The following is a 72,089-nucleotide window of genomic DNA, read 5'->3' on the forward strand; positions in this document are numbered from 1 at the left end:
CATTCCTCCATGTTGTCCCCTTCTCCTTTGACTGTGGTCTCATCTCATCTCTCCCCCTTGCAGCAGTCCAGTGAGAGTCAGTTGTCTTTCAGCTTTGTCCTGTGTTTTCCACTGTCTCATTTTGCCATTTTTGCTCCAAAAGTGGCAAATGTCCAACTCAAGCAGTCTTTTCAAAAGTCCATTCACACACAGTGAAGGTGCAGCTCGTTGGAAATGCACATCCATCCATCCAGTCATGATGATGCCATTTTTTCTCCTTGCTGTCGCTGTCCTGCACAGCTGTTGCTGCTGCTGGACCTTTTCTTCACTGCTCAGGATGCTGCTGTGAGCTCTCGAGATCCATCTCGTTGTTCTGAAACTGCATTTCTTGTCTTCAGGGAGAGATTCTTGGAGCTTGTGTTCTCAGGGTGACAATCACATGGAAGTTAAGCTGTAAAACAATTCAGCCAAAAACTTGGCTTGAGTGTTTCTAATGGTGTTAACCTATAATTTTCTTCCGACTGCTGCACGTGGAAAATTGATCCGGGTCTGTTCTTCACCTGCAAGTGACACACTGAGACATTTTGATCATTAAACACAAAACCCTTGCCCTAATTTTATTGCTCATTTTCATCAACAATTCTGCTAATTTTGCAATATTACCAGGTGAAGTGAAATTTCTACACTCTACACTCGTTCTATACTCTATTAGAGTTATACATTCATTTCATTTCAGAAATGCAGGATGTGTTTTTTTTTTTTTTTTTCCGCCTGTCCCATTTGGTTCTTTAGCCGTCAGAATTGTTGTCTGAAGACCAACAAGGATACCCAATGGATTTATTTTGCCAAATGGATCATCATGGCATTGCCGTATTGGTCCATTTGATCGACCTTTGTTTTTATTATTTATTTTATTTTCAGTTGTTACAGACGGGACAGACATGAGTGAGGGATCGGAAAGGGAGAAAGAAAGAGGAAGGAAAAGAAAAACAGAAGGGGAGAGGGACAGTGAGAAAAGGGGGGAAGAAAAAATATCTCCGGGATCACCTGTTGAGAGAAAAAGAATAGAAAACAAGCAAAAAAAACAAAACAAAGCAACATACTATACACAACACCATCGCATTAATCTAGCTAAGTGTAAACAGCAGTAAATACTAAATATTGAATGTTGTTGTGCAGCACAGACAGCGCACAATGTGCTTTGAAGTAGCAGCCAAGAAAGGTGTGATTTAAGACTACGAACAGTGAACACCCATGTGCACACCTGTGTGGATCGGCGCGCTTGTATTCAAATGGTTTCCCCATGTAATGGTCTGCTAGAGGATGTAGAGAGCCATAGCCCTGTCCCCCAGGGCATGAAGCAGGCATGGAGGAGATCCAGGCCCCAGACATCCAGAGGCCCCAGAGTGCAAGAGCCCAAGGAGGACCACCGGAGGGGCATCCGTGCCACCTTCATGGGAAGGGCTGAGGATCCCCAGACGAGGGGTCACCCAGTAGCCACCGGGCAGAAGCTAGAGGGGGCTGCACCGGCGTGCCCGCCGGCTCCGCCGGCAGCCAGCTGTGCCAGAGTGAACCGAGCCGCAGGCACAGAGGCCGGAGGCCCGAGGGCCCCCCGCGCCCCGGAAAAGGCCTGACCGAGCAGCAGGCGCCAGGCCCCGCCAAGTAGCCACCGGGAGTGAGCTGGCAGGATGTGTTTTAAAAGACACAGAAAGAGCCACTGAAAATCCAACACCACTGAAACTAAACTAAACTTAAACTTTAAGGCAAAGTAGATGAAATTAATTTGTTAAGCTGTGAATCAGTTTCAGCACAGCAGAATGGTTGAGAAATCACTTCACAACTGTAAAAAGCCAAGAAACATGCATATCTGACTGATGTGCATGTTGTATTATAAGTGAGAAAAATCTCAAATATAAGTGTTAGTGAATTATGCTGTTGCCCAGCGTGTCTTGAAAGTGGTGTGGTGCTGCCTGAATAAAATACTGTCCAGTTAGAAGTAAGAGACACTGTAGTACAATTTCTCTCTGTTACTGCACACTTTAGAAAATCACAAAAATACTACAATTAGAATTATAAAAACAAAAAAAATGTGGATACCAGCAGATAATACAATCTGACTTGAAAATAAATAGCTAAATATTTATGTCATTAGTTAAACACTGCCCTCTGCTGGACACACATTGCTCTGAAAAATGCTTCAGTATCCATGAAATGTGCAATAACATCATCCAACAATGTGAGGTCACCAGAAGACATTGCTCTAGGGACCGATGGATGTGGGTCGTCGTGGCAGCTAAACAGAAGTGCTGGAGAACCCAGGCTAGCCTTGGGCCGATCCTGCCAGTTCCCAGCTAAGTGCTGCTAATTGTGCCTCGATATTAGCTGTGCTAGGTCGCACATGAAAATGGAAATTAATAAGGTTACCTGGATGTGCCCTTGCTGCTGCTGTATAAGTCATGGCTCAACAGGGTGGGTGAGGAAGCCCTAACAAATATTTTACTGCTTTATTAGTTGGCTGGCCAGATCCATTGTTCAGTCATTGGAAAGCTCAGATTTCTATGTATCTACACCTAATTTTTAGTTTTTAATTCTAGTCTTTGACTCAGCAGTCCCAGCGAATACTAAACAGCCAGATTGATCTCTGGAGATTTGCAGAGTTAATTATTATGGTTGCAACATTTGGCAATAAGTGCCTGTCTGGTTCTTAGTTTTGAAAATGGCTAATAGATGAGGGGGTAATAAGTCCAGAAGAAAGAAAGATTTGTTAATTTATTTTTTCAGCTTTATTACAAAATGATTTAACTGAAAAAGATGCCTATGTTCCTATATCAATCAAACAAAAGACAACCACAAAAATATCCTGGAAAGAAATGAGTTTAACAAATGAATCAAAGAAAAACAGATGTGATATCAACAGACACTTGTTTCAGTTTTTCTAATTCTAATTTTTTCTAATCTAATATAGCATCGTCTGTTACACTAAATATCTTATATATGTTCATTATTATTATTTATTTATTTTTGGTAAAAACCCCTATCTTAACTTGAGAATTTGACACACCAGCAGAAGTACTTAATTAAGTTTTTCATGAGACATTTTGCTCATTTTTACGTCACTTCAACATAGTACAACACGTACAGCAATAAACAAGCTTTGTTAATGGCTGCATGTATTAAAATGAAAAAGTCACATTAGAAATTATTCTTGAGGCACATTGAAGACATTAAACAGCTTAAAGGATTTAAAATAAACTCCCACAGCATTTCCGTTTTTCAGCCACATACAGCCTCTCTGCAACACTTCTGCACGTTTAGATTTTTTTCTTTATCTATTTATATTCTGTGGTATCTTTACTATTCTTACTAAGGCACTGTTGTGCCTTCTGTCTCTATGGAAACCTCTCGTTTGCAGTCTACTTGAGTTGCAACATTGTGTGGTGTGTGGTGCTTTAACTCTTACTTCAGTGAACAAATACTTAAATTTTCAGGTCTTCTATAAACCTCCATATTTTGCATCAGTCTTTCTCTTTTTTCTCTCTTTTTTTAGTGTCTTTTATTTTTCAGGTCTAGCAAACTCCAATTTCTCATAAACCGTATGAATCAAAAAACAGTAGGCAGGCAGGTGAGTTTCCCATAAGTTTTTTTTTTCAAAGAGAATCCCAAAACCTGACTGCTGTTGATGTGCTAGTACAGCACTTAGACTCCAGAAGGAATCATGGCTTTCTAAGGCAGTGTGGGAGGAATGGCAGGAAGCTAACTAGGAAGTAAACCAGACACAATAATAACTGAATGTAACTATCAAAAACCAAATTTATACAAGGTTGACTAATTTACCACAGATCAGACAGAGATGCTCATGTCTGAAGGCGACATTAACACCCAAAACATTCTGACATGGAAACATTCTTCAGCATATCTGTGTTATAAGCATGATTCAAATAACTTCAGACCTGGAAATTACTGATTCCTGGTTATGGCCAGTTCAGTAAGTTGAGACAGATTCTTTAAGACTGGGCAGTCTGTCAGATTAACAAATGATCTGATGTATTTGATGGGGAGGGTAGAATGACACCTTCTAGAAAGTGAGAACTGTCCTAACAGAATGCAACAAGGCTCCCTCAATCTACCGAGACCATAGAAAGAAAATTATTTTTACAGGCTAGTGTCCTGTATGAGTTTCTGTAGTAATCCTAGGGTAATGTGTTAGGAATGAAAGGATGCCACATCAGTTGATGGAAATGAAAATTTTTAACTTATGGAGGGTTGAATTCACAGACACCTGAAAATCAAAGTGAAAAAATTATGCAACAGGCTAATCTGACAAAATTTCATTAGAGCAACTTCAAATGGTACTTAGTAGTTTGTATGGACTTGACATGTTTGTATGCTTGCCTGACCATGTCAGGGCATGCTCCTAATGAGATGACGCTGGGGGGTGTCCTCCCAAAACTGGAGCAGGGCATCTCTGATTTCCTGGACAGTGTGAGGTGCAATTTGGTGGCATTGGATGGACCAAAACGTAATGTCCCGACGGTGTTCTGTTGGATTTAGGTTAGGAGAGCTTGGTGGGCACGTCAGTAGTATCAATTCCTTCATCCTCCTGCATAATCTAACTGCATGAAACCACTGCCAAACCGGACAGGCTGAAAAATGTTACAGGTACAATATAACATTCTTCACGGCTTTTCAAGACCCTTTCATGTCTGTCAGATGTGCTCTGGGTGAACTGGCTCTCATCTCTGAAGCACATCTGACAGCAAACGTGTTTTTCTTGTCATCGAAAATCAAATAAATCAAAATCCAAAAAGAAATCTGATTTAATTTGAATTTGATTAAACTCAGTTTCAGTTTTCCAAACTGGTATAAAACTCTGTTTCAGCTACAACAGATGCTTGTGTTCCCTCTTTGGCCTTGGGATTCTTGAGCAAGAAAAAGAAAGCCTGGGTCTTCAAAGGAGCCACTATAGAACCTTTAAAACACAAAATATTGATGGAATATATAAAGATGACATTCACACACATAAATACATTGGTCAAGAGAAGCACTCCATTTGCCATAAGATTCCAATTCAAATTGACAGTGTATCTTTGTATGTTCAGCTACTGCTGTGTTGTCTAATGAAAAGTATGAATAAAGGAAAGGAAAGTGCAAAGTTTCATCTAGTATAATAACATATAAGTTACACTATTATCTCATTTCAGAGGGTCAGCTCAACAAATTATCAACATTGTGCTATGTCAGAATACAAATTAAGAAAAATGAACAACAGTCAAGATGAAATTCATCCAATACAAGGTTTCATGTAAGTGCTCGCAGTGGGAAGTCCAGGGTGAGCTTTTTATTGCATTTTACCATTCTCACCCTCCTCTGCCTTAAAACTGTAACACAGCATCACTTTTCCTTCTTGGGGCTTTTCCCCCGGCTTTACTGTAGTTTTATGACTCTGGGTCATGTTGTCTGATATGGTTGATATTTCCATCACTAAGTGAAACTGTTCACAGATATTGCTGCTCTGATAACCTCACTGTGGTTACTTTGGTTGCTAGCAGAGGCTGACAACTTCAGCCATAGCTTGTATGGAAGACACCAAATTATAGGTGAACACTTTCTACTTGCTGAGAGGTGTTGAAACTGTGAAAAGTGTGAAATGGTGACCATTCATTACATCTTGGTTTTTGCTGTAAGCCACAACCTTTGCTTTGAATGTAATTTTTTTTTTTCTCTGCTTCCTGTTTGCATCACATTTTTTTCAATTTTAACAACTGCTCATTGTCATGTTGTGTGACATTTTAAAATTTTGTAACCAAGTAAGTAGAGGGCCAGTATCGCCAAAAATGTAAGGTACTCTAATGCCCTAATTTTTGGTGTGTGAGCGTACTGCTATTGATTATGAATCAATTTCTATAACTTAATTACAAATCTGAAACACCGTATCTGACCAGATCATGCTAAGATGTGCTTTACAGTGTGATTTTTTGTTGTTGTTGTTGTGTTAATAATTCACAATTGTAGATACCATAAGTGGGAATTTTATTTTAACCCAGTGTCTAAACAATGATGAAAATATGCTGAAATTTTCAAGGTTGAAATTAAAGCTCTATTTCATGTTATGATATAGAAACCTGCTTGTGATACAACATTCAGAGCATTGGGCAGAATTAGAGATGTATAAAATACTCACTTTTATTAATGCATCATACAAGACCAGGCAAAATACAAAATCTGCAGCCAGGCAGCACCCGTGATAACAGACTTATAATTTCACATGGGTAATGGGTTTACTCTGCCACTTTCTGGTGAGCACAATGAATGGCCAAAGAAAGCAAAAAGGTCTTCTTTTTTTAACAAAACAAACAAAGAGTAATAAATGAAAATGAGCAGAGACCATTAAAAATCAACCCAAACCACCAAAAGTACAGGTCACACTTTTCTAGAATGTTTTTAATTGATTTTTTTTTTTTTTTGGATAAAGACACTGTGGCAGGGCGTGGCCTGCGGTGCCGCGCAGAGGAGGCGGGCGCACCTGTACGGCATCCGCAATCACGCCTCGCCGAATTAAATATTGTACTGGGTCCTGTGGTTGGGGTTGTTGTTGTGGTGATAATGTTGAGCGGGCAGCGGGAGAGCTGCAGCTCTGTGAACATTGTGAACAGCAACCGTGAGAGTGAATAAAGTATGCTGCAAAGCATGAATTTGCACCCGGGTCTGCCGTGGTTGTTTACAGACACTTATAATCTTAAGTATATGGTCTTTGGCTGGACACTGTATTGTCACCAACATATATATCAAGATTTTGTAATATAAAAAAAAAATCTAGATGTTTACTGTAGGCTAAGTCTTAAATAACATTTCTAAAAAGGAATCATATTAGCCCTACAAAGTTATTTTTTCTGACTAGATGGACATTTTAAGTATAGATTTGTTCTTTTCAAATAAAACATGTAAAAGAAAACCGCATTATATCTTAGGGCACAGATCATTGAGGTGGTTCTTGGGATCTTACATATACACTTCAGTGTCTTAATGAAGTGTCTAACTACCTGCAGAGAACTTTATTTGGGTTATTTAAAGAAAAAAGACACAGTGACCGTAGAATAACTGGGATCATTCACAGCTTCATCTTCTCCTTCCTCTTTTTCTGGTTGACAATGTTTCATCTCCAACTCCATCTCCTTCTCCTCTTTGGCCTCCAACATTTCACTTTCCTTCTTGAGCATCTTCTACATGTTCTGCTTTTACTGCTTTTTTGATTTCAGCATACTCCATCTTCGTCCTCTCTTGCCTCTTTGCTGCTTTCCTGGCACTGCTGCTTTTCAACAGGGAAAAATTAACTGTCAGCATGTTGCAAGTATTTGCACTGAGTAAACCAACTTAGAAGCTACATTCATGCTTAAACATCAGTGACCTGTTCATCAACTCTTTATGGCAAAACGAATAACCTATGTTGTTTATTCATATTATTGTGTTTATTGTGTATAGTATTGTGTCACTTTTGTCACTCTTATACCAACCTACTTCTTTTTGTGTTTTTTTAGTATCATTGATTAAACAGCAACTAAATGTCTGTGTATTCTGTCTGTTTGGTGTTTCGAGGGCATTGATGCCTAAACAGAGTCATTGCTTCTCAGACTTACTTCAAAATTGCATCATGATAACATACTCCTTTTCTAACACATCATTGTGCAGTTAGTCTGTGTTTCAGGACAATTCTACAAAACCTACTTCTCTGAATTGCGTTAAACTCAGTAGAAAGATAAAGGGTGTGTATGTAAAAACATCCAACTAATTGTGTTTTGACTCAGACCGAATTTCTTTTTCTTTTGTAGAAACTTGGAGCAGGATGGGCCACTTTATATGTGAATGCATAGTAAGAGTATGGACACTTGAGTATTCTGAGCATTTGTGTAGAAAATCATACCAAAAAAGTCAAATGAACATAAATACCAGTTTATCATCTTGATGTTTCTCCATCTCCAAAGTCTCATCTGAATTTCTTGAGGTCTTCTGATTTTTTCTATAGAAAGGGGTATTTTTAGAGAAGTCCATTTATGTTCAAATTTATCTACAGAAAAAACAACAACAACTAACTAATATTAATAATAATTATAAAAGCAAGTGCTTTACCTGTACCAATCTTTGGTAAAACAGCAAATGATTGCTGAAAGAAGTACTGCAGCCAAAATGCCAATGATGACTTTCATGTATCCCACCCTTAAATTAGACGATTGCTCTGCACTCCAGAAAATAACAACATAAAAGCAATTATTGAACACAGGTTCAATCACAGGTTGTTTTGAATTAGATAAAGCAAATACAAACTACAAATGAGAGCCTAATTAGCAAGGCTGCATTAAAAAAATGTGGTATGTAAAAAGTGAAAGTGGCAGTGAAAGGTGTTTAGATGGAAAACACATACCATGTTTTTCAGGCAAGTTTTGGTGGATCAGTAGGTTTTCTCTATTCTCTCCATTTCCATTGTTACTCACACATTCGACAGTGCTGTTGCTATGTTTGTTTACAGTTACACTGACAGTGCTGTTGACTGTGTGTTTAGAGACCGTAGTAATGACAGAATACTCAGTGTGGTTCTTTAGGAGCGGCCATTTGATGGTAGGTAAAGGAAACCCTTCACTGATACACACACAGGTCAAAACCTCTGACTGAAGCACACATCCAGAGCCATCCTGGGTCTCTGAAAACCCTGCAAGCACATGATTAGAATCATAAAACAAAGGAAGGTGTACATTTACTCTGAATATAAACTTCATATTCAAGATCATTGTGTTCCACTTACAAGTCACGGTCACACTGGCATGTATAGTAATGGCTGTGTCCAGATATTTAGCTGTGCAGACATATTGTCCAGAATTTTCTGCTGTCACATTATGAATGACAAGTGTATTGTGCAGGTCAGTGTAATTTCCACTCAGAAGGTTTGTGTTTGAGCTACGTTTTTTCCACATGATAAGAGCTGGAGGGAAACTCTCAGCACTGCAGGTCAAATTCAGAACATCTCCCTTCTTAACAGTTGTAGTCCCGATAATCTGAGGTTTTCTTTTATCTGTGGGACAACAGTTTTTTTTTAATGATTACCAACAAGAGAATCTGCCTAAATAGTCGATATGCAAAGATGTTTAGATGGCATCACACATTTAAACATATTGTAAAAGCAAAAGGTTGTATACATACATATCACTGTTACATGGACTTCCTCTTTTAGAGTGTTTCTCATATATTTAGCTGTACAGATGTACTGTCCAGAATCTTCTGCGGTTGCATTAGGGATGACAAGCGTAGCTGATCCAGTGTCGTTGTGCAGGTTTGTGACAGAAGTCAATTTAGACCATATAATGAGAGATGGAGGGAGACTTTCAACACTGCAGGTCAGATTCAGATCGTCTCCCTCCTTGATAATTGTGTTCCCAGTGATCTGAGGTTTTCTTGTATCTGTGGAGCACAGCTCAGTTGTTTATTTAAGATATGGAGGGTGACAACAGTATCCCAGGGTTTTACCTATCACTGCTGTACTGCTCCCCACTACAGTCACTATACACTATATTTGATCCCTCAAGCAGATTTTAAGAGACTTGCAGAATCAATGCCTGTTACAACAACATGTGTTGGACCACTGTGAGAATACAACACTTTTTGGTTTTTAATGTTTCCTTTACTTTAACCAGCAGGTTGTATCTTCATGTAATGCAATTTGATAACCATTTATACTGCATCCTTAAAAAAATATTTCCTCACATCATTATGGCTAGTAAAATGTAAAGACCAAAATATCTGACTACCAATGACATAAAAACAATTATGTACATACATTATAGACACCTGGAGACTGGTAAAGTTTACTTACAAGTCACAGCCACATTGACGTAAGAAGTCATAGTTGTGTCCAGATGTGTTGCTGTACAGATGTATTGTCCAGAATGTTCTGTTGTCACATTCTGGATGACAAGTGTAGCTGATCCAGTGTCACTGGTCTGAAGAATTGTGGTGGAATTACGTTTTTTCCACATAATAAGTGATGGAGGGAAACTTTCAACACTGCAGGTCAAATTCAGAATATCTCCCTCCTTGACTGTTGTATTCCCGATGATCTGAGGTTTCCTTTTATCTGTAAAGCACATTTCAGTAACTTAAATAAGCACCATGAAAGGAACACTAGCAGATAACCCTTCTGTGAAAATTTGTAATGAGATTTTGAAAAGAAAAGAAATAAGATTTTTGATACTGGCACTGATAATATTATTCACAAACTGATCTGACACTGCGTGTATAATATTACATGCACAGTGCAAAGTGAAACAGATTTCAGCAGCATTGAAAATACATCTTGATTTTTGCAGATGTCATTTGCGGTTTCAACTGGCTCTCAAATACACGTGCAACATTTGCTGTGGTTTTCTAAACTCTGCAAAGTTGTTTTCCCCACAATATTCCTTGTGTTCTGCATATTATTTCATAGCATTGTGTTTTCATTTGTTTGTTTTTTGTTACTCTGTACCTACAAAGAACACATGTACACATCATCTCCATTTTATTCTTTATGTATTTTTTATGCTAGCAGTCACAATTTCAGTTACCAGATCGGTGAAAATACAACTGTGCTGTATTATAAATGTTCTGTCTTATAACAAAAGGTTGTGTACTTACAAATCACTGTTACATTGACTTTGTCCTTCAAGGAATAGTCCATATAGTTAGTTGTACAGATGTACTGTCCAGAATGTTCTGCTGTTGCATTTGAGATGATAAATTTAGCTGATCCAGTGTCATTGTGCAGGTTTGTGTTGGAACCAAGTTTAGACCACACAACCAGGGATGGAGGGACACTTTCAACACTGCAGGTCAGATTCAGGACATCTCCCTCCTTCACACTTGTGTTTCCAATGATCTGAGGTTTTCTTGTATCTGTGGAGCACACCAGCATTTTATTCAGGATAATGAGAGAGAAAACAACTAAAAGAATTATTATGAATGAACCAACCAAACAAACAAACAAACAAACAAAAACATAAGAAAATAAAGTTCTTATGTTCTTTGATCACACAGAACAATAATAATAATTCTGTGATGCTGTGCAGGCATTTAACTGGCTGCCATGTTTCTATTGTTTTTTAAGAATCAATATTAAAATGGACTGTAGCTGTAGTGATCCAGCCTCATAATAAGACATTTTGTTTTGTTTTTCCACAATTAGCTTTTTGTATCATATACATACATCTTGAGATTAATAAAACTGGAGATGTCTACTTACAAGTCACAGTCACATTGACATTAGAAGTCACAGTTGTGTCCAGATGTGTTGCTGTACAGATGTACTGTCCAGACTGTTTTGTTGTTACATTTGCGATAACAAGTGTAGCTGATCCAGTGTCATTGTGCGCTTCAGTGTAGGTTTCATTGTGTTGGCTTGGGTTAGAAGTAGGTTTAGACCACATGACCAGAGATGGAGGGAAACTTTCAACACTACAGGTCAAATTCAGAACATCTCCCTCCCTGATTGTTGTATTCCCGATGATCTGAGGTTTCCTTTTATCTGTGGAGTGTATTTAAATCTTTTAAAGAGGGAGAAATTAACACTGCCACAGATCATGGTGATTAGAAACTGCTACTGCATTTTTGCAGTGAAAGCTGCTAAAATAGGTTAATGTTTGACATGTGTAACATTATGTATATTCACTGAGCAAAGTGCCAAACTCTAGCTGCACTTGAAATACAATTATACACATGCAACAATTGTTGTGCTTCCTTAAACTGAAAGAAACAAGATGCACATTTGCATAGTGACTGCATTGTTTGTTCTGCTTGTGATTCACAATTTCAGTTACCTGATAGGAAGAAAGAAATGAACAGTACTATAAATATTCTGTCCAAAAACATAAGGTTTTGTACTTACATATCACTGTTATGCTGAATTTATCCTTAAGGGTAGTGTTCATATATTTAGCTGTACAGATGTACTGTCCAGAATCTTCTGTTGTCACATTCAGGACAACAAGTTTGGCTGATCCAGTGTCACTGTGCAGGTTTGTGTTGGAACCAAGTTTAGACCACACAACCAGGGATGGAGGGAAACTTTCAACACTGCAGGTCAGATTCAGGACATCTGCCTCCTTCACAGTTGCGTTTCCAATGATCTGTGGTTTCCTTGTGTCTGTGGAGCACACCAGCATTTTATTCAGGAGAGGAAACAGCTCAAAGAATTATTAAGAACGAACCAAACACAAAAAAAACAACATAAGAAAATAATGGAAACGTGGTCCACACAGGACAGTCAGGGATTTGAAAAATTTGTACAATGTTGTGCAGGTATTTAACTGGTTGGCATGTTTTAGTTTTATTTCCCCCACCAGTGCTCACCACTCTAATCATCAAATCACCAGAGAAGGAAGAATGATGTTTCATCTCCATGATGTTTAATTCATTTTAAGAATCAATATTATTATTATTATTATATCTTGAGATTAATGAGACTGGTAATGTCTACTTACAAGTCACAGTCACATTGACATAAGAGGTCACAGTTGTGTCCAGATGTGTTGCTGTACAGATATACTGTCCAGACTGTTCTGCTGTCACATTTGGGATGACAACTGTAGATGATCCAGTGTCATTGTGCGCGTCAGTGTAGGTTTCATTGTGTCGGCTTGGGTTAGAAGTAGGTTTAGACCACATGACCAGAGATGGAGGGAAACTTTCAACACTGCAGGTCAAATTCAGAACATCTCCCTCCCTGATTGTTGTATTCCCGATGATCTGAGGTTTCCTTTTATCTGTGGAGTGTGTTTAAATCTTTTAAATATGGAGAAATTAACACTGCATAGATCATGGTGATAAGACACAATATGCAGTTCTGCAGTAAAAGCTGCTAAGGTAGGTTGATGTGTTACATGTGTAACATTATATATATTCCCTGAGCAAAGTGCCAAAATTCAGCAAATTGGTTTCTGTAGAATGTCAAAAGAAGTTTAGAATGGCTGTCAAATACAAAATTAATAAAGAGTCCCCAAAAGTTGATTTCGTTCATTTGGATGTAGCGTTTTCAGTGGGAGAAACGTTTCATCACTCATCCAAGTGACTTCTTCAGTCTCAGCTGGCTTCAGGTTTCCCCAATTTTATAAACAGTACATTTGCATAATGACGGAAACTAGCACCACTGAAGGAACAATGGGCTGGGAGGTCAGTTCCTTGATAATTAATGAGAATTTGCATTTTTGATCAAGGAACTGACCACCCAGCCCATTGTTCCTTCAGTGAACAATGCATGATTGAGCATGCATCAAGACATTAATAAAAACCGATAATGCCTACTTACAAGTCACAGTCACATTGACATAAGAAGTCATAGTTGTGTCCAGATGTGTTGCTGTACAGATGTACTGTCCAGAATTTTCTGTTGTCACATTCTCGATGGCAAGTTTGGCTGATCCAGTGTCATTGTGCAGGTTTGTGACAGAACCAAGTTTAGACCATAAAATCAGAGATGGAGGGAAACTTTCAACACTGCAGGTCAGATTCACATTGTCTCCCTCTTTAACAGTTGTGATGCCAGTGATTTGAACTTTTTTCATATCTATGAGACAAAACATATAAATTACACAATCATGTAGTTTCCCTAACGTTCTGACTTTCTTGCTAGAAGAATGCAGCTGACACTGCAAAACTCAACAGATTTCAGAAAAAAGAAAAAAAAAAAAGCTAGTTTAATACTATAAAAGTACTTACAGTTCACATTCAAACCCAAAGTCTCTTCTTTCATTATTTTGCCAATGAAGTGTACTTTACAGGTCACATTGGTGTTGTGGTTTTCAGCTGAAGGGTTAAAGGTCAAAGTTGACGCATGTCTTTGTGTGAAAGGAGTCAGACTCTCAGTCTTGTAATCAGTGCTGTTTCCTGTAATGTAAGATTCAGTCCCTCCTGCTCCTCTCCATGTCCAGGTGATTTGAGGAACAGATCCAGAGCAGAGACCAGGAGCAGTGCAGGTCAGTGTGGCCTGCTGTCCCTCTGTCAGTGTGGGAATCATTACTGTGGGCTTCTGATTAAGACCTAATAGAAGTATTGGGCATTAGTGGAATCAAATTTAGCCTTGATGAACGGAATATTTTGCTGGCCACTAGTTGGATCTACTGCAGTTCCTATTAGATTTCCACAGAGGATCAACCAATTCACAAAATGAAATAATACTTCATTTAAGATTTTAAAAATACTAAATATGAGGTTTCACAAGACTGAGTATCTAAAATCAGTATTCTTCTTCTTGGAATAGCTTTCATACCTTTAACAGAGATAGTTACTCTTGGAATGAATGTGAATCCATCTTGTTTTCCATTCAGTTCACCAGTAACTCTGAGCTGATATGATCCTGAATCAGACTCTTTGAGATCGTTAATGATGATGCTGCAGTTCTTTTGCCTCACATCAGGCTCCAAACGTGACACTCGTCCTTCAAACGCAGACTGAGCTTTTTTGTCTGTGTTTTTGTTGCTGTGAAATATTATGTCATCATCGCTGCAGCTGTGTTGAGATGCTTCACATTTGTACCAAACTGTATGTTTGGGTGTAAACTCATCAGCAGTAGTGAAAGAACACGGGATCACAACACAGAGTCCAGCCTCTGCTGTTAGTTCTTGCTCACTGAGAGTCACACAGTATCTTCCAACACAGTGTTGTCGTCCCCAGGCTGAGGCACAAACAGGGAGATACACAAAGTGACAGAGAATGTTTAGTTTATAGCAATAAATATGATTTTTAATAAATATACTTCAATAGCTTTCCTGTTTTACATATGTTGCTTGTTTGTGTATAGTATATACAACAATCAGAATTTTACATATCCCTTAGCCTGTAGTAAGTTTTGTTACAAAGATTTATATAAAATGGCATAAAGGTCAACAGATAACAGTAACACTACTAACTTATGATAAAGTCTTGGTAGAATAAATAATGATTTGTATGTTAGAAAAACAGTTTCACTTGCAAATTTATGAAAGAAATATATATGTTGGCTGAATTACAGGTTGATAACAAAGTAGACACAAACCTGTTTCAGCACTGCTGAAAAGCAGAGTTGCCCAGATGAGAACAAACATCCTTGATGCCCGATGCTCAACAGATTCAGTCTCTCTCTTCTTAGAATAACTAATATAGATGATGCCGTAAACATGCAGGAATAAAAACAAAAATCAAATTCAACAATTCAGATCGATTAAATGTGATCAGTTATTTGCTCCTGTGTATCTATATGTTACCCACACCTGTGATTACACCACTACCTTAAAAAGTAATAATCTTTGTGTCATCCATCCTGAAACATTACTTGATGAATAAAAATGTTCTTACAGTGCTTCAGCGACACTTATGCAATAAATGTAAAATACCTGCCATATAACAGGGCAGCATTATATCATCCGTGTAATCTATGCATAATGGTATTTTTATTTTACCAGAACTGCTATTGATGTAAAAACAAAAATAGATCTTCTTTTTTGTATTTAAAAGGATATTTTAAAACACATAAAAAAATTTCTTACCTGTTTTGCCTTGTTCTCTCTCCTCACTGATGTCCGCTGACTACTTAAATGTAAGTTTCTGTTCTCGCCTCTCTCTTTTCTGTTTTTTTCCCTCTTTTTGTAGCACAATTTCAGGAAGTTTCTCGTCACACCAATGAACTTTACCAACTGGCTTTCCAGCCTTTTATAGGGCAATCATTGCAAAACACAGACATTCAAAATTTCAACCCTAGAGTGTAACTAGAGTGTGCGAAAGGACTTTTTTTTTACTTGTGTGATATTTCAAAATGTTTTATTTTTAGGATGTCAATCAATGTCACTGAAGTATACATTTTTACATATGGTATGTATAGTATATAAAAACTATGGGAAAAGCACACATAAACTTAAAGGAACATTTTTTATGAACATTTTTCTTGATACACACTTCACAAATACTACACAAATGCAGTACTTGCTCCTGTAAGTTGTTAATGATGGTAAGTAAGATAATGTGAGAAAGCATTTAAACTTTTTTCACAGAATACAATTCACTTAAGTTAATTCACCATATTTAGCATGTGTATACAATCTACTGTGTGTTGTGCTATGCTGTGGTATGATAATTGATGGGCTGTCTTCCATTAAGCAACCAAATGTCAGGGGCGGGGTCTGTGACCCAGTGTTTTCAGATTATTTTGTATTTTTGATTTTCTCATGTTAAGTTGGTGATAATAACTTCTTGTGTTATTATTAGTTAGGATTTAGCTGAGCTTTATTCTGGATTTTGTTTTTTAATCCATGTTTCCTTGGTTATGTGTCATGTTTCCTGTCCAGTCTGTCATGTGTTTCATGTCTGTGTTGTGTCCACGTTGTTAAGCTCGTGTGTCATGTCTACGTCTCTCCATATTTTCTGTTTTATTTTGAAGATTGTAGTGTTTCCATGTTCACTTTGTTTTGTTTTACTTCCCCCTGTGGCGACATGTTCATTTGTGTCACCTGTGTTTCCCCAGGTGTTTCCACTTCCCTCATTACCTTTCTGCTTCTTTAAGTCCTCTGTTACCTGTTACCAGGTTCATGTTCATGTTTAGACTTTTTCTCGCTATGTTTGCATGTTCCTGTTCAGTTCCATTTTCATGTCCCATGTCTTAGGTTTCATAGATAGTCATAGTTTTTCCCAGTTCAGGTTTCAGTTTTCTTTCTCCCTTGTTTTCCGTTTTTTGTATCACCCGCAGTAAAGGTTCATTTTTTGTTTAAACACCAGTTCATTTCTCCTGTGTCTGCGTTTTGGGTCCGTTTCATAAACACACCGGTGTTATTCACCAGGACACCAAATAGATTGATCCAGAAAAAAAAAAAACAGTGAGTACACTTATTGGTCAGCATGTAGCCCAATTTGAAGGAAAAGTTTAAATCTACTGAAAACAGAAACAGCGTTATAACAACTTTTTAACCCCTTATATATATATATATATATATATATATATATATATATATACATTTGATCACATTAAGTAATGACCAACATTGTATTACTAAATTCATTTTACCAGAAAAAGACAGTATAAATCAAAACAAATATATGCAATTTAGTTATATAAAAATCTGCCACAAGGACAAAAGAAAAAAATAATAAATCATATATTTCAGCATTTTTACTTTGAAAATGTCTATAAAAGTTTTATTTTCTTGCTGGATCATTGCATAGTGTTATGAAAAGCTGTGACAGCATCCAACATTGTATTAACTGTGGTTCTAGATTAGTGTATATTTTCAGAAAATTTTAAACAGTTATTAAACTACACAATCTGTGGGTTTCATCATCTTATAACTGTTAGTTTTAATGTTATGACCACAAGTGTGGGGGTATGAAAAGCCAGATTTCTTGAATTCAGGAAGAATACTGAATTTTGACATCCTCTGGGTCATTACCAGGCAGACGCAATAATGTCACTTTACCTTTCATATAATCTGATCTTTGCTGATTAGCTTGGAGAAATTCATGTGGTTCAACAACCTCACAGTGAGTCACAGGGAGGCCAGTTTTGATGTCCATTTAAGTGACCAAATACTATTCTTTGCCCAATAAAGTTATCTCTCATCTCATATCACACAGTGTATGTTGTATATTTTAACACAAAATGTTAATCACTGACTAATTCTTATTCCCTGAAAAATCTTATTATTATCTTGGGAAATTGACATTCCAGACATTCCATTCATTTTTTTCAATTTTGTTGTCTTTACACTGTAAAGACTGTACAATATTAAAGAGAAAATATGAGCTGCGCATGTCATTAAGCATCATTACATCATTCCAACACCCCAAAACATGTACAGCATAATTGGAATGCCATTCAAGGGCTTTCCTACTGCCTCATATCTGCATATATTAAAAGAGTGAACAATGATATTTGAAAAAAAAAGTTCCTTGAGAAAGGTTAAGTGCATTAAAGAACTCAAATAATTTTAAAGAAATTAACTTTCTCTCTTAGCATTTCTCCATTTTATTCCCATTCTCTGCAAATACTTCTGCATAGGAAGTATTAGGGGTTTTTTGTTTCTATTTATATTGTGCAATATCTGTACTATTATTGGAAAGTGTTGCAATATTACTTTAATATTGTGTAAGGCACTGGTCTGCTCTCTGTATCATTCAAAGCTCTTGTTTTTCACTTGAGGTGCAAAATTTTTATCTATCCTTAATTTAACCATTGGTTCATTTTTACTGTGTAACAATTTTTTGTAAGAAAGAAAGAGAGAGAAAGACAGAGATAGAGGAAGTGACTCATAATGCATAATGAGTAATAATACAGCAATATAATTTTCACATGATCAGCAACATTATTTGCATCAACAGCAACCTCAGTCGTTTGCACATTTACAATAAAGTTGTTTGTGTCATACAAATAAGAATTTTTTAAAAATACCTTTTTTTGGTCCTTCAGACAGATTGAGATGAAGAAAACTGAATCATTAGACACAGGTGGCCCTGCGACAGACTGGCAACCCCGCCTCTCACCCTATGACAGCTGGGATAGGCTCCAGCGCCCCCCGCGACCCTGAAAAGGATAAGCGGAAGCGAATGGATGGATGGATGGATAGATACAGGTTTTAATCTTGCAGTTTGTGAAACATTTAACATATTGTTAATAGCCAGATTACAGAAAAATCTCAAGTGAGAAAACAAGTGCTCTTCTACAAAATAATGACGGTGATGACAGAATACTGGCCGCCATTAAAAAAAAAATCTCAAACAGGGGATTATACTTTTCTTTCTCTTTCTTTGACTGGATGGATCCAAAATAGATCAGGATCACAGATTTAGTCCATAGATGCCCAGGTCCAGGTTGGAGTTCATCCTGTCCAGATTCATTCATAACGCCTCATACTTTTTCCCAAGCACAACCTGTATTCTTTATTTAAAGTAACTCATTCTCCAAAAATTAGACTCAAATCTTTAAAATCTATAAAAGCTGTGGCATTTCCTATAAAATGTTTACCGTTACCAATAAAACTTCAGAGTCATTATAGATTTGGAAAGCTGGCTTGTGAAACAAAGTGTAACGATTGCCAATCAGTCAGCAAAACATTCCTGGTAAGGTTGCTATTATCTATCAGTGAAGGCTAAGATTAGATTAGATTCTGCAAATCTCATGAAGCATTTTTAGCCAGTAGTGAAAAAAACTAAATTAATTTTTTTCTCTCGCTCACTGTCACTACCCAAAGGAGATGCTATAGAGGTTGGGTGCAGTGTGTATCAAGGCCAGCAAAGGCCTTAGTTCTTGGTGGTCTGATGTCTGAATATCAAGGCTGACAACTGGGATATGAAACATCACTTCTCTGGTGGAGATGATGTTTGAGTGTAAGGTTTAAGATATGACTACTAGATAAAGTCAGGTGCACCTCAACACATGGTGCGGGCCAGGAACCAGTCTCAACCAGTCTGTAACAAAAACTGATTTTATTTTTATTTTTTAAACTGAACTGAACTTTATTGAACTTACGATTGTTAACTGTTCTTGAACACGAAACTCTGATCTGAAACGAAACTCTGAAACTCTGAGTTGCTGATCTCAGAGTTAATAAAGTCATAGTTTATTTTTACACTCAGTTTGATGAACATGCTTCCTGGAATAGAGACCAGGAAATGTATCTCACTGACTGATGCTGAAGGATATCTCACTTCCTAAATGTGATGAGAGGTCATCACGTTTAGGAAGTGAGAGGTCAATAGGAAGAAGAAGTGCAACAGATATTAATATCAAATTAAATACATATGTCATTCCCACCCGAGATTGGGTACCAAGCCCCAAGTGCGATAGAAGGATCGTTGAGTGCATTAGAAACTGACCTTAAAGATAGGATCATGGCCAAGCGTGACACCTGTATGTCACATAGCCGGTTATCAAGACTACGTGAAGTACCCTCAGAAGGTCAACTAGATGATGTTAACGCAGCACTACGGACGATACCTACAGCCACCATTACCAAGAAATACCAAGGGCTCAGAGAAGAGCTTGAGAAAATGTGGAGGGTGAAGATAACAGCGGTCCCAGGGGTAATCGGAGCACGGTGCGGTGCAGAAACAACATCAGAGATCTCTGTCCAGAAGAGCGCAGTCCTAGGAACAGCTAAGATACCGCACAGGACCCTCAAGCTCCAGGCCTGAGCTTGAAGGATAGACCGCCTGCAGGGGCGAGCGGGGAATTTTATATATATTTTACTGTTTTTATTTTTCTGCCATTTATTTCATGGTCCAGGCTTTAACGGGTTAACAGCTGTCATAAGTCCTTTAGTTATTAGTTCCTCTTCTTGGTAACAGAAACTCTGATTTGATATTATCCAGTCTGACTTGATGAGGTCATTGAGGATGATGATGATGATGGTACCATTCCTCATTTTCAGGTCAGACTCTAGCAGGGGGGTTAAAGGTCAAATTTTTACTTTTGATATTAAACTAGCTTCTGTAGTAAAATAACATGGTTAAAAAAACACATACTCCAGACTCAGCTGTTATATGTATTTTATTTAGAGTGATATTGTATGTGTTCTTTGCACAGAATGGATCACTCATCTTCACACCTAAAACTAGAAAAAGGAAAGAACTAAAAAAAGGACAAATGAAGTTGAGTTTGTAAAAATAATGTTGATCAAGTAAGATAACTCAGACTGCATTTTTTGCATTGTTAGACATATAATAGGTTGATAAAGTACAAATAATCTGACAGTTCACTGTGAACACAATAGAACTGAAGTACACAACATATACATGAGCGAGGGGCACTAAACCAATGCACCTTTCTAAAATTAAAACAAAATTTTCTTTTTCCCTCAGAATTTCCCCACGTCAGCATACAGCCTCTCTACAAATACTTCTGCATATTTAAGCTGTTTTGTTTCTATTTATATTGTGCAATATCTGTTATTATTTTAACATTGTGTAAAGCACAGCTGTTCTCTCTGTATTGTGCAAACCAAGTGTTTGCAAATGAGGTGCAAGATTTTAACCTAAGAACGGTAAGGATATATCACTGTGTGTGTGTGTGTGTGTGTGTGTGTGTGTGTGTGTGAGAGAGAGAGAGAGAGAGAGAGAGAGAGAGAGAGAGAGAGAGAGAGAAAGGCTGTGATCAGAAACATTATGTGTGACCCAAAAATACCCTTTAACATATTGCTAATAGTTGGTTACAGATTGCAAAGGATAAAGATCTTAAGTATGGAGAATAGTACTCTTGATGTGCTCTGCAGTTGGTAATAAATGTGAAGATTGACTTTTTGACTGAACAACCTGTGCTAAACGAGACCTTCAATTAATAAGCATTTTTATCATTATGTAATAAAATGATTATTTTAATCATTTTAATAATTTTTAGTCATTAGTTAAGACTGACTGTTAAGATTGAAGACTGTCCATCTTTAAAAACAGCCTTTTGTGATGAATACGTGTGGTGCCATGACAAACAAAGTGTTAATTATGGCTGATGTAGCATTAGTCATGACAACTGTCCGTGGCCCAGTCTCATTGTGCAGGTTTGTGTTAGAACAATCAGAAATGCAGTGGAACTTTGAAACTGCAGCCATTCTCACCGTCGCTCACACTTGTATCCTCAGCAGTTTTACGGAAAAAAACCCTGAAAAATTCAGCAATCTAATATCTTCTCTAATTGATTTTTCACATGGACAGAAAAAAGATATCAGTAAGATTTTACAAAATTGAAAATTCAAGGTATCTCTCCAGATGTTTCACCTGTGAAGCTGATTATACAGGTAATGTTGGTGATGTGGTTTTCAGCTTAAAGGTTAAAGATCAAAGCTGAGTCATATATCTAAGTTACACCAGTCAGATTCTCTGATGTCAAAAGAGAGATGTGTCCCATAAGATTTATGTCCATGTGACTTCAGAAACAGATCCCGAACACAGACCTGGAGCAATGCAGGTTAGTGTGCTGTCCTGCATTGTGGTGTCCTGCTCAGTGCTTGTCACCAAATATTTGATTGTTGGGATTTCCTCTCGATTTTTGTAAGATCTTTACTTTACAACATAAAACACCTTGAGGTGACTATTGGGATTTTGCACTATATAAACTGAGAGTCAACTGCACTGTACAGGATGATTCACTGGTGATGCTCTGCTGTGTGGAGAGATTACTTTTTAACCCGGAGAAAAAACAAAATAAGAACTGCAATAAAACTGAGGTGGATCTGAAGCTTCCTCTATATTGAGCCACGATTTGCCAGATAAACTGGGATGGAATGGTGGAGCTCTGTAAGTACACAGCGGAAGACGATGAAACTGTTGCCAATAAGAGTAGGTGGATGCTCATTAAAATACCAGAAGAGAAACTAAAAGAGGCAGAAAAAGCAATCAAGCTAATCCAAGAACTGTTATCTTTTATGAATGGCAACTCAGAGAGACAACCTCAGCAGAAGGAGCTGTTACCTAAACTAAATAGCTAAGCTCAATAGAAAGCAGGATCTAAAAAGCCATTGAGGAACATTACAGTGCAGACCTAGTCCTGAAAACTCTTATTATCTTAACAAACAGAAATTTCAGTAAAATGAATTCATTACAATTTATGCATTAATTTCAGTTTTATTGTATTTCAATCACTTCAACAGTCTTTCCATTGTCAAATAAAGAGCCTACAATATCAGACAGAAAACATAACAAATACACACCATTTGTCTTCACATCACTTCAACAGCATTCAGGACTTACTGGCTCATTGTATTGCCATTAATTAATTGCTTTCCTAATGGTTCATATGCGCATATATTAGTAAACAGTAATATAAATAAAGAAGGAAGTTCCTTAGAAAGATCAAATGCATTAATGAGCTTAAAGAAGAAAAGAAAAAAACCCTCTTTTGGCATTTCGTCATTTCATCTGCATAGAGCTTGTCTGCGAACACTTCTGTATATTTAAGCTTTTTTTGTTCCTATTTTGTTGTGCAGTATCTCTACTATTAATAGCAATTACTGTGCACTCTTTATGTACCAGAATCATGCGGTTCTTAGGTGAAATGGTTATATGTAGAAAGGTTATTTTATACACACACATACTTCGGTAAATTAATGTTTGCATAGTTGCTGTTGTTGTATGCAAAGGCGTGATGTTCGTGTGATGAGAGATTCTTCATCCCAATCAACTCCACAATAAAACATTCCTCAAATTTCATCAGTAACATCATTTACAGTGGCGTACACTCTCTCCTTTCCCATTTCTAACTCCTTTTCTGGTTCACGGTATTTCATCTCCATCTCCACTACCATCTCATCCTCTTTGGCCTCCAGCATTTCACCTTCCTCTTCAGCATCATCTTCCCGTTCTTCGACTGCTTTCTTAATTTTAGCATATACTGTGTTTGTGCTCTCTTGCCTCCTTGCTGCCTCTCTGGCACCATTTCTTTTCAACAAGGAAAAATTAATGTCAGCATACTCCCCTTCTTTTGGCCCGCTGTTTGAGTTAAGAGTCAGATTGTCCTGTAATGCTTGGCTGTCATAGACCTGTTAGGTACAAAGTAAAGAGTCAGTCACTTGCGTCTGTCTGGTATTTTTACATTTTGCTACATACAGAACAAAATTCTTCTTTTACTTTTTTTTCTTTATCAGTTTGGTGTAAGAATTGAACCTTTAGTTACTGACAGGTACTGGTTGTAATCTTTCACAATGTACTCAGCATTTTATGTTTGCTTGTTTTGTTCTTTTTGTGTCTTTTTGGCATTGTTGATTAAACAGAGCTTTAATGTCTATATGTGCCTGCGGTGTGTTTAAAAGGGAATAATTCTTTAGCAGAGTTATTCCTTCTCAGACACTGGAAGCCCCTCCAAAGAGCAGATCGTTTTGTGCCAGTTAATTATATTTGCATTTTGTATTGTGGTGAATTCCCAGCTTCCAATGGAATTGGTAAACAAACAAAACTATATTATAATAATAATAATAATAATACATTTTATTTAAAAATAGCGCCTTTCAAAGCACCCAAGGACACTGTACAACAGATAAAAACACAAAAACTGAAAATATACACAATAATAAAAATAACAGATAAAAGTTAAGAACATACAGTGGTTTAAACATAAGCAATTTTAAACAGATGAGTTTTGAGGGTGGACTTAAAAAGAGGGAATGAAGTAATGTTTCTGAGGTCAGGGGGTAAGGAATTCCAAAGTCGAGGGGCAGAGCAACTAAAAGCCCTGCCCCCCATTGTGATCAGACGAGCGGAAGGAACGGAGAGAGAAAGAGAAGATGAAGATCTGAGGCACCGGGATGGGAAGTACATCTGTACTAAATCGGAGAGGTATGGTGGAGAGAGAGAATGAATATATAATATATATAGATATATTATCATACCTAAAACACAGCAACATTCTCCAATAGTATATACTGAAACTGACTAAAGTATAAAAAACTTTCAAACATCAAGTAAGATACATGAACTTATGCTCATACTTTTATTCTCCTACTAAAACAACTGTTTTCAGTAGATTTTGTCTTTTAGCGAAATTATCCAAAACCTCCCTCTCTGAACTGAATTAAACTCAACAAGAAAATGAAGGCTGATCTTATAAATGGAACCAAATAATTGTGCCATGAATCTGACCCAATTATTTTACTGTAACATTGTAGAACCTTGGATCAGGATGTGAAAAACATATTTTAACAGGTGTTAGTGTCACACAGTGGAAATTTGTATTTGTCTTTTATAATAGATTTTTATTGTTTATTTGTGTGTGGTTTTTATTTGCATGATTTCATTCTGATTTGTCCGTTTTTAAGAGCAATGCCACGAGGGAAGCCGCAGTGGAATCGAGTGACAGACTCAAGTGCAGAGTGCGAGCTGAGCTGTGGTGTGACTAGCATAGTGGAGGGGCAAGATGAGGATAGGAGGGATCTCCTCATCCACCTGGGACGTGGTCCCCACTGTGGAAGGGCAATTTCTCTCCTGGTTGTAAACACATAAGGAACATTGGTCCTGGGTTGTGGGACAGTTGCATCGCGGGACTGGATGATATTTTAGTGTACAAAGAATATTTGTTTTGTTAAAACTTTGTTCATCTATTCCTTTGTAATTTTAGTGTCTACATTAGCAGACAGGTCAGCAGAAACTGCATTAATGGAGAGCATGAAGAAGACTTTTAATAAACTCTCGCTTATTCTCAGCAACATAACAGGAAGTGTCTTTACAAAATAAAATCTTGACTGATGACAAATGAGAGCATACATATTAACTAACTAAAAAGCAAGTATATTTTTTTAAAAAAGCCAAATGAACATAAATACCAGTTTATCATCTTGATGTGTCCTCATCTCCAAACTTCTGGAAGTCTTTTGTTTGTTTCTGGAGAAAAGAGTAATTTTATAGTAAGTAATTACCTGTCTATCCATCTATCCATCCATCCATCCTAATAATAGTTATAAAAGTAAATGCTGTACCTGTAGCAATGTGTGGCCAAACAGCAAAGGACTGCTGAAAAAAGTACCCCAGTCAAAAAGGCAATGGTGACTTTCAGGTATGCCAGCCTGACACCAGATGATTGTTCTATAACCAAAGGAAACAACATAAAAAAGCTTAATACATTTTCTTTATATTACATAGAGTAAATGAAAAAAACTAACTAATCAATGTCTGATTACAAAGATATTGATATTATTTGATATAGAAAGTGGTAGTGGCGATAATTTGAAAAACACATACCATGTTGTTCAGACAAGTTTTGATGGATAAGGAGGATTTCTCTTTCTTCTCCATTTCCGTTGTTACTCACACATTCAACAGTGCTGTTGCCATGGCTTTTTACAGTTAGACGGATAGTGCTGTTGACTGTGTGGTTTGACACAGTAGTAATGACAGAGTACTCAGTGTGGTTCTTCAGTAGCGGCCAATTGATAGTAGGTAAAGGAAACCCTTCACTGATACACACACAGGTCAAAACCTCTGACTGAAGCACACATCCAGAGCCCGTCTGTATCTTTGAAAACCCTGTAAACACATGATCAGAATCATAAAACAAGGGAAAGTTAACCCAAAATATAAACTTCAGATTCAAGGTTAAACTACTCACAAGACACAGTGACATTGAGATAAGATCTAAGAGTCGTGTATAAATATTCTGCTGTACAGATGTACTGTCCAGAATGTTATAAACATGTTATAAACAGAATTATAAACAACAAGTGTAGCAGATCCAGTGTCACTGTGCAATTCAATGTAGGTTCCACTATGAATGTCTGTGTTGGAACTATGTTTTTTTCCACACAATAACAGCTGAGGGGAAACTTTCAAACGTGCAGGTCAGACTCAGAACATCTCCCTCCTTCACAGTTGTATTCCCAATGATGTGAAGGTTCCTTGTATCTAAAAACCACATTTAAGTGGTTCATTCAAAGAACACTGTCATACAAACATTATACTATGGAAATGTGTAATGATACCCTGCACAGCTGTGTAGACATGAACATGTAAGAAAAGTAGTGTGTTGATGCTAGAACAATAATAAGAAGCACAAAATAATCCGGGGGTTTCTCTGTGAATTTTGCATTCCCGTTATAACAGTCATAATTGTGTGGTGTTTTTTTAAGGCAACCTAAGTCAGGGGTTTATGATGTCATTAGTATGAGCCACTGCCCTATCTGTGAACTGTCACTACCCGATCCGTACCGGAAACCCGATCAGTACCACGCATGTGCGAAAGGTGTCTACTTCCGCTCAAAGCATTTTATTATAGTTACAGGTCAGAGTATCTGTTAAGATGTTAACAATAATACGTATCTCTTAAAATGTTAGAATAGAATAGAATAGAATAGAATAGAATAGAATAGAATAGAATAGAATAATCCTTTAATTGTCCCACAAGGGAAAATGTCAGCAATAATGAAACATTTCAATATGATGTAGACAAAAACAAAAAATCAAAAGATAGTTACGGATCAGGACTCCCCGATCCGTACCGTGCATGTGCAGATGTTCTCTTCTTCTTCTGTTTTGTTTAATGGCAGTTTATTCCCCCTGTGTACGAGGATACTGTCACTTGCTGACTGAGCAAATGAGCATTTGTTACTGTGCATATAAACCTCAGAATTAAAGTTAACGTACTTACAAGACACAGACACATTCAGATATAATGTAAGAGTCATGTTCAAATATTTTGCTATACAGACAAACTGTACAGAATAATCTTTTGTCACATTATAAACAACAAGGAGCAGCATTAGCATTAGCACAAGTTTGAAAACACTGCAATTAACCCACCCATTGTCGCACTGAAGCTCCACAGCTATCCTCATCCTGAGTTGTTGTGCAAATTCATCCTACATAAGTATGCAGTGGGTGTGCATGGCCGCTTTAAGAAAATTTGAGTCCATTGAAACCAGATTTTGCACATCCAGCATGTAAAAGCCTTTATTCTGGTGATTTTCACACACGTATTGTGGTCTAAAACTCTGGTCTTTCGCAGTAAACCGGGAGACCACTGTGTGAGGCAAGCTACTACTGACTCACCTTTCACTACAATCAGCAAGTAAACAAGATTAGCACTGTACTAGATGACCTTCCTCTTTCCCAATATGTTAGATGCAGAGAAAACAGTATGAAAAGTCATTAATAACTCCTTTAGTACATTAAAAATGAAAGCTGTGACGATGATGGTGAGGGGACGGCAGCTGTGCCGACTTCCAGTAACATAAAACAGGCAAGTTGATCAGTTGCAGGCTTAGCCAACACTTTCAGATCAGCATCTATGAAAATGTCTGAATGTTATGTTTAAACAGCTTTTTTGCCAACATTCCACCTTCATTTTTCATTCCTAATTTTAATCCTACCTGTAGATATTAACGCTAATCATCAACTTTTTAATTCAGCTCACTTTTTTGTAATGGATATATTTTAGTATACTTCCAAAAACCAGATGTAGGCTTGTGTTTCTGCTAGAAATATATTCCGTCCAAAAACAGCAGCTGTGTACTCACATATTACTATGACGTTGACTTTGTCCTTCAGGGTATTGTTCATATATTTAGCTGTGCAGACGTACTGTCCAGCATCTCCTGCTGTTACATTGGTGATGACAAGATTGGCTGATCCAGTGTCAGCGTGAAGCTTTTCATTGGAACCAAGTTTAGACCAAATAATCACAGATGGAGGGAAACTGTGAACATTGCAGGTCAGATTCAGAGCCTCACCGTCCCTGACAATTGTAACACCAGTGATGTTAACCTCCTTCACATCTATGAAACAAATACACATAAATCACAATCATGTAGTTTCCATAACTCCAAAATTCTTGCAAGTGAAAAGATGATCCTGTAAAATAAAATAGATTTTAGAGGGGAAAGTCAACTTAAGGTTATAAAAGTACTCACAGTTTACATTCAAACCTGAAGTCTTTTCTGCAGTCGCGTCACCTGTGAAGTGGATTTTACAGGTGACATTGGTGTTGTGGTGTTCAGCTGAAGGGTTAAAGGTCAAAGTTGAGATGTGTCTCTGTGTAACATCAGTTAGATTCTCAGTCTTGTAATCAGTGCTGTTTCCTGTAATGTAAGATTCAGTCCCTCCTGCTCCTCTCCATGTCCAGGTGATTTGAGGAACAGATCCAGAGCAGAGACCAGGAGCAGTGCAGGTCAGTGTGGCCTGCTGTCCCTCTGTCAGTGTGGGAATCATTACTTTGGGCTTCTGTTCAATACCTAAAGAAAATACTGGCCATTAATGAAATCACATAAACTGTCTGAAGTTTAACTACTTGGATTTGGGCTCAGATAATAAAATATTTGGTAAAATGGTTAATGGCAAACACAGGTTTTACCAGGAACTGCTGCAGTTCCTACTAGCTACCAGCTAGAGGTTAACAATTTCCTAAAATGAATGAATACTTCATTAAGACCAAAAAAAAAAAAAATACAAAGTATGTTGTTGTATATGACTTAACATCGTTTTTCTACATGATTGTTCTTGGAATAACTTTTCATACCTTTAACAGAAACAGTTACTTTTTGACTGAATGTGACTCCATCTTGTTTTCCATTCAGTACACCAGTAACTCTGAGCTGACATGATCCTGAATCAGACTCTTTGAGATCATTAATGATGATGCTGCAGTTTTTGTGACTCACATCAGGCTCCAAACGTGACACTCGTCCTTTAAACCCAGACTGAACTTTTTTGTTGTTCTTGTTGCTGTGAAATATTATGTCAGCATCACTACAGTTTTTAGACGCTTTGCATTTGTACCAAACTGTATGTTTGGGTGCAAAGTTAGCAGCAGTAGTGAAAGAACACGGGATCACAACACAGAGTCCAGCCTCTGCTGTTAGTTCTCGCTCACTGAGAGTAACACAGTATCCTTTGCCTCTACAGTGTTGTCGTCCCCAGACTGAGGTAACTGTTAATGCAAAGGGAAAGATGAAAGGTTTCACATTTCTTATCCTATTATATGTGCAGTTAACAAAAGATTTATTTATCACATGCAATTCAACTGATAGCAATGGCACTATTAAATTATGTGTGAGTGTGAATAAATGCTTATTATCCAGATTCATGTCAGGAAAACAGTTTCACATACAGATATATGCTAAATATACTATACTATCATATTTGCAGAAATACAAATTACAAATTATCAGATGCAAACCTTTGTCAGCACTGCTGCCTCTTACAGAGAACAACAGAGTTGACCAGATGAAAACGAACATCCTTGATATTCGATGCTCGACACGTTCAGTCTCTCCCTCCACAGAATAACTAATCAAGATGATAAAGCAAATTAAAGGAATAAAGGAATTAAAACAAAATTTAAAACACAAGAAAAGTCATTTTCTCACAACTCAGTAAATGATGTCACATGCTTAGTTATGTAGTAATTAACCATAAAGATCTTTATGGTAAAAATCTTTGTGATATCTATTTCTGAAACATTAACCTCCTAAAACCCGAACTCTTCCACGGCATGCATTTTTAATTTCTCTTTGATATTGATATTTTATTTGGGCATTTTGGGGCCCGATGAATGTAAAAACAAAGAATTACCAGATTTTTTTTTACCTTATTTTTGTTTTTAAGAAAAATAAGATCCACATATGAGGATATTTGTTTAAAATTTTGATAGAACAGTAGCAGTATAATGTCATCGTAAGTGGATATCGGGCCCTTGTAAAGCAAAATTGATGTCCAAAATGTGATTTCCACATATGTGGACGCCAGGTCCTAGGAGGTTAATTAATGAAAAAAATGATCCTTACAGAGTAAAAATACCACTCATATCATAAATATATGTATATTGTCAACCATATTTAATGAATGCATAAGATCTCTTAATTTTGCCAGCACTGCTATAGATATGAAAACCTTACATTCAGATTTCAAATTTTAAAAAGATATTTTGAAATATATTAAACAGTTTACGTGTTTCGTCTTGTTCTTCGTCAGTCTTCTCTACACACTGATATCTGCCGCCTTTTTGGAGCTGAAGTTTCTCTTCCTCTCTTTTCTGTTTCTTCCTTTTTCTTGCAACAACATTTCAGAAAGTTTGTCACCACCTGTCATGTATATGACATTTAGGCTGTTTTTACATTACTCCAACATTACTAATACTTTACTCGACAAAGATTACATTAAGTTTAATTTCATTTAAATTAAATGCTTTAAAGAGCTTACAGAACTCGAAAGACAAGCCCTCTCAGCATTTCAACAGTTTGTCTGATAACACTTCTGTTTTTTTCAAGGTTTGTTCCATTGCTGTGGACTCTTATTTTAACACTGAATAAGACATGGCTGAGTTCTCTGTATTTATGAAAACAGAGAACATGCAAGATTTTAACCTATGAATCATGCAGCAGTTTGTTAACGGTGACTCTACAAAGCTGGATCCACAGATCGCCAACATTATGTGGATTAAACATAACTTCAGTCTTTTTTTTTAGATTTCAAAATAGCTTTTTGGTGTCATGCAGGTCAACAAACTGCTTTTCTTCTTAATCTGAATCTTGCATTAAAGCGTAAGCTTAATTTAGCAGAGTGGTCTGAGCATTTAAATATATAATTCTGTGAAAACTTGAGTAAAGACAAGATGAAAGAGCCTAATGGAGCTCAAGTACTGATAGCTGAGGCAGTATTATTGGCCTTAACCTGCTGAGTCATACTTGATAGAAACAAGTGATATCATTTAAAGAGTCGACATCCAACTGTTTATGTCTCAGAAAGAACAGAAAAGGCAGAAAAAACATCATCTGTAATCCAGCTTTGCATGTAAAATCCCATCATGTCTTACAGCTTTCATTATAGAGGCAAGTTTAAAAAGATACTGGGCCTGTTTTGGGTTAACGTGTAGCCTTAGTTTCAAAGAATAATATCAAATAATATCTGGTTAAATCATCAAGCAATTAAGCAAAGTCTGGAGTGACTAAATAGGTCCTAGCTTCTTTTTATAATAGTTTTCATAAAGTTTCATAGACAGAACAGTGTTATAGACTGGGATTAAGAAAACTGAATTGTTGGATATGGGAGGTCTTAATCTTGCAGTCTGTGAAATATTAAACATACAGTTCATAGCCAGAAATTGTTATAATCTCAAGTAAGAAAACTAGTGCTCAGAAGTTGGTGATAAGTGTGATAACCTGTGGATATGACGCACAAGCTGTGCTGAACAGTGTCTACACTGAGACCATCTGGAAAGCATTTTCATCATTAATCGATAAGCAGATATTTTAGTCATTTTTAGTCCTTTGTTGGAAAAGTATCAGGAAATTCTGCCAAATGTCTGACTTTTTGAGATCATTGATGATGCTGCTGTAGCAGTCAGACTCTGATTCCATTATCGATGTCACGTAGTGATTCTGATTAACTCAGCAGTTTATGAAAAATAAAGACTGCTCATACTGCACTGACTGCATTATTAAACATATATCAGCTTGGTAAAGTATGAACAATGACATTTCATGTTAGATGCAATACAGATGTTGCATGTAAAGTATACTTAGGTATTAATTTTATTATTACAAAGTCTGTATTGACAGTTGAGTACATACATTTTACATGTAATCTTATATTCATGCATCCATGTACGAAAAGATACAACTTCTGTTACAGAAGTGCATAAATTGTTGCAAATTAAGAAACATATGTCTCTATTTCAGTACATGGACGTTTGTCTTTTGTGATGATGTCTATAAATATTTATACACATATATACATATGTGGCATCACTGTACACACAGCGTCTGACAACTTCCCATTCTCACTTAAATGTACTAAAATACGACTCTGAAAGACTGCAGAGTTTCCTCACAAAGCTGACATTCTCTCTCGGTCAGTTAAAATTAGCTCACATGTTCACAGCTGAAACTGCTAACATGACAGAAAGCAAAAATGTGTAGTTGTAACTGAGTGGTTTTCTCCATTACAGCCACTGTGTTTGGTCAAGATGTTTTATGATGAAAATGTTTTGACTTATTACCTAAAATCGATTAAAGCAGCATAGTGATGTATACTGTAGCAGACAGAATTTGTAATAAAGATTAGTGTAAATTGAACAGGAACAGAGGGCCTCAGTGTAGAGCTCCACCACACAGTTAAGCTATTTTGGGCCTCTGACCATCCTGGATACTCATAGGTAAGGTGGCTTTTATTTCAGAAACACATATATTTTCAAACTGAGTGTTATGGTGGATTATGCTGCTTCCCACTATTCCTGGAGTGGTTTGAATGTTGTTACACTGTGATGCTGTCTAATTACACACAAAGGTAGATGTCAGTGTTGTCCTAAACACTTTCACTCCTGCACATTCTCATATATGCTGTATACATACAGGTGTAACTAGGATATTCAAATATCTCTGTAGGTCCAGAGAATGCATATCTCGACATATCTCGGCATTAATATTATCATAAACACCACAATTGTAATTATAAGCCAAAAACTGTAGATGATACTAAATAATACAGTCTAACCTGAGAAGAGATACTAGCTGAACCGTCATAGTTTTATCATTAGAAAGTCAAACACTGCCCTCTGCTGGATTCAACAGATAACACATAAGCCACTCTAACACCTGTTTCAGCATAAATTGCCCTAATAACAAAGAAATGTCACAAAACATGGTTAAAGTTTATTATTTGTCTGTTTTCTACAACAGCAATTTCTTTTGTTAATGCAATATGGCGAAATAAGTTTTTAGCTTTTTGCACTTGTAACATTAGCAGTGTAACTGAACACGTGTGCCATAAGAACAATGTGGCAAGCACAGCAGCTAGCTGCAACCTAATTAACAAAAAACAGAAGTATTAACAGAATTCTTGATAAAAGTAGAACTCCCTGGTTCTTTAAATGCATAAAACAGTTGCTACCAGTCCAAATTTCTAGCTACAGTTTGAGGCTAGATATGGATTGCAGATGTTGTTAGATTTTTTTTTATATACAAAGTTCAGTTGTGCACTCAAATGTGCTCTAATGTAGTCCGTCAAAAAAATATCACATGTCAACTGGAATAACACAACTTTCTGAAAGACGTCCATGAAAAATGTAATAATTTCAGTGAAAATGCACATTAATGGAAAGAAAAGGTCTCCCAGGCATCCATGTCCATGTCTTTGAGACAGATATGTTTTTTTTTTTATTGTTGGACCTGTAGGTGGGAATTAGTTGGATAAATTTATTTTCCTTCCTTTATTATTCTCATGCAATCATGCGAACATGTGAGAAGTCTTGTACTGGCACCAGCAGGTCTCTGTAATTTGACCTCAAGCCAGGTCTGTGTGTATAACTTGGAATATGATTTATTGTGTTCATTGCACATTTTTATTACCAAAATTTGACAAATACTCAACCATCCACACCAAAACATGTGGCAGATCCTGTGTGGTGTAACATTAATTACATATAAATTAATTTCAGAAACAAATCCAGAACACAGACCTGGAGCAGTTCAGGTCTTTGTAGAAGTCCTCAAACATGCATTCTTTTAAATGGCCACCCGGGGGTGATGCATGACTTCTAGTCTTGCAGTAGTTTATGGGACAAACTTGACCTCTGTAAACACTTTCCTGATGAGTTTATGCTCTAAGTTACTGATTTGTGGACATGTTGAATAAAAAGTAAATCTTATAAAAGCAAAAGTAAATCTTTCAAAAAAAGAAGATTGTCCTTCTGGATGTTACTGAAAACCAACAAACAACCAAAGATGTTCTATTAAATACTTTGTGATACCTAGAAAAACAGCTTCCACACACCTTTAAGGAACTTTATGGCTGGTGGGGATATACAGTTACCAAAGACAGTTAAACCGAAAGCTAAAAAGTGAATAAATGAATAAAAAATGAATTTGGGGCAGGGGTTATGATTAGAAACAGCAGCCAAAATTACATCAATAATTTGCTGCTGTTAACTATGACAAAATTATTGTAATCAGCCAATGTATTTCCCCCTTGTTGATACTGCTCCCCCAGCAGACTACAGCATGGGCAAGCATGCTAGCAGCCACTGGATATTAAAACATCTGTATCATCGTTGATGTTGTCAACCTTTTCAGGAAGTAAAGCATGGAATGTCTGTTCCTGTAGAAAAGGTTGGTATTTTTAGTCCAGTCCAGTTTGATTTCCAGTAGGAGCCTTTTATACTTTATGTAAGTATCTTCACTCTGTGACACTTACTAAATCAGAGACTGGCAAATAACATCATATTCTGATAATCCGTCTGTTTTCTGCAGGGACATGTATGTTTGCTCTTCCTCCTTTGGTTTCATCTTTTTTCTTGAGTTCCTGTGTGAGAAAGTAAAAAGACTGGGTCTTAAAAAAAAATACCCAATGCGTCAACAGACCCTTTAAAATATGAAATTAAGTGCACTAACTCACCGAAAATGCACAAAGTAGATTATAAAGATGACACTGACAAGGATAGATACAGCAGCAATGGATACAAGAAATTTTACACTAATATTGCCTGACATCTCTTTATGCTCTACAACGTCTGTGCTGGTTACTGAAATTTGGGAAGAAAGAAGAGGAAAGTGCAAAATTACATGTAGTATAACATCACATGATTTACACTGTTATTGCAAGGGTTGGCTCAACAACTTGTCAGCACTGATCTACTCCTACAACAACCACAACATAATTGCACAGAACTGAAAGGAAAAAACGTTAGGAAAAAGTCAATGTCCGTGTTATTTTTTGAATAATACGAAGTACATGCAAAACATGAACTCATTATCGTCTAAAAACATTGGTCATCATAAGAAATGTGCTAATAAAAAATTGAAAGCAGGGGTCAGAACTGTAGCCCATACCATGTTTTTCAGGGAAACTTTTACGGATGAGTAGATTTTCTCTTGTTTCCCTTGTACATTGTTACTGACACATTCAACAGTGCTGTTGCCATGTTTTTTTTTTTTGAAGGGAGACAGACAGTGCTGTTGACTGTGTGGTTAAAGACAGTAGTAGTAACCAAGTACCCAGTGTGGATGTTCAGGATCGGCCATTTGATTGCAGGTAAAGGAAACCCTTCACTGATACACACACAGGTCAAAACCTCTGACTGAAACATACATCCGGAGCCATCCTGGATCTTTAAAAAACCCTGTTTATTATTTATTGTTGAATCCTATCAGTGGTTTAAAATGGTTCCTAAATGCATATTAAAAATTTGTATTGTTTTTTTATTATTAAGGTAGTTTTCCAGGAATGTCTGTTTTATTGTATATTATACATTGTCTCCATTTTAATCAATAAATGTTGTTTGTTTGTTTTTAGTGCTAGCAGTCAAGGCCAACAATCTAAAGATTTCTAAAGATTTCATTGACAAAATGCACAATGTTGAGATGGTATCACATATTTGAAAGAGTGAGAAGTTATTCAAAAGACTTGCTAAGTAATCAAACACAAATTTAAGAACACTCCAATTTACCCACCATTGTTGCACCGAAGCTCCGCAGCTATTCTCATCCTAAGTTGTTTTTGTAATAATTAACTTAAAAAAAAATGTGTTTTTTATCATACAAGACAATGTTCAATGACAATCAAATATTCCATCATGTTACAGTATGGTTTGATTGTGTCACCATTAGATAGTGCTGCAATTAGTCAGAATTATTCCCCTCCAAAACATCAGGAAAATTCAACTGGAGCTGAAAAATGAATAAATAAATATTGCAAATTCATCCTATGTAAGTATGCAGTGGGTGTGAATGGCTGCTTTGAGAATATTTGTGTCCATCAAATTAAATGCATGAAATGAACTGATTTTGCACGTCCAGCATGTAGAGGCCTTTATTCTGGTAATTTTCGCATATGTATTGTGGTCTAAAACTCTGGTTTTTCACAGTAAACAATGAGTACAGTGTGTGAGGCAAGCAGCTGTGCTGACTTCCGATAAAATAAAACAGGCAAGTTGATCAAACTCAGGCTAATCCAACAACTTCAGATCAGCATCTATGAAAATGTCTGAATGTTATGTTTAAACAGCTTTTTTGCCAACATTCCACCTTCATTTTTCATTCCTAATTTTAATCCTACCTGTAGATATTAGCGCTAATCATCAACTTTTTGATTCAGCTCACTTTTTTGTAATGGATATATTTTAGTATACTTAAAAAATCCAGATGTAGGCGTGTGTTTCTGCTAGAAATATATTCCGTCCAAAAACAGCAGCTGTGTACTCACATATTACTCTGACGTTGACTTTGTCCTTCAGGGTATTGTTCATATATTTAGCTGTGCAGACGTACTGTCCAGCATCTCCTGCTGTTACATTGGTGATGACAAGATTGGCTGATCCAGTGTCAGCGTGAAGCTTTTCATTGGAACCAAGTTTAGACCAAATAATCAGAGATGGAGGGAAACTGTGAACATTGCAGCTCAGATTCAGAGACTCACCGTCCCTGACAATTGTAACACCAGTGATGTTAACCTCCTTCACATCTATGAAACAAATACACATAATTCACAATCATGTAGTTTCCATAAAATTCTTGCAAGTGAAAAGATGATCCTGTAAAATAAAATAGATTTTAGGGGGGGAAAGTCAACTTAAGGCCAACAATCTAAAAATGTCTACAAATTTCACTGCACAATGCACAATGTTGAGATGGCATCACATATTTGAAAGAGTGATACTGTAGAAGTTATTCAAAAGACCTGGGCTTCTCTAAACTGCCAGTTTCCGCTGTCAGATGGGGGAAACTGTGCCAAGAATACTTTTTCTGCTGGAAAGCACGATGTTGTGTACTTACATATCACGGTTACATTGGTGTCTTTCTTCAGGACACTGTCCATGTATTTTGCTGTACAGATGTACTGTCCAGAATGTTCTGCTGTTGCATTTGGGATGACTAGTGTAGCAGATCCAGTGTCGTTATGATGGTTTGCCTTGGAACTTAATTTAGACCACATAATAAGAGATGGAGGGAAACTTTCAACACTGCAGGTCAGATTCAGGACATCTCCCTCCTTGATAGTTGTGTTTCCAATGATTTGAGGTATCCTTTTATCTGTTGAAGAAATTACAATATTTTGTTTAAGATCAGAAATTAGAAAACAACTCAAAGAATTATTAAATATAAGCAAACTTTGTTTAAAAAAAAAATACAGACGTAACCTTTACTGTGCATATAAACCTCAGAATTAAGGTTAACGTACTTACAAGACACAGACACATTCAGATATAATGTAAGAGTCATGTTCAAATATTTTGCTATACAGACAAACTGTACAGAATAATCTTTTGTCACATTATAAACAACAAGGAGCAGCATTAGCATTAGCACAAGTTTAAAAACACTGCAATCAACCCACCCAATGTCGCACTGAAGCTCCACAGCTATCCTCATCCTGAGTTGTTGTGCAAATTCATCCTACATAAGTATGCAGTGGGTGTGCATGGCCGCTTTAAGAAAATTTGAGTCCATTGAAACCAGATTTTGCACATCCAGCATGTAAAAGCCTTTATTCTGGTGATTTTCACACACGTATTGTGGTCTAAAACTCTGGTCTTTCACAGTAAACCGGGACACCACTGTGTGAGGCAAGCTACTACTGACTCACCTTTCACTACAATCAGCAAGTAAACAAGCTTAGCACTGTACTAGATGACCTTCCTCTTTCCCAATATGTTAGATGCAGAGAAAACAGTATGAAAAGTCATTAATAACTCCTTTAGTACATTAAAAATGAAAGCTGTGACGATGATGGTGAGGGGACGGCAGCTGTGCCGACTTCCAGTAACATAAAACAGGCAAGTTGATCAGTTGCAGGCTTAGCCAACACTTTCAGATCAGCATCTATGAAAATGTCTGAATGTTATGTTTAAACAGCTTTTTTGCCAACATTCCACCTTCATTTTTCATTCCTAATTTTAATCCTACCTGTAGATATTAGCGTTAATCAACCTTTTTATTCAGCTCACTTTTTTGTAATGGATATATTTTAGTATACTTCCAAAAACCAGATGTAGGCTTGTGTTTCTGCTAGAAATATATTCCGTCCAAAAACAGCAGCTGTGTACTCACATATTACTGTGACGTTGACTTTGTCCTTCAGGGTATTGTTCATATATTTAGCTGTGCAGACGTACTGTCCAGCATCTCCTGCTGTTACATTGGTGATGACAAGATTGGCTGATCCAGTGTCAGCGTGAAGCTTTTCATTGGAACCAAGTTTAGACCAAATAATCAGAGATGGAGGGAAACTGTGAACATTGCAGCTCAGATTCAGAGCCTCACCGTCCCTGACAACTGTAACACCAGTGATGTTAACCTCCTTCACATCTATGAAACAAATACACATAAATCACAATCATGTAGTTTCCATAACTCCAAAATTCTTGCAAGTGAAAAGATGATCCTGTAAAATAAATTAGATTTTAGGGGGGGAAAGTCAACTTAAGGTTGTAAAAGTACTCACAGTTTACATTCAAACCTGAAGTCTTTTCTGCAGTCGCGTCACCTGTGAAGTGGATTTTACAGGTGACATTGGTGTTGTGCTGTTCAGCTGAAGGGTTAAAGGTCAAAGTTGAGATGTGTCTCTGTGTAACATCAGTTAGATTCTCAGTCTTGTAATCAGTGCTGTTTCCTGTAATGTAAGATTCAGTCCCTCCTGCTCCTCTCCATGTCCAGGTGATTTGAGGAACAGATCCAGAGCAGAGACCAGGAGCAGTGCAGGTCAGTGTGGCCTGCTGTCCCTCTGTCAGTGTGGGAATCATTACTTTGGGCTTCTGTTCAATACCTAAAGAAAATACTGGCCATTAATGAAATCACATAAACTGTCTGAAGTTTAACTACTTGGATTTGGGCTCAGATAATAAAATATTTGGTAAAATGGTTAATGGCAAACACAGGTTTTACCAGGAACTGCTGCAGTTCCTACTAGCTACCAGCTAGAGGTTAACAATTTCCTAAAATGAATGAATTAAGACCAAAAAAAAAAAAATACAAAGTATGTTGTTGTACATGACTTAACATCGTTTTTCTACATGATTGTTCTTGGAATAACTTTTCATACCTTTAACAGAAACAGTTACTTTTTGACTGAATGTGACTCCATCTTGTTTTCCATTCAGTTCACCAGTAACTCTGAGCTGATAAAATCCAGAATCAGACTCTTTGAGATCATTAATGATGATGCTGCAGTTTTTGTGACTCACATCAGGCTCCAAACGTGACACTCGTCCTTTAAACCCAGACTGAACCTTTTTATTGTTCTTGTTGCTGTGAAATATTATGTCAGCATCACTACATCTTTTAGATGCTTCACATTTGTACCAAACTATATGTTTGGGTGCAAAGTTAGCAGCAGTAGTGAAAGAACACAGGATCACAACACAGAGTCCAGCCTCTGCTGTTAGTTCTCGCTCACTGAGAGTAACACAGTAACTTCCAACACAGTGTTGTCGTCCCCAGACTGAGGTAACTGTTAATGCAAAGGGAAAGATGAAAGGTTTCACATTTCTTATCCTATTATATGTGCAGTTAACAAAAGATTTATTTATGACATACAAGTCAACTGATAGCAATGGCACTACTAAATTATGTGTGAGTGTGATTAAATGCTTATTATCTAGATTCATGTCATGAAAATAGTTTCACATAGAGATATTTACTAAAAATCATATTGGCAGAAATACAGGTTTACAAATTATCAGATGCAAACCTTTGTCAGCACTGCTGCCTCTTACAGAGAAAAACAGAGTTGACCAGATGAGAACAAACATCCTTGATATTCGATGCTCGACACGTTCAGTCTCTCCCTCCACAGAATAACTAATTAAGATGATAAAGCAAATTAAAGAAGTATAAAGGAATTAAAACAATATTTAAAACACAAGAAAAGTCATCTTCTCACAACTCAGTAAATGATGTCACATGCTTAGTTATGTAGTAATTAACCATAAAGATCTTTATGGTAAAAAAGGGCAGGGATAGCTCAGTAGGTAGAGTGGTGGCCCCATGATCGGAAGGTCGGGGGTTCAACTCCACTGAACGGCTACCCCGAGGTACCCCTGAGCAAGGTACAGTCCCTACACACTGCTCCCCGGGCGCTGCATTGGTGGCTGCCCACTGCTTCACTGGGTGAATGGGTTAAATGCAGAGGAGCAATTTCCCTATGGGGACTAACACATACACATTATACATTATAAAATCTTTGTGATATCTATTTCTGAAACATTAACCTTCTAAAACCCGAACTCTTCCACGGCATGCATTTTTAATTTCTCTTTGATATTGATATTTTATTTGGGCATTTTGGGGCCCGATGAATGTAAAAACAAAGAATTACCAGATTTTTTTACCTTATTTTTGTTTTTAAGAAAAATAAGATCCACATATGAGGATATTTGTTTAAAATTTTGATAGAACAGTAGCAGTATAATGTCATCGTAAGTGGATATCAGGCCCTTGTAAAGCAAAATTGATGTCCACATATGTGGACACCAGGTCCTAGGAGGTTAATTAATGAAAAAAATGATCCTTACTGAGTAAAAATACCACTCATATCATAAATATATGTATATTGTCAACCATATTTAATGAATGCATAAGATCTCTTAATTTTACCAGCACTGCTATAGATATGAAAACCTTACATTCAGATTTCAAATTTTAAAAAGATATTTTGAAATATATTAAACAGTTTACGTGTTTCGTCTTGTTCTTCGTCAGTCTTCTCTACACACTGATATCTGCCGCCTTTTTGGAGCTGAAGTTTCTCTTCCTCTCTTTTCTGTTTCTTCCTTTTTCTTGCAACAACATTTCAGAAAGTTTGTCACCACCCCCATAAGCACTACAACAGATACAATTATTATCTTATATCACACAATGTATGTTTTATATTTCTATCACAAAATGTCAGTCAGTGGCTCTTTACACAGCAAGTTAAAGACCAGAATATTAAAGTGAAAACCTGACATGTATATGACATTTATGCTGCTTTTACATTACTCCAACATTACTAATACTTTACTCGACAAAGATTACATTAAGTTTAATTTCATTTAAATTAAATGCATTAAAGAGCTTACAGAACTCGAAAGACAAGCCGTCTCAGCATTTCAACAGTTTGTCTGATAACACTTCTGTTTTTTTCAAGGTTTGTTCCATTGCTGTGGACTCTTATTTTAACACTGAATAAGACATGGCTGAGTTCTCTGTATTTAAAACATCATCTGTAATCCAGCTTTGCATGTAAAATCCCATCATGTCTTACAGCTTTCATTATAGAGGCAAGTTTAAAAAGATACTGGGCCTGTTTTGGGTTAACGTGTAGCCTTAGTTTCAAAGAATAATATCAAATAATATCTGGTTAAATCATCAAGCAATTAAGCAAAGTCTGGGGTGACTAAATAGGTCCCAGCTTCTTTTTATAATAGTTTTCATAAAGTTTCATAGACAGAACAGTGTTATAGACTGGGATTAAGAAAACTGAATTGTTGGATATGGGAGGTCTTAATCTTGCAGTCTGTGAAATATTAAACATACAGTTCATAGCCAGAAATCGTTATAATCTCAAGTAAGAAAACTAGTGCTCAGAAGTTGGTGATAAGTGTGATAACCTGTGGATATGACGCACAAGCTGTGCTGAACAGTGTCTACACTGAGACCATCTGGAAAGCATTTTCATCATTAATCGATAAGCAGATATTTTTAGTCATTTTTAGTCCTTTGTTGGATCAGGAAATTCTGCCAAATGTCTGACTTGATTATTGATGATGATGCTGTAGCAGTCAGACTCTAATTCCATTATCGATATCACTTATCGATTCTCATTAACTCAGCAGTTTATGAAAAATAAAGACTGCTCATACTGCACTGACTGCATTATTAAACATATATCAGCTTGGTAAAGTATGAACAATGACATTTCATGTTAGATGCAATACAGATGTTGCATGTAAAGTATACTTAGGTATTAATTTTATTATTACAAAGTCTGTATTGACAGTTGAGTACATACATTTTACATGTAATCTTATATTCATGCATCCATGTACGAAAAGATACAACTTCTGTTTCAGAAGTGCATAAATTGTTGCAAATTAAGAAACATATGTCTCTATTTCAGTACATGGATGTTTGTCTTTTGTAATGATGTTTATAAATATTTATACACATATATACATATGTGGCATCACTGTACACACAGCGTCTGACAACTTCCCATTCTCACTTAAATGTACTAAAATACGACTCTGAAAGACTGCAGAGTTTCCTCACACTGCTGACATTCTCTCTCGGTCAGTTAAAATTAGCTCACATGTTCACAGCTGAAACTGCTAACATGACAAAGCAAAAATGTGTAGTTGTAACTGAGTGGTTTTCTCCATTACAGCCACTGTGTTTGGTCAAGATGTTTTATGATGAAAATGTTTTGACTTATTACCTAAAATCGATTAAAGCAGCATAGTGATGTATACTGTAGCAGACAGAATTTGTAATAAAGATTAGTGTAAATTGAACAGGAACAGAGGGCCTCAGTGTAGAGCTCCACCACACAGTTAAGCTATTTTGGGCCTCTGACCATCCTGGATACTCATAGGTAGGGATGGGTACCGGTATCCGGTGCCATGATGGCACCGGTTCTGACATAAACGGTAGTAACCAGACCGAAAAGCAGCGCACATTTCGGTGCTTTATTTCGGTGCTTTTTTTCCTGAGCTGTGATACACTTTCTTCTTCCTTACATTTGTATTGGCGGTTGGCAAACAACTGAAAGGTGCATTACCGCCACCAACTGGTATGGAATGATACACTTTAGATTCTAGCCAATCATTTTAAGTTTCCGAGAATAGTAGGCGGGTCCAGGTACATACGTTCTTTTAGAGCAGAGCTACAAATTAAAAATGTCCAAGGCGAAGCGGTCAAAAGTCTGGCTGTACTTCACAGCAAAAGATGCAAACTCAGCAGCTGCAACAAGTGCTTTAAGGTGATACTGTGATACTGTCAAAGGAGGTAACACCTCAAATCTGATGAAACACCTGGCGACGCATAGTGTTTTTTTTTAAAGCCGAGAAATGCGCCGTATTTGATAGCTTGCTGCGAGACCTCACACCGAGCACATCTACTGCTTGTGGGTTGCCTGTTATCGGACCCGGAATTAGCAACATCCCCCAAAAACCCGAAGAGGAGAGTCCTGGCCCCTAGCCCTGCCAGTGTAGCAGAAATGATGACGGATGATGATGGCAGCAGCAGCCGTTCTTCTCTGCGTGAGTAGCTTAATGTTGTTCGTGTGTAATTTACGTTGAGTAGGCTAACCACGTTATTACATTAATGCATGTAAGGTGAACAGCAAACACCATCATAGCTACATGCAGCTGTCTTCTTGTTTGATGGCAGATACTCCCTTCACCCTGGCCAAAAAGGCTAAAATGACCAAAGAAAAAGTGGAAAACAGTTAAACATGAGAGGTTTTTGGACAAAGTTTGTGTTTTTTTCCATTGTTTAAGCACTGCTTCCAGCCAAGAATGATACCATATATGCCCCATAGCTGCAGAAAAGGCTAACATTGTTATCTTTTTACAAAAAAACAGCTGAACATGAGAGGTTTTTGGACCACTTTTGTGTTTTCCATTCTTTAAGCACCGGTTTGAGCACCGTTTGAGCACCGTTTAAGCACCGGCACCGTTTCAAAAGTACCGGTTTGGCACCGGTATCGGATAAAACCTAAACGATACCCATCCCTACTCATAGGTAAGGTGGCTTTCATTTCAGAAACACATATATTTTCAAACTGAGTGTTATGGTGGATTATGCTGCTTCCCACTATTCCTGGAGTGGTTTGAATGTTGTCACACTGTGATGCTGTCTAATTACACACAAAGGTAGATGTCAGTGTTGTCCTGAACACTTTCACTCCTGCACATTTGTCATATATGCTGTATACATACAGGTGTAAGTAGAATATTCAAATATCTCTGTAGGTCCAGAGAATGCATATCTCGACATTTTTCGGCATTAATATTATCATAAACACCACAATTGTAATTATAAGCCAAAAACTGTAGATGATACTAAATAATACAGTCTAACCTGAGAAGAGATACTAGCTGAACCGTCATAGTTTTATCATTAGAAAGTCAGACACTGCCCTCTGCTGGATTCAACAGATAACACAAAAGCCACTCTAACACTTGTTTCAGCATAAATTGCCCTAATAACAAAGAAATGTTACAAAACATGGTTAAAGTTTATTATTTGTCTGTTTTCTACAACAGCAATTTCTTTTGTTAATGCAATATGGCGAAATAAGTTTTTAGCTTTTTGCACTTGTAACATTAGCAGTGTAACTGAACACGTGTGCCATAAGAACAATGTGGCAAGCACAGCAGCTAGCTGCAACCTAATTAACAAAAAACAGAAGTATTAACAGAATTCTTGATAAAAGTAGAACTCCCTGGTTCTTTAAATGCATAAAACAGTTGCTACCAGTCCAAATTTCTAGCTACAGTTTGAGGCTAGATATGGATTGCAGATATTGTTAGATTTTTTTTTTTTTTTTTAAGTTCAGTTGTGCACTCAAATGTGCTCTAATGTAGTCAGTCAAAAAAATCAGATGTCAACTGGAATAACACAACTTTCTGAAAGACGTCCATGAAAAATGTAATAATTTCAGTGAAAATGCACATTAATGGAAAGAAAATGTGTCCCAGGCATCCATGTCCATGTCTTTGAGTCAGATATGTTTTTTTTTATTGTTGGACCTGTAGGTGGGAATTAGCTGGATAAATTTAAAAGGGACGGTTAGATCTTCCTTCCCTTATTATTCTCATGCAATCATGCGAACATGTGAGAAGTCTTGTACTGGAACCAGCAGGTCTCTGTAATTTGACCTCAAGCCAGGTCTGTGTGTATAACTTGGAATATGATTTATTGTGTTCATTGCACATTTTTATTACCAAAATTTGACAAATACTCAACCATCCACACCAAAACATGTGGCAGATCCTGTGTGGTGTAACATTAATTATGACGAGTGATACAAGATTATGTCCTTCACATCTAGGAAAACCCCCATAAACTCAACAGTCGCGCTTGCAGAGCTTCCCTAATTTACCGTTTGTTTTTTTTACCGAGATAGAAAAAAGTATAAAATAGTAAAATGTTCAAAATTCAGAATCAAAGATTCCTCTACAGTTGTTTCACACATGAGTCTGTGAATTTTACAACTAATGTTGGTGATGTGGATTTTCAGTTGAAAGGTGAGCTGTGTGTCTGTGTTACAGCAGTCTGATTCTCTGACTTCAAAACAGTAATGCTTCCTATTTTTTGTGGGATACGGGCTATTTCAGAAACAGATACAGAACACAGACCTGGAGCAGTTCAGGTCTTTGTGGTTTAGCTCACTGGTTTAGCAGACACTCATATGTGTTATGGCTGGAATGCAATGTCCTGTTTCTCCTTGCTTTGTGTCCTCCCCTGTTTTCTCTTTACTGCTAGGCTGTCAACAAAGGCAGAAAGCCCAAAAGAAGATTAAAAGCAGTTTTTACATTAGCATATATTTTCTTTCAGCAAGGAGGTTGGTTTTTTTTGTAGTGTCTGCATGTCATGCTGTCTGTAAATATAAAAGCTGGAAAAGTTTTGAATGCTTTCTGATAAAACTTTGTAGGGGTGTAGAGTGAAGTCATGCTAATAATCCATTAAAATGTACATCCACCAATTTCTTGAAGGTCAATTTTATTGAAGATGGTTGAACATGGACCAAAAGGCTCATAGGTTAGAGACTATTATTCTTACAGGTGTGGTGTGTATTGTCAACATATAGAAATGACCGTATAAAATTGAAAACATCATGCTATGTTTGACCTCTAACCTCTCCTTCAAGCTCTGTAAATTGATCTAAAGGTTAAAGTGATAATAATGGTATATATGTCCAGATTTTTGCTGCAATTATTTGTACTGACAACACATAGGCATATATAAAGATTGATAAATGGAAATTCTAAATATCGTGTTAATTTGGACCCTTTCTTCATTACGGTCAAAGTTTCATTATGTCAGACTTTCATAAAACACATTTTATCTTTAAAACTATGCTAAAAAGTCTGCTGCCTTTGTTTGCATTGGGACCATTTAGGAAATGATACACTGTTATATGACTGTAGTTTGCATCTAAATATCCCATCCCATTTCCCCTCTGATCTCACTTTTACATTTCACATTTGTTGTTATTTAAAGTTGGCCCCAGTTGTATTCTATATTTAAAGAATGTTTTACAAAGAGGAAGAAAATGAGCTGCCTGTTGAGTTAGAAACATACTGCAGTATTTCATATCCAGTTACTTGTAAATCAATACATATTATGCATTACATATTCATACATATTTTCATATACAAATTACACCACTATTCCCTTAAAAGTGAATACTCTCCAGCAAGTGAGCTGCCTTGGCAGAGGTTTGTAGTTTGCAGTTTTGAGGTTTATGCTTTTTGTTAATATTAAAAATATATTGTTCAAAAACCCTTGGCTGCAGTACTTGAATCAGTTATGTTTGTGTCAAGTGATACTATAGCAGACAGATTTGTACAATCAGTGATACAATTACACTCAGCAGAATCACCATGTTTGCAAAAATAATTCAGTGTATTTGTATGAATGTATCCCATAGTTGTTATTGTTTCGGGGGGGTTCAAACATGTTGACTGGCTTGCCCTCTTGCTTCCTTTAGTTTCCTTTTTCAGCTCTCTTTGAACAGCTTCCATTAATTACATTATTGCTCCGGGAGTCCTGTTCTTTTCATCTGATGCAATCTTTAATTTTAAATGTGATCTAGACTTTGATGTTTGGTTATATCATACTGGTTTCTTTTTCGAACCGCAGTATTGTCACTAAAATTAATTACCCTGTGATCACTTCTGCAGTAATGTCAGTATTATTATATAGCTGAAAAACATGCCCATTCATCATTTGCTTATGCCTATCCTGCCACACACTGATAGTCTCTGAGACAGGTTTGCTTCTTTTAATGCCAGACCCGTAGGTGGGAATTAGCTGGATGGATTTAAAATGGAAGGTCTGGTCTTCCTCCCCTTGCTATTCTTTCTAGACATGCATGTTTGAGAAGCCTCTTACTGGAACCGGTGGGTCTCTGTAATTTCAACATAAATTCATGGAGAAAAAAAATAATAAAAAAAAAAATATATATATATATATATATATATATATATATATATATATATATATATATATATATATATATATATATATATATATATCTTCTTTGGGCACAAATACTTGTTAGAAGTTGGGAAAGTATGCAATTATAACACATACTTGAGATTATCTGTGTGCCAAGTCCCACCCCCGATGCATCTGCTTCTAATGTTATCAGGCCACTAAATGGCTGAACAGAAGCAATAATGAATCGTGTGTTTCCAGATTAAAACATTAACAAAACACCACACTTGCAGGCTGGATGAGCACTGGAGGCTTAATGTATTCGACTCTGTGTTTAGATTTTTTGTGACACACAATCTTGACTTGTGGGGTTTGATCATGTTTTTGTTTCTTTCATTTTCTAAAGTTCTTTAGCCATTAAAAGAACTTAATCCGAGAAATAAAACCAATATGTGGCATACATTTTTGCATTTCAGAACACCAAAACAGAATAATAAACAGACAGAAACTAGTTGTTTTCTATCAATAAACAGCTGTTTCCATACGGTGTTGTCTTTGTTTTATTTGTATTTGCAGGAAACTGAAGACAAATGAATTTGCTGGAGGCATCAAGGACTTTTTAAAATAAAAGAGCAAGCAAACTACATCATTGGTGACAAACCTACAGTCATTACAACAGTGCTTATTTGCAGAGACTGCAAACCCCGATCTAAATTATATAATCATAAATGTAGAAACAAAAACTCCATAATAATTATTATGATCACCACAAAGTACTGGACATACACATTTTCTTTACAGCACGCTGTGGCAAAGATTAGATAAGACATATGTGATATTTCTGCTTTAAAAATAAATAAATAAGGATATGAGGAGATCGGAGACAGTGAATGGTTAATGACTCTGTGCAGGCAGGCAATTTAGGAATGCTAGCTTGCATATTTGGAACCCTTCATCTATAATTTAAGAGAACAGTGTCTTAATAAAAGGCCAGCATTGATTAAAAGTCTTAATCAGTGAAATTTAATAAAAAAAAATGTCTCATTTCTTATCATAAAGCTACAGGTAAAAATTATACCTGCATATTATTACCAGAACGGAAGAGCATCCAGTTAGAAAAACGTCAGGTCTTCACTTGTAGTTAAAACCAAACGTAATCTGAAGTTTCATCATCACGGTTTATTCATTTTGACAGAGAGATTCATTTGGGTTCAGTTCAGTTTAACAGTTAAAACTGAAGTGCTCCTTATAATGTATCATTCTTTGTTTCACAATGCCTTTCCCCTCTAGAGATGTCTGTACCTGTACAAAATTACTGTAGTTTGAGGCCTATAGTGGATTTTGCTCTGCTGATTATGAAACCATTTAAACACAGCTCACATAAACACTCTGCTGCTTCAGTCAACTTACTCCATCATTTTAAATGAGACAGCCAAACAAACCAAACCGAATTTCATAATAGGATTTTATAAACCTTTAGTCGTTATATTTATATCCAAAGAAATTTTAATCTTCACAAAGAGATTATTTCTCCATTTTTTTCTTTTGTTTTTCACTTGACTTTTCCATAAACATCTTTACATACATTTAACAATGTACATTAAAAATTGCATATTTGCTATTCTGTGTTACATTGTTAAAATCAATCTGAAGTGCAATAAATACCAATTTAAATCAAAATTACAATCAATATCTATAGTTTCTTATGCAAAATGATAGGGTATAGGGAGTTATGGCTACAGTGTGTGTGCAAGTCTGAGAGATGACTCTATAAGACATGGTGTAAACTGACAAGTAGTAGGCTTCTTGGTTTGTTTAGATCAGATATGAGGTTTGCTCTGTACTAAGTAAAAAGCTACACAATACAATGTTCTCAACTAGCTTCAGAAAATCTGAAGGCATGGTACTTCAAAGGTAAAGATTGCTTCCATTAAGCTATTGCTTGCATTAAGGGTAACTTATGACTATAATTGGAACTAAACAAGTACCAGGGACCAAACTCTGGACATCATGGTTCCTGTGAATTTGGCCATTTATTAAAAAAAAGAAGAAAAAACCCTGTCTCTTGTGAGTTAATACATTCAATGGATAAGCAATGCTAAAATACTAAGTACTCCTTTAATGATTAATGGAAACAATACAGAAAACACAGCCTTTGATTTAACTTCATGTAGATTCATGTAGTCAGAGGTTGGGAACTGTTTTCTAACCTTCTATTAAGACAGTGTTCAGTCAGAGTGGCTGAGTGACGTGTGACAAAACTGCTTTTCATTTGTCAGTCTGGCTTTTCACTGCTGTTCAATACTTGAATGTGTGCCTGCTGGCAAAAGAATCATGCAGGATGTTTACTGTACAAACTAGAATCCCTGTCACCATCAATATACATCAAATTAATATATTATTGACACCATCATTATCAAGTTAGACTATTAGTGAGCTTTAATAATACACCACAGGTTCATCAAATGTCATTGAGTAGCACAACCAGATGGCTTGTCAGCATCACCTTTTGCCATTCAAACATTTGACGCAATCCTGTGAGAACAAAGCACAGACCTCTAGTGAGGCGATGCTGAAACTTCCCAAAGATCCCAGAAATCAGTGTCCAGTGATCTTTCAGCACAATTTGAATACACACACCCATTCATACATACACACATTGTCTATAGGAGATAACACTTTGGCCACTCACAAGCAAGTATGTTGTGCTTCAGGTCTGTATTTTCTAGTTGACTCGAATAATTTTGAAGACACACGTGCATTGTGGAAAAGAAGTAGAAAATGAGACACTTTGCGTTGGCCACAGTGGAAGAAATCCCCTCAGATCTCATTCTTACACCTACACAAAAAATGCCAGAATCAAGGTTTGATCTTTTTCAGAACTGGAAAGTGTGTCGCTTAAATTTACAGACTTACTATCAGAAGTGATGGTGACTTTTTCCAGTTAAAATGAGAGGCTACTGTGTCACAGCACACATTAAATACAATTATGTAGAATCTAAAGGCATCTCCTTTTCTCACTTCTTACACTTATCTTCTTAGGACACAACAAGATAGGAGAGGGTTCGCTCTCAGTACACAGACACATAAAGATAAGACAACAAAAAGCAGTTACTCCTTGCCCTGATGCTTCGACTGGCAGCAGACACAGTGACAGTTAAAAGAATAGATGGAGAGCAAACGGTGAGACAGACACAACAGCAATCAAAAGGAGAAAAGAATAAAAATATGGCCACCGTTTAACGCTGTGTGTAGAGACAATGTACTGCAACTTGAACTAGGCTTGAAATTAACATGTGTTTTACATTGTCCAGTTGGTGTTGCTCAAAACCACCAGAAATACCAGTTTTTTCTAATGGTGGTATGTGACGGGGGATCCCATGGAGGAGGGGCAGTCCATAGCGGCGGAAACTGCCACAGAGCAGATTACATGTGATAAATTTGATAAAATGAGGGGGGAACAAAAGAGTCATATGCAGAGTGAAATCCAGGAGAAGAGGTGGGGTTATTACACAGTTTACGGGGCAGATGATGTGTGTAATATAGGGCTGCCACTGCATCTCGCATAGCCGAGGGATCAGGGAAGGATCGCGATTCATTTGGCTTTGATTTCTGTGTAGTTGCTGCCGTCATCCCTCCTCCCTGAGGCCCCCTCCCTGGACCTTGCCCCGATAAACTCCAGGGAAGCGTAATTCAGCTCTTGCCTCTCCAGTCCTGCCATAGAGCCCACAGATTGATAATCCCCGTCTTCTCCCTGCAGACAGAAACACAGTTTAGCGGCAAAAATCAGCGGCAAGGTGCCAGTGACACCTCAGATAGAAGAGCGCGACAGACACTAAAGAAAAGATGTTAGTGATTACTGGTCGACATACTGAGAGGGAGTCTGAGATGTTTCCTGTTAGACTGGCAGTTTGTGTTAGCAATGAGGCAGCCATGCAGAAGGCAGTATTGGAAACAAACGGCAGTGTACAGAACACAGAAGCTGATATGCGAGGAGATGCATCTGTCACTGAGGCTTGTGTTTTTTGGTTTTTTGGTTTAATGGGGATTTGTAGGGGAACCTTACCGTAGTCTCCTCTAGAATGGAGTTAAACTTTGAGCCCAACAGCTCTGTCTTAAGCTGTGCAAGAGTTAGGGGAGAGAAAAACACACAGAAAAACGCAGAGAAGCGATGAAAGCAAGAGAAAAACAGTGTTTGGAAAGGTCATGGTTGGAGCTACTAGACTGCTAGTGGGACAGATTCTTTCTGGTACCTCATTTCAGAGGTTAACACGGGGTCTTATCATGACTGTACGACTTTTTCATTACACAAAACTTTAACCCCAAACAATCTGAGAATGGTAATCCAACCCATCCTCAATCATAATCATAATCATTGACATCAACATGTCTCACCACTTTCTTCCTCAGATTTTGTTTGTCCTTCTTGACTGCGCTGTAGTACAAAGCTGGGTTCTCCAGGACCACGTCCTGCCTAGGGTTGCCATTCTCTCTGGGGGACGGAGTCACATAATCAGACTCGGTCTCGACTGCCACTAACGCAGGGCGACACGCCAAGCCTGGGCATCCATTTTAAAACAACAAGCTCTGTAAGGTTATGCTGGAGGCCAACCGTGGCTGTGAGTGACGTGGTTATTTTATGGGTTTAGTCGCTGAGATCACACCCACTTCAGGGCCAGAGAAAGCTTGCAAATTTGGTGGTCCAAATATGCCTTGAGGCTAAAATAAAGCACTTTGGTTAAGAGGGCTACTCGAGTTGTATTTAGCATAGCAGGTCAAGGATACAGAAGCAGTGTCAGAGAAGGGAATCGTGCCTGCAAAATATAAGGTTAGTCCAGCTTGCTAACCAACTCCACAAGGCAGCCAGTGTAGATCTCCAAGGATTTCAACAAGGACTTGTCACTGCAAATGAACTGAAATTGCTCAGGAGAAATAATTCTCACGTCCACATCAGTCCCACATTCACTCGTATACAGTGTGCAACGATGTGTTTTAGAATGGATGACTAGGCTTAAGTGTTTCCTTGGATTTCAGAAAATGCTTAGTAAGGAAGTTGACTACTCCTGCCTTGCAACGGCTTCTCCATTAGTTTGTCATTTATACTCACTTCTTGTTGTTGTGACCAACATATCTAACTGCTGCAATGATGAAGGCTATGACTGCCACTCCTCCAATGGTGCCGACTATAACTGCCATCATGTACTTTTCTGAAAACAGAGGTGGTAAAAACAAAAATGAAGGGGAGTGAATTACTGTAAACTTCATTGAGTAACACATGGAGAAACTGCCCACCGAGCTAACAAGCCATATACACTCACTGGCAGCTCTTTTAGGTACACCTGTTCAACTGCTCATTACACAGATGTCTAAACAGCCAATCACATGCCAGCAATTCAGTGAATTTAAGACCATGTAGAAATGTTCGAGTCAGCTTGCTCAAGTTCAAACAAAGCATCAGAATGGGGAAGAAAGGTGATTTTGTATTTCAGTGACTCAGAGTATTTCAGAAAGTCCTGACCTATGGGGATTTTCCCACACAACCATGTTTAAGGTTTACAGAGAAAGGTCAGAAAAGAAAAGAAATTATCCAGTGAGTAGCAATTCTCTGAAAAAACAATGTGTTGTTCATGCTAGATGTCAGAGTGTGATAGTCAGGCTGCTTTGTGCTGATAGGAAGCCAACAGTAACTAAAAAAAACACTCATTACAACCAAGGTAGAAGAGCACCTTTGAACATACTATCTTGAAGATGATAGACTACAGCAGCACAAGAACACACAATCAGCTAGCACGACTGAGGCTACAATACACAAAGAAATTGGAAAAATGTCTGGTCTGATGAGTCTCAATTTCTGCTAAGGCATTTGGATGTTATGATCAGAATCTGCCCTGTGTCAGCAGTTCAGGCTGTGGCGGTGGTGCGATGGTGTGGGGGATATATTCTTGGCACACTCTGACTTCCTGAACATTGTTTAAATGCCACAGCCTACCTGAGTATTGTTGCTGACTGTTCATTCCTATGTGAGAACAGTGTACACATCTTCTGACGGCTGCTTCTAGCAGGATAATGTCACAAAGCTCAAATAATCTAAAACAGGTTTCATGTGAGATGCTATCGTGTCAGTACGGAGCAAAACTTAGGAATATTTCCAGCAACTCCTGGGAATTAATGCTGGTCTGAAGACAAAAGGTGGTCCAACCTTGTATTATTTATACCTAATAAAGTAGGCAGTGGATGTTGTGAGTATTTATTGCATAGTCTAGAGGATTTAGGTATAGAAGAAGATATAAAAAGAAGAAAAGAGACTCTTTTTTTTTTTAAACTGCTGACCATTGTGGAATTTTTAACTGCTAATCAAATAGGAGAAAACTGTGCTTTTTTTGTTCGGATCCATTTTCTGTAGCAAATCAATAAACATTTAATTCATGGAAATGGGTCAATGTAAGTGGAATTGATTGAAAATTGACTACGGTGTTTAAGTTTATTGTAATTAGTAGAAAAGCACAAAAATTTCCATTGCCTTAAGCTTCATGACACATAACAGGAAATAGTCATAACCAGGCATTGCTGACTCGTAAAGTACAGATAAATGTCAGAAAATAACATCTGACATGTATTAAAATCTTTATTATAGTGCCATATCAATTTAAATAGGATGTGATAATAGTGACACAATCCCACAATACTTATTGTCAAACTAAATACTAAGTAAAGTTGTCTACTCACTCTCTTGCTGCAGCTCCAGAAGTATGCTCTCTCTTCCATATGCATTGGAGATGCTGCAGTGGACGTTGACAGCAGGGCTGCCGTTGTCGACCCGTTCACCTTTCTCCCGTAGCTTGATCATTCCTGTGGACGTGTGCCCGTCTGTGTGCATGTAGAAGTTGTACCGGCCGTCTGTTTCGTTGATGGTGATGTTCAGATCAGGCAGGTAGAACTCGATAGTGGGTTCAGGGTTTCCTGTGGCCATGCAGACACACTGGACACCTTCCCTCACCACTGTGCACTTTGACTCCTCCAGAAGCACAGGGGCATCTAATGAGGGAGGGCAAGAGATGATTACATCAGATAGCTGTTGACTAGTAACAAATTATACTCCTTTGGTCAAGATTTCCTTTAACCTCCTAAGACCTGAACTAAGTGGATAACAAGCCCTTGTAGAGCAAAATTGAGTATTTTGGTCTAAATAACCCAAAATGTGATGTCCATATATGTGGACGCCAGGTTCTAGGAAGTTAAAGTATGTTTTTACTCAAAGGAAATAAGAAGTTTTGTGGAATTCTACAAAGTGCAATTCACCGTACAGATAGCACATTACCGTACATTGAAGGGTTACACAAACGTATCACTTGCTGCCAACATGCTTTATTCTTTGACCTAGTTTTAGACTCCCTTTAAAAATATAATACAGAAAAGTGACGCACTCACACTCGACAGTGATGTTGAGGGAGCTGCTGGCTCTCCCATGCTCATTCTCTGCCAAGCAGCGGTACTGTCCATCTCCCTGCGGCGTGATTTCCGCAATCGTCAGCACTGACAGCTCATCCGCAGTGATGGTGCCCACCAGTTGCCCATCCTTCAGCCAGGTGAGGGTGGGTGCCGGGCTTCCCCGTGTGCTGCAGTGCAGGGCCAGAGTGGTACCCTCTACTACTGTAATGGAGTCATTTACCATAGGCTCATGGGGAGGATCTGCAACAAAGAAGAGAAAATGAATTTGTTATGTTTACTATTCATATAAGAAAACCTCTATCTTATAATTCTTACATAAGATCCTTCTTCATTTCAAAGGCACAGAATTAAATAAAACCCACAATATCTTTTTTTTTCTTTTGGACACACAGTGACCTAAATGAATAAACAGTGACTTTGATATATCTAAAAATATGCAATACAGATTCTGAGCAGGTTTTTGTAGTACATTCATTTACTGCAGTATTGCAGTGCAAGTTGAACTGGCTGAAACATTGTGATATCAGAATTTTTGCCTTGTCTCACCCAATGTTTGTACCAAAACAAAAAGAACATTTAAGCTCTATGGACCAGATACATTGACATTTTATTGTGGGTTTTAATGGTGGTTATTAAATGAAATCTTATCAGTAAAGTGGCAATAGTTTGGAAATCATTGAGCATCTATAGATTCTTGTTGTGAGTCCCTGTTTAGATCAACTGTATTAATAAATCCACACGGGGGGTTGACATTCAAAAGATTTTCACTTATGCTTACAAATGCTGGGGTTGGGAGTCATTTGCTATCTCAAAAACTTACACTTTACAGCCAGGTAGAGTGAGGTGTTCATGATGCCATAGCCATTGTCCCCAACACAGGTGTAAATTCCCTCATTTGCAGGTGTCACATCATCTAGCATGAGTGAAACATTGGATGCTGTGTCCCACAGCAGCTCTTGGTCTCCAAACATCCAGGCGATCCTGGCAGGAGGGTTACTGTCTACCTCACAGTGCAGTGTCACAGAGCTGCCTTCCATCACCTCTGAAGAGGCATTCACCCACACAGAGCGTGGAGCATCTGTCAGGAAAAATATAACAGGGAATTTATTTTCCAAGAACTCGAATGATGTCTGCAATTCACAGAATAACTGTCTCCTAAAAAATGATTTAATCTTTTCAATAAAAGAAATCGACAAATTTACACCCTCAAATAAAGGTTGAAAGGTAGCTCTTTAACTTGAGGGGACTTCAAAGCAAATTATATCTAAATAAAAGTGAAACATGCAGATTGATGTTTTGTACTAAATACTGTACAAGCACCAGATTTTGTTTTCAACCATGCTAGTGACAATATTAGTCAGCAGTTAGCTGAAATGGTTCAGCAACTTTTAGATCGGTTTTTGTGAAACGAAAGTGAAGTGAACAATAGTTTATAATATGAGTTCACACTTTGGTAATTTGAACTGGAATATTTTGTACTGTTTCATAATAGTGGGATTACTGCTACTTCAGATTTATCAGCGTTAAGAAGGTTTATTCATCTATCACGATAGGAACAGAACAGAAACTGCAAAGATGCTGTCTTGATCTGAGGTCATTTCATACATGAGATTTAGATGAAAAAAAAGTTGTAGGCTATTGATTTCTTGTCATCCTCAGTGACTACTTAAATACTGTCATAGCACCTTTGAAATCAGCTGTACTATGTCTCCGTGTTAACTAACAATTCATTTTAGGCTCTTCGGTTATTTTTTTCTAAACCATAAAGATATCTCTTAATGCATGTTCAATCATCCAGGTAAGGGAATCCCAGAAAACTGAATCCAGAATCAACTTTCTGACATAAAGATATGCTTGAGTTTTGTGATCTCTGAGAAAAAGATCCACTTCAACTCACTTCACTGCAAACTGTCAGGCTCAACATCCCGTTTGAAGCCATACTAACATAGTGGAATGCTTTTCAGTCTTTCAGTTTGATGTTTTTATTTTTTTTACTTACACTTGACGTCTAGATTAATGAGCCTCTCATAGGCTAGTGTTGTGTTGGGGTAATAGACCCTGCAACCTAGAAGCTGCCCATTGTGCATGGGCCTGGGTGTGAAGGTGAGGGTGTTGGAGAGGACTGCTGTGTTGCTTTCTTCCACGAGGTCAGTGCTGAATTCTGGGTCGGGCAGGTAGTCCGTGTACATCCACTGGATTTCTGGAGTCATGTCTGGGCAGTTATCAGGAGCATAGCATGTAAGCTCCAAGCTCTCGTCACTAACAATCTCCTCTGGTACATCGATGTTGGGCTGATCTGGAGACAGAAATATAAAGGGAAAATATGATTGTTATGGCTTTTTTTAATAGCTATAAATTTTCAGCTATAAAACGACTTCCGATCATCCTGTCATCAGTCACTTACCCAGAACCTTGAGCTCAGTGAAATCGGGGTATGTATAGATGTTGGCTCCACCGAGATCTGCACGAAAGTAGTATCTCCCCGTGTGCTCGGTGCCAATGTTGTTGATGAGCAGAGTGCAGTTCCTCTGGTGCAGATCTCCCAGCAGCTTGGTTCGGCCCTTGTAGCTCTCGTGCACAACGTCTGTACGTGATTTAAAGACTACAGGAGGGAAGAGTTGTGGGTAGGGCTGCCCAAAATACCAGATACCATGAATGCCACGGCTCGGCCTTATTCCAGACGGATACATAAAGGTGCAGGGGATGACCACACAGGAGTTTGTCATGGCTGAGATATCCCGAGGTAACCAAACATTCCACTGGCAACTGGCATCTGGGGGAAGAGACAGAGGCTCAGTGGACTCTTCAACATACAGGATACACATAGGAATACTACCTGTCTATCATCATAAAAATATAGAAGTAAAGGAATTTATTACCACTGATGAACAACAGCAGTGGTAGGAGCAGCTCTAAACACCACATGGTCTCTGCTCAATACTGGACCATAGACCTCTGAAACAGACACCATGCTGTCAGTCATCAACAGAAAAACATACACATACACACAAATATCACGTTTCCACCACTGATGCTGCTGCATGACTCACACGCCGCACTAAAAAACAAATTCAAGATGTTCTTAATGTTTCACAGTTTCTTGGTTTTATAGTATATCATAGCAATCCTCTATCAAAAACCCCAATGTGGAACTTTTCAGTAAAACAAAGAAAAACAAAGATCAGAGTATCAGTTGTATCAAAGTCCCACAGGTTTTACTTTTTTGTCCGGTACAAAACATGACATGACATTTCTGCGATATTTAGTGTGCAACATGAACCACACATTACAGTATACGGACTGAAAAGTGTCATTAAAATCCAAAAAGATAATACATTCCTTCTTGCTATACTGTAAATACTACAGAAAAATATAATAATGTCAACGTCCTTTCTGTCATGTCCTACATTTAAAAGATGTAGAGTTAACACTAACTTGAGCTATGTCTATGAATATGTATATTAAGTGCAGTTAGTGCTGCTTGCAAAGGTTCAGCCACAAGTTGAAAACTGCTCATATGGAGAGTTTTGGCTTTTTATCAGATTGGGTTGTGGTGTGAACATTCTTAGAAAGAAAAAGCACCTCGTATACAAGAAGTAAAAATAGGTCTTACTGTTTTGAACTACTGTGGTTTTACCTTGAAATACGGATGGTTAAAACAAATGGAACGTCTGAGAACAATTCTTCAGCAGTTCCACTAGAGGGTGTTCACTCACACCCAGACAGCTTGACAGCCTCCGTCTCTGTGGAAAGAAAGAAAGAAAATACCAGTGACATCAGCATTGCCAGGCGATTACAGCACTCGCAGCCCCCTCGCTTGCACAGACCAATAGTAAGTCACACAAACACAGCATCAGTCAGCACCTGTTTGCTCCCCCTCAGTAGAGTCACTCTCATTATGGTTGCCATACGTAAGCCGATTCAGTGAATGGCTCTCACTGTTTCCTGAGCTTTGACACAAAGCCAAACTCCAGTCACCACACATCATGTCATTAGTGGATTACTGGTACTTTCTGTGCTGTACTACAAATCAATCCGAGTAGACAATATTCACTTATCAAAGCGTATGAAAACAAGTGAGATAATAAGAAAGTGAGAAACAAAAGCACATTACCACAGAAGAATCAAGCTGTTTGTGTTGTTTACTTCCTTTGCTCACTTTATAGTCTCGAATATCAACCCTCAGGTTGAAATAAATCAGTTCATATAAATTTTCATCACATCTATTATGAGCTCTAATGAATAATATTAAAGTACCACTGAACAGCTACCCTGAAGTACCCCTGAGCAAGGTACCGTCCCTACACACTGCTCCCACTGCTTCACTGAGTGAATGGGTCAAATGCAGAGAGAGTAATTTCCCCATGGGGATCAATAAAGTATACATTATTATTATTATTATTATTATTATTATTATTATTATTATTATTATTATTATTATATTTCTATATAAATTCAATCTGTCATATTTTATTTTATTGGCAATACCTGCACTGTAAATGCAAAAATAGCTGAGGTTTGATATCCTAATAAAATCATGGCCATTTCAAGAGTACTGGGGCCAGAATTCAAATATACATCCCATTACTGTGGTGCTCAGAAGGCAATAAAAAATGTGTTGTCCTTAAATTCACCACCAAACAGCAGAAACAGACTGCAAGAAAAAGCTCATATTACTGAATCTTACCCTTTCTAATTCAACTGAAATAGTCATGTTGACATGTAATAACATATGTTAATAAAGGCTTGTTGGACTATTTCTCTGTTATTTTTGGATATGTTTGCCTTTATTTTCCAGTATGCTGTTGAGATGCACAGTAGAGTGGGAAGGAAGATACCATGCAGTAAAAATGACATGTGCTCTGACCCCCTTATTGAGGCTTTTACATTAAATTATGCACCATAATGTCTGCATATTGCTCCTCTCTGAGATGATAAATAGCCAGTTTCTCATAAGCCTGGAGTTTTCATATGCTTGCAATGTACTCTGAAATTATCATAATTCACTCATTTACAATCCAAAGTGCAATATAATGCCATTATATTTGTATTATTTACTTTGAGTTCACAGTTGTTTTCTTATTCCTAAAGAAATCTATTTGTCTAAATGTGGCATACAAATGAGATGTACACCAGCATGATGACTGTTAGTTTGGACGTAGAATAAATGCCTGTAGAAGGAGAAGCAGCGGATTTCAGCCTCACGATGCAGCAGCCGGTGTGTGCAGATGGCGGGTCTGAGAGTGGATTGTGTTTTAGAGCTTCGTGATTAACACATCCCAACATCCCCCAGAGAATCCTTGACCAATATTAGCCTTGTTGTTAGAGAGAAGGGAAAATTCAGTTGATTTTACACTGAAAGAAGCACTGCATGTGCCACTTATCATGCAGTCCAATAACTAGTCAGTCACAGTCACAAATTCCTAGGAGCATGAGGATGTAATTTTATTTTTACACTTTATATTTAAATTTGCCTGTGATCTTTAAACCTACCGTATCTGGTTATTTTGGGCACCTGGAAGCAGTGGACTCAGGTTGGGAACACAGTATTATCATGAAGTTGTTACCAAATATTTAATCATTTTCATTTCTGGTAAACTAGCATAATCATTTGAATTTGATTTTCTGGCCACCTGGTAAATGTAATCCCAATGGTGTGTCTTGTTTAGCTATGTTTTTTATTCTAGTCCTGAGGGAAATTACTCTTCAGTTTCTAAACACTTCAGTTTCTAAACACTTCAGTTTCTAAACACTTCAGTTTCTAAACACTTCAGTTTCTAAACACTTCTATGCTAACCAACTTGATGCAAATTGTGTGTGGTGTAAAGCTGAGGGATTTTTAAACCTTTTTTTTAGCAAAAAAACAAAAACAAAAAAAAACAACAGCTGCCTGCTGCAACTGAAAACTGTGCTATTGAGAGTGATGAAAGTGAACCTAAACAGTCTCAGAACTGCACAAGCAAATTATAAACTCTGAGTAAGTGAGAGGACCTTTTTTATCAATATTTCAGCTACCAAAAAACCCAAATATGTAGAAAGGGTCAGACTTTGAATTCTTGGCCAATAATGTCACACTGTTGGCTGGGACAATTCAAACTTTTCTCCAACGTTGCGTCAACCTCAGACATCTGCACTGCAACAAAAAGCCAAGAGCTAAGTAAGTGTGTCCAGGGTGAGAGGCCATGCATCAGCAACATAGGAGAGAATAGAGCACAGCAGCTGGGCAGGGCCACTGACACCACCACCAACCTTACCAACAAAGGCTTTATTGATGGGATAGACAAATGGCTGGCACAGAGCACAGCATACGTGTGCACACTTTTATATACGCGACTCACGCAATGCACACAGAAAACACTTGCCTCATAACAGCCTCAGCACCAGGCTCCTGCTGCCTCCCAGCCTTGACTTTTTCTTCGTCTTTCCTTTGTTTTTGCTCTCCCCGAGTTGGTTTTCTTGCCCTGCTTCCCAGATGCCACTGTCTGTGGGAAAGGATAGAAAATGGAGATAAAAAGATATGTTGAAGCAGACAAGGGGAAGGGGAAGAGAGGAGTCTGTGTGAGCTCTGGTTTACATGTGTTGTGGGCAGATCTGAATATGTGTACTGCAGGCCCACTCAGCATTCCTTTACTTTCCACCACTTCCATGCACTGTCCTATGTGCCTTGATGCCCTGAACTTTGAGCCTACATTATGCTTCAACCTCTGAGACTTCTTGACATTTCTTGAACTTTGTTCACACAGACTTGTTGTTGTGACTGAGACACAAGGGCCAAAGCTGCTTGGTGAAGGAAAGATGACTCATTATTGGTTTTAGTAAAATAACATTTAAACTTTAGGGAGAACATGAAACATGAAACTTGATGTTAGTTTCGCTGTGATGTTAGGGTTCATTTGTGTTCACCATGACTGCATAATCAATGCAACCGTTTTCCAGATGTGTGTGGGAAAGCATAGAGTAATAGTCTAAAGCGCACAATTAGATTTGTGAAAACCATGTCTAAATGAATTTAAATTTCTGAAATTAAGAGTCCTCGGGGCATGATCACTGATCTTTCCAGCCTTATGCAAATCTGCAGTAATATTTTCCCTACTGAGGAATGTTAGTAGGCAGTAGTACAAGCATGGATCCACTCAGAGGTCTACTTAGCTGACGTATAAATATAACAAAGGCAAGTTGTCTCTCCAGTAAGGAAGTTTTTTTTCTCACCCTTATTATTATATGTAGAGTGAGTCACTGTTCAAGAGCCATTAGGCCACAGGCCAAGTCATGGCATTGAAGGAGTTGTGGATAACCTCAAGGGAATCCCTCTAGAAACAGACTGGAGAGAGTCTGAAGAAGACAGTGTTGCATTGATGTTATGGAGCTATGTACAAATGAATGCACAGCATGCCATAACCCCTACACACACATGCAGCATAAGGCATGCCAGCACACTCCACAGTGTGGGGTGTGGAGCTATGCGACCTTCCTCTGCTTCCCTTGGTGCTGGTTGTAAGATGAGCATGCTCCATTGTCCTGCTGGGACTCATGCACTGTATCATTGCCTATACAGTGCATGCACATTAAAGACTCAAAGGGTAACATTAAAATGTATCACATTTCTTCTCTGGTCCTTTATCTCAAAAAAAGAAGCAGAGGGAACTTTACAGAGAAGCAATTAAAAATAGTTTAAATGTAAAAGATAACTCTGAGTAATCAAACATGTTTAGCTTCATCTAATCTGTGTGATGCCTTGTGCAAAAGGTCCTTTTCTAATATCTGAGGCAATCAAACTTCACCGTAATCATTTATTCCCCATCACACTTCGGGGATACAGATGCTATCTAAACAATCAGTTCTGCTAAATCAGGCCACGACACCTTTGATGAGTCATTTTATATTACTGAAATTGCTCACACAAACCAAAAGGTTTACACGAACACCGCGCTTTGCCAAGAAGAACATTTTCATTGTGAATATCATCTGCACCACATCTATACGAGCATCACCAGAGCTCTTGGACAGAGAGAAAAAGAATGGGAACCTTGTATGCAGAACACTGCTCATTGTCCAAGTGAGAAACTGAAGGAATTTTTCCGGAACAGGCCCGCTCACAGCTTGTGCTTTGCTGCTTGCCTGTGACGCGCGTTGATCCGCCACAAGCTAAGGCTCCCACTAAAATACTCAGAAGAGCAGATGGTCTTAAAACATGGCTGCTCCCCCTCCCACACATGGCGCGCTGAGCTGCAATGAGCCCAGCGCACCACACACACACACACACAAGTGTGCACAAGATACAAACATAAACACTGAGATATGCCAACATCCAGTCACACATTCTGTCCAAGGTACTGCAGAGTGTTGGCATAAGTAAAAGACTGGACGTATGTATGGCTCATACATAAGGCTCATCATGCATGTACTTATTTTAGTGTTTAGGTACATTTTAGCTATGCTTTACTCTTATCTGAAGTCTTTTGCAGGAAACTTCTGCTGGCAGTATCATATACCCAAAAGTGAGAAACCACAGAAAGATGGCCTGTGTTTTTCCCGGTATTTGCATGAGTTTGTGGGTGTGTACCATCACTTTCATCTCAAACAACACACAGAGATAGATTACAATTATAAATGGAGGCTTTTACCAAGAGCAAAACACACCCACAGGATATTAAAGCAAGCTTTATTTGGCAGACCACCAACATACTAAGAGACCAGGAGCACCAATAGCTTATATTTCTCAGCTACCTGGCAAAACCAACTACTGGCAATCCCCAACCCTGTGTGCAGATGGTAAGCCACAGGCCTTCTCTCTTTACAGCGTTCTCCCTTCCGCTCTGAACAAAAGGGGGCGACAAACAGTGCCATCACCTGTTCAGCCACACAGACAATGCATATGTGGATCCATCTTAATGCTTCCTAAAACCTTCCATTTGACTTGATGTCCTGAAACAGTGTGTATAAAATGCCAGGTGTGGATTTAGTAAAAAAAAAACAGGAGGTATTCCCATTGTTGAAATGTGAGGCTAGTTTAGATTAATCAGAAAATTTCTAAATCGCGACAGTTTAATTGGAAAGACAAAATTTTCTTCACATATCCATTAAACCTAGAAGTGTCACAAAGTTTAAGGTGAGAAATTCAAATGTTTCTTGACAGCCGGTGTGATTTAGCATAAATTAATATCTCTTTGTGGCTCTGCGATCTTCTTTAAAAATCACTAATTGGTATATAATTAACCAACATTATGCTCTCCTCAACTCCTGAAGCAGCACTCTGAATTATATGAGAAACACATTTGGTTAAACATGATTGTTTCCACTTTTCCCCTATAAAAAACAAAACATCCTCTTTGAGATTCAAGGAATCACTCCAGCTCCTCGCAGTCTCATTACAGAAAGCATATACATCCAAACTACTGTTAAATGACTTGTAAAAATGTTTTGCTTGGTGTGTAATCGAAGAATCTTCTACCTGGCATCACATGTCTGATTAGACCGTAATATGTTGTGGCATTTGCAGGAACAGCTCAGTGCTAATGGCACAGGCAGCAAAATCTGTCCAGTAATAATTGGCTGGGCTTTTAGCATCCCCCGCTAATGTTCAAAACACACACACTCACTCATCCATGCACGCTTACACATCATCACAAACACGTTCAATCACGCAAGCGCTCATAGAGGTGTACACATGCATAGACACACACTTACTCATTACCTAACTTGGTCTAACTTGTGATTCATACAGCACATCTCACTTTTTTCACATCCTCGGTCACTCATCATATCATTTATGAACACTCACGCAAGCAAGCGCTCACTCACCGTGTCCGTAAGTGTTTGACCTTAAAAAACAAAATTGTTAAAATCAGATTAATGGACTGATTAAATAAAATTCAATCCCCATGTGAAGAAATCTGTATCCTGTTGCTTTTTCTCTCAGGAAAAGATAAAAACCTCAAAAGAGGATAAAAATCACAAATAATGCTCCTCACCTGTGTAGGTGACCACAGTCGACCTCCAAACGTTCAATAGCTCCTGTATGAGCAGCTTCAGCAGCCACACTCACATGCAAAGCATCGCACCACCAAGACCTCTCGCCACCCTCTGTACCAAGCCCCAACAGTGGGGAATAAAGTGCTCTGCCCACCACCACCACCATCACAACCATCATCACCAACAACACCCCCCACCCCCCCCGCCCATCTCAAAATGAGTCCTTCAGTGTAGCAGCATTGTTCCCAAGCTTTGCCCCAAGGCTCAGCCATTCATAAATACACATGGGGCCACAAAGGGCCACTCTGTTCCATCTCACCCCGACAAATACGGGTGAGACTTTGAGCTCCAAGGCCTTTCTGTCCAACATGATGACTTGGTTTAGGTTGGATGGAACTGAGCATATTTGATCATTTTGGATTGATGGAGAGGCGATCCACTTCTTTCTGGATGTCAGTGTAGCACAAGGCAGGAAATGAGTTTGGGAGGGAGGCTGAATAAGAGGGGTATGAGTGAAAAGAAATCCTATGAGGCTCATTCAAAGCCTGTCATTGATGGAGACTAAAAACCTCAAATAACGCTAGGAATCAGAGGCTAGAAAAAATAAAGAATGCTTTACCCCATGAATAAATAACTATACACTTAGAATAGTGTATGTTCCTTTTTCACAGAGCCAAAGCTTCAAACACTAATATCAGTGGATGTACAAGAAATCCCTACGAGGTAAAAGCTATGGATTCAGGCTCTGTTTTAGACAGTGTTTTTTCCTACTATTGCGTATGATGTCAGCAATCACCGATACCCTAATATGGTCTTCACACACAGCTGGCTATAAGTACAGAAGCCCCACCCACTTGATGTTCAAACCTTTTGCTTGAGTGGCTGGTTGGCGGCCAGTCAGAAAAAAATGAGCTAGAAATGAGCTAAGGGCTGTGACCTATGGGGCTGTGCATAGGGGGGTATAAGAAACACAAGGATTATTTTGAACTATGAAGTCCAAAAATGAATATATGGAGTCTAAGATAAGGACAATTTAGATGTTAAAGGGTCTGCTACTGTTTTGTTAAGCAATAGCTTAACAAAAGAATGGGGATAGCTCAGTGGTGGCCCCATGATCAGAAGGTCAGGGGTTCGAATCCACTGAACAGCTAACCTGAGGTACCCCTGAGCAAGGTACTGTCCCTACACACTGCTCCCTGGGCGCTAGATTGGTGGCTCCCCACTGCTTCACTGAGTGAATGGGTTCAATTTCCCCATGGGGATCAAGAAAATATACATAATTATTATTAATAAAAAAAGAGAATTAACAAGTTGGAAACTGGGAATTACAATGCTCCTGATATGGCATGAAATTACCACTAGGGCCAATTAAACAGTAATTATGACATCATAACTCGTCTACGTTGTTTAAAGTATGGTTGATTTTCCCTAGAATTATTTGGCTTGGCTTTTTTCCCCTACATCTTACCATAGAGCTGACGCTGATGATTTGCGTGTGAGAACCATCTCCTCTGCCTTGGTGAGTAAGGACACAGCAGACTCCTCCTCTATATCCTTTAGAAGGGCCACACAGTGATCTGAGGTCACTGTGCAGTGGTTTTTGAACGCATTCATTTTCCTTTCTACCTGTGCAGTCTGTGTAATAGTTCTGCTTTGCAACTTTTCAGCCACCCTAACACATAACAAGCAACAGCAACATAAAGACAGTCTGGGTAACTAAATTGTGACATTAGCATTTTATTGCTGCTTAAGTTTTGTCCAAAGTCAGTTCATCACATTTCTGTTAACTTGCTTTAAGTTGCTTCAAGTTAGAAAGCACACCTGCATGGTGATGCTAGCTGACCTATAAAACTGCCAACTACTCCTTCCTTGCTGTTACTAGAAAATGCATTATTAAGCCTATGTGGAATTACGAGTGTTTAGACAGTAGCATGGTGCTGTAACCGTGTCATGAAGCCCCAAGACTTGCAAACAAACCTCCTCCCTCCCCCTAACACAGTAGCCATTGTCTCCCAAAGCCTTCTGGGACAGAACAAGCTCAGCTCGAGCCTGACACCGCACAACACTGGGAAGTCGATGTGCACAGATAATTGTCTTTTAATCACAACAATCCCCTTTTCTCTGCCCTCGCTCATTTGTCTCTGTCTCTTGTTCGACTGTTCTCTCTTGGTTGTAATTCTTGTGCCTTTCAGCGAGTTTGACTGGCCACAAGCCGGGCTGAAAATGGACAAAAACTGATGGTTTCAAATTTAAAGTGTCAAAAGCTGAGTTCTAATCTTAATATAATTTTATTCATTCCTTAACAGTTTTTTTCAAAAATGATGAAAAAAATAAAAATGATGAAATTTAGGTTTTCTGGACACGTATTATCTCGAGGCATTGAAAATAATGATTGTCTCCATCTCAGGAACAAAAGCTTGTTGTCGAGGTGTGAGCACTTCAAATGAGGTCAGACATCCACACATGGTGCATGCAGCACTTGGCCATGTGTGGAGGCAGAAATTGAACTTTCCTGAAACCTTTTTATGAAATGATTCTGATTACGTTTTGCATGAACAAATGCAAACCAAGAGTGGCTTTGCAGAAAGGCTGTCTGAAAGTATGAAAGCTCATCTCCATTTGAAAGATTACTGTCTCTTGTCTCAAGGACATCTGCCATTTCACCTTCCATTCAGCTGTGACTGCTCAGCTATGAGCACTTTTACATTTCAGACATGGCGAGACTACGTGTCATGGGAACTAGTTTATTTCAAGCAAACTCTGACTGGGGCGACCATGGCGCTGGGGGTTGGGAAGCGCATCTGTAACCGGAAGGTTGCCGGTTCAATCCCCGGGCTCTCTGTCCTGGTCGTTGTGTCCTTGGGCAAGACACTTTACCCTACCGCCTACTGGTGTTGGCCAGAGGAGCCGATGGTGCGATATGGCAGCCTTGCTTCTGCCCCAGGGCAGCTGTGGCTACAACTGTAGCTTGCCTCCACCAGTGTGTGAATGTGAGAGTAAATGAATAATGGAATTGTAAAGCGCTTTGGGTGCCTTGAAAAGCGCTATATAAATCCAATCCATTATTATTATTATTTTGTAATCCTGGAGCCTGTTTCACAAAAGCCACCCAACAAATGGTGAAGAATTATTTTTTCCTTTAACAAGTTAACTTGTAAATGGTTGATAATGGTTATAATCTCCCTCCAACAACAGGTTTGTTCTCTTTGATTTCCCATCTTGTTTAATGAACTAATAAAAAAAAGCCCTGTACACCCATGTTTAAACCACATGGGCGATTATGATTGTTTTGGTTAATTGGACTTCTTATCTGGGCTTTGTAAGTGTGCACAGATGCACTTCACTCACTCTACTGTTACATTTCTTGAGTCTGGACATATCAAACATTTATTATTCTTATTAGAATCGAAAGGCTCTGCCACCTTCAGCTTGAGCCATAGAAACTAAACACCTGCATGTTAAAGGTTTTAAAATGTTATTCTTAGCTAGAGATTTCATAGAGAAGTATTAAATTAGGGATTAAAAGTAGGTGTGCAACCAAAAATTGAGTCACTTTTTGTGGACAGTGTTACTGACAAAACTTCTAATCCACACATGCTCTAACTCTTTCGCAATGTTAAGAGTAAAAAACACCAGAATCTACATAATGCAAACAGACAAAGACATACTTTTACAGCATTCTAGTGTAACTATTGAGGGTGTCATGGTAAGAGAGCGATATAGAGGGGGGGGGTGTGGGCTGGGATTGTACTGGACAGAGACTAGTAACCGAATAAGCCTCTGAGAATGGACCCATTGTGTCTCTCTTCGCTTCACTGGACAGTAGCAGATAGCTACCATTTGCAAATAGATGAAGAGTTGGTGAAACACGATGATTTCATGTTTCTGTTATTACACTTAGCAGATGTTCACCTAAGTTGTTTTATATCTGGTATTAATGCATTTAACTTTAAAACTGGCATTGCTTAAACAAAGTGTACCAGCTGCTCAGGTATTTAAGCACTGAGTTTCCTCTCATTTGTATAAACAGAAAGAATTTTAATCTCAAAGTTAATGTCCCAAGAGAAAAAAGTCTTGCTCAGAAAGATGGTGAAACTCACAAATTTAACTTGTCATTTATTTCCCAGTAAAGTAAAGTAAAGTATATGGTTTGGTATTAATCCAATTTTGCCAATATCAGTGAGAATGAAAATGAGCAATTCTTAAAGGGATGTTGACCCTATTTAGGAGGTTGGATACAGAGCTGCAACATGTCGCGTTTTGTGTTGCAAGGGATTTTTATTCCCAAAGGTCCACCTAATCTCAAATTTGTCCTAAATTCCCATTTTGTGCTCCAACTGTCATGGAGCGGCTTTGGATTTGTAATGTGCTTGATGTTCAGTTTGTGTCTATGCAGGCCCTCATTAGGAAATCCGCCTATTTAAAATGTTAACTTTTTCAAACTGGACATATTATTGACAGCTACTTTGATTTAAAAAAGAGAAATAGTAACCTGTGACCTGTCACTGTTTGTTTGAAGCTTGTTTTTGGGTCTGTGTTCTGTTGAAATCGCCTAAACGGGATTTGTCTATCGACTTGACGCTACAGATAGTTAAAACTGTGTTTAAAATGACTCAAAGGCAAAAGGACAGCATGGCTCCAACGTGAAAAAAAACATTGAACATTAAATGATAATTAGCTGATAATTTGTTAAGAGCATAGGGAAGCTCAGCGGTTTATTTTTTTTTTCTTTTATCTTTTGGTCAAAATGTTTGAAATACACAATGCAAGGATATCAAACAGAACATATCACCAATTTTCTCTGTGTATCATACTTAGATGTAAATGGATAACCTGCTAAAATGTGACAGGGTCACCTTTAATTATAATGCAATAATTATAACATGCAATCAAATACACAGCACTGCTGTAATGTACACGTATCCTTTCAGAGTTGCCACAGTAGTTCACTGTCTGGTATTCTGTTGCAAAGCCAAGTCTTTTAAGTGAGAATTTCAAATCCATATGATATAAGACAAAAAGAGTAATCACATAGTTGAAAAACCTAATCTGACTGCTCACAATTGTAGATCAGAGAACAGCAGAGCTCTTACCTTATCAGCTGATCAGACGCCACTGAGGAGACTCGTGTCTCTCCAACATTTGCTTTCTCCACTGCTCTCTCTCCTCCCTCCTCTCTTTCGCTCTCTCTGTCAGCAGATTGGATCTTTGGCACAGAAAAACTGTGATTGGGAGGCCAGCTGAGGATTATTTTATTTAATTTAAGATTGTTTCTGTTTTTTCCATTTTAATTTTTTACAATTTGGCTGCCATTTCTATCGTTATGACAACATTGTAGCCAGTGAAATAGATTTCTTAACCCTCTACTGCATGACTTTTTAATTTTGGGGGAAAAATATTTTTCTCAATTTTGGGGGAGCTTTAGGGTCACTAATAATAATATCAATCATATTATTATGATTGATGCCCCCCCCAAACAGATATTGGTTTGTTGCTTCAAGGCAACACTGTGCGACAAGGGTAGTAAAATGCCAAGTTATTCTATAATAAGTTGTATTAGTACAACAAGGATGAACAAATAAATACACAACAAATAAACAATGTAAACATTTCACAGAACAATAAAGCACCAAAATATCCAACATTTGACCCTAACCCCATGCGTGCGCACACACACACACACACACATTGTGTTTCCATCACTTTTGGGGACATTACATTAACTTACATTCATTTCCTGGAGACTTATCCTGACTCTACCCATCACAAGTCCCTGCCTGAACCTTACCCTAACCCTGACTCAAGCCTTCACCCTAAAATTGAATGATTTACCTTGCAATTTGTCCTCATAAAGTAGGTGAGACCTCACAATGTGATTGTGTAAACAAATTTGTGTCCCTACAACAATAAGTAATACACGACCACACACACACACACACAGCAAAATTGTTATGGCCTGGATCAGGCCCACACAATGTGCTTACACATGGCCCACATACCGCAAAGAATGACGGTGGCCCTTTGGTGGCCCAGACCTGGTTTGCAAGAGGTGGCCCACACATGGGCCAGCACAAGGCCAGTTTCAGACACACTGGTGGTCCTGTCCTGGCCCATGTGTGGATTACCTCTGGCAAACCAGGTCTGGGCCACCAAAGGGCCGTCATTCTTTGCGGTATGTGGGCCATCTGCAGGTGGTGTGCAGCCACGGGCCAGTTGTAGACACACTGCTGGCCCTGTGCTGGCCCAGAACGGTTTCATCCTAATGTGTACCTTAATCTAGCCATGTAATAACAACATGTGCCAGAACATGCAAAACAGTGCAAAAGTAACATGCCGAAACTCTGTTCAGACAGTGAATGGACTGATTTTTATATTGCGCTTTTCTACTCTCCCAGATTACTCAAAATGCCATGTCCACCCACTTTCGCTTAACTGAGTGCTTCCTAACTACATTCATATACATTCACACTCTTGACATGCAGACTGGAGGAGCCAGGGATTGAACCACTAACCTTCCGATCAGTTTGTAACCTGCTCTACCACCTGAGATATGACATGCCATCGCATAAACAGTGGCGTCATTGCCAGACCTGGCAAACATCTGGTTGACATACACTCTGCCAAAACACCAGTCAGTCAGAAGTGTCAGCTTGATGCCAGATCTGGGCCAGACCTGTTTTCTGTAGGCCTGGGCCACATAAACCAAGCCACAATCAAGCCAGATATGGCATGCCATCGCATAGACAGTGCCATCTATGCCAGGCCTGATGACATACATCTTATCATGCCAGAAGTTAGCCAGCAGTGCCGACTTGATACCAGATCTTGGCCAGACCCGCTTGCTATGTGGGCACTAACACACACACAGACACAGTTACTTTACCAACTGACCCCCGAGCTCCTAAGTGTCCCGCAAACCTCATTCAGGGATCCACTCCTCTACTTCAATGTCACTCCCTGAAAGCTCACTGTCCTCACTTTCTGAGGACAGGAAGTGCACATTCCCTTGGTTTCCTTCCATAAAAGGTATTACATCCATGTCCCGTAATTATGAGTAGATTGTAAAGTAAAAAAACATTGACTATGATCATATAAATGCACACAAAC

General features: G+C 38.0%; 3 protein-coding genes across 8 annotated transcripts; all 3 read right to left on the reverse strand.

Annotated features, from left to right (window-relative positions):
- Positions 1-6,441: 6,441 nt before the first annotated feature.
- Positions 6,442-42,119, reverse strand: LOC146508694 (vascular cell adhesion protein 1-like). 2 transcript variants are annotated; one of them, XM_085178537.1, is made up of 17 exons: positions 41,091-42,119; positions 40,105-40,214; positions 39,457-39,864; positions 38,860-39,180; positions 38,466-38,723; positions 37,191-37,448; positions 12,480-12,761; positions 11,885-12,142; positions 11,243-11,524; positions 10,639-10,896; positions 9,839-10,099; positions 9,169-9,426; positions 8,774-9,040; positions 8,396-8,680; positions 8,104-8,209; positions 7,924-7,993; positions 6,442-7,285 (listed from the first exon to the last, which is right to left on the reverse strand). In XM_085178537.1, the coding sequence occupies exons 2-17, from the start codon at positions 40,163-40,165 to the stop codon at positions 7,232-7,234; spliced, it is 3,687 nt and encodes a 1,228-aa protein (XP_085034663.1). In that variant the 5' UTR covers positions 40,166-40,214; positions 41,091-42,119; the 3' UTR covers positions 6,442-7,231. The 2 variants fall into 2 exon arrangements, with proteins under 2 accessions (XP_085034663.1, XP_085034664.1); XM_085178538.1 differs by lacking the exons at positions 37,191-37,448; positions 38,466-38,723; positions 38,860-39,180; ... (1 more) ...; positions 40,105-40,214; positions 41,091-42,119 and adding exons at positions 13,304-13,561; positions 13,714-14,034; positions 14,264-14,668; positions 15,029-15,126; positions 15,519-15,750.
- Positions 25,966-30,500, reverse strand: LOC146508695 (sialic acid-binding Ig-like lectin 14). Its single transcript, XM_085178566.1, has 5 exons — positions 30,373-30,500; positions 29,603-29,712; positions 28,943-29,353; positions 28,338-28,658; positions 25,966-28,202 (listed from the first exon to the last, which is right to left on the reverse strand). Exons 2-5 carry the CDS (start codon positions 29,661-29,663, stop codon positions 27,862-27,864), a joined length of 1,134 nt encoding a protein of 377 aa, XP_085034692.1. The 5' UTR covers positions 29,664-29,712; positions 30,373-30,500; the 3' UTR covers positions 25,966-27,861.
- Positions 42,120-49,012: 6,893 nt separating the features above from the next.
- On the reverse strand, positions 49,013-70,200 carry mag (myelin associated glycoprotein). 5 transcript variants are annotated; one of them, XM_085177404.1, is made up of 13 exons: positions 70,076-70,200; positions 61,373-61,492; positions 58,648-58,753; positions 57,890-57,965; positions 57,415-57,783; positions 57,010-57,306; positions 55,831-56,088; positions 54,990-55,250; positions 54,288-54,596; positions 52,669-52,768; positions 51,957-52,053; positions 51,628-51,681; positions 49,013-51,315 (listed from the first exon to the last, which is right to left on the reverse strand). In XM_085177404.1, exons 4-13 carry the CDS (start codon positions 57,933-57,935, stop codon positions 51,157-51,159), a joined length of 1,950 nt encoding a protein of 649 aa, XP_085033530.1. In that variant the 5' UTR covers positions 57,936-57,965; positions 58,648-58,753; positions 61,373-61,492; positions 70,076-70,200; the 3' UTR covers positions 49,013-51,156. The 5 variants fall into 5 exon arrangements, with proteins under 5 accessions (XP_085033530.1, XP_085033531.1, XP_085033532.1 ...); XM_085177405.1 differs by lacking the exon at positions 70,076-70,200 and adding an exon at positions 64,982-65,128; XM_085177406.1 differs by lacking the exon at positions 51,628-51,681 and having other exon boundaries at positions 70,076-70,188.
- Between the last annotated feature and the right edge of the window lie 1,889 nt (positions 70,201-72,089).

This window comes from Neolamprologus multifasciatus, chromosome 11 (genome assembly GCF_963576455.1).
Source record: "Neolamprologus multifasciatus chromosome 11, fNeoMul1.2, whole genome shotgun sequence".
NCBI lineage: Eukaryota > Metazoa > Chordata > Actinopteri > Cichliformes > Cichlidae > Neolamprologus > Neolamprologus multifasciatus.

Bases quoted from the DNA above. Each gene is read 5' to 3' on its own strand.
- LOC146508695 (XM_085178566.1), bottom strand. From the start codon at position 29,663: ATGTTCGTTTTCATCTGGTCAACTCTGTTGTTCTCTGTAAGAGGCAGC. The intron at 29,354-29,602 runs GTTTGCATCTGA...TTGCATTAACAG, and splicing joins AGGCAGCAGTGCTGACAAAG to TTACCTCAGTCTGGGGACGA. The intron at 28,203-28,337 runs GTGAGTACTTTT...TTTGTTTCATAG, and splicing joins TTCAGGTTTGAATGTAAACT to ATGTGAAGGAGGTTAACATC.
- LOC146508694 (XM_085178537.1), bottom strand. From the start codon at position 40,165: ATGTTTGTTCTCATCTGGTCAACTCTGTTTTTCTCTGTAAGAGGCAGC. The intron at 37,449-38,465 runs GTGAGTACACAG...TTTCTTCAACAG, and splicing joins AGTCAACGTCACAGTAATAT to ATAAAAGGATACCTCAAATC. The intron at 10,897-11,242 runs GTAAGTAGACAT...TGTGCTCCACAG, and splicing joins TGTCAATGTGACTGTGACTT to ATACAAGAAAACCTCAGATC.
- mag (XM_085177404.1), bottom strand. From the start codon at position 57,935: ATGTGGTGTTTAGAGCTGCTCCTACCACTGCTGTTGTTCATCAGTG. The intron at 52,769-54,287 runs GTGAGTAGACAA...CTCTGTTTTCAG, and splicing joins TCTGGAGCTGCAGCAAGAGA to AAAAGTACATGATGGCAGTT. The intron at 51,316-51,627 runs GTAAGGTTCCCC...TTCTGTCTGCAG, and splicing joins CCATTCTAGAGGAGACTACG to GGAGAAGACGGGGATTATCA.